The sequence below is a fragment of the Anser cygnoides genome, chromosome 5 (assembly GCF_040182565.1).
Source record: "Anser cygnoides isolate HZ-2024a breed goose chromosome 5, Taihu_goose_T2T_genome, whole genome shotgun sequence".
Taxonomy (NCBI): Eukaryota; Metazoa; Chordata; class Aves; order Anseriformes; family Anatidae; genus Anser; species Anser cygnoides.
In genome coordinates, this window is record NC_089877.1 from 303,880 (window position 1) to 374,984 (window position 71,105).

Genomic DNA, 71,105 nt, shown 5'->3' on the forward strand with positions numbered 1-71,105 from the left:
TTTTACTGGGTAAACTTCACAGCTGCAGTTACAACTTCCAGCCTGTGTTAGCTGAACACATCGTACTGGTGCCCGCCATCAGTTTGACAAAGATGGGATTGCAGTAGGAACTTGCTTTTTTCCTTCTTTTTAATTAAACAAGTCTTTGAAGCAACTTTTCCAACACCGCCATACTTCACTTCTTCCAGTTATTTTCTGTTTTACTTAGCTGAAATGTTTTTTTTTCTTCCAAGCTTGAGGAAGTTTTCTACAAGAATGTCCCGTAATGATTTCATAAACTCTTTTCGTTGTACCTAGCTGCAACAGAGAGTGCTTTTATTCAAAAACCTGCTGGTTTTCTTTTCCAAGAAGTAGTGGGGTTTTTCCTATCTCTTCACTGATGGGAAAGGCTGTAGGACAGTAGCTTGAGGGGCTACTAATGCTGTCATCAGTGAGCCGGGAAAAGGCAGGAGTCCGAAACGGGTAAAAAGTACTTAAAAGGATACCAAAAGAGTAAACGGTACTTAAGCCGTGGATGTTTCTTTTTGCAGGGATGCTCTGGACCAACCGCTTCTTTCTAGCGCTACCTCAAAGTAACTTGCAGATAGACCTCACAGGGAAGGTTGATCAAATGGTGATGATCGCTGTCATTCTGCTGGACACGCAGATACTTGCCTTTCGTTTTGGCTCATTTTTAATACCAATTAACTTCAGTGCCTCGCGTTAATAGACACCGTTTGACTGCATCGGCAAATGTTTCTGAGTCGTGAGTGTCATTAAAGGCCTGTCACCCTATGGAAATCCTTCTAAATAAGAAAAATGGCATTCAAATAAATAAATAAAGCAGCGTTTGAACTTATGAGCAAACCTAGCGTAGCTGCCTTTGACGCTGATCTGGAGGAGAAAAATCACGTTATCACACTACTATGGTTGCCTTAATAGGTTTGGTGTACATGAGGGAGGGAAGTATTATGTGATGTTTGCCTAGCTATTACATGGCCGATGCAGGAGGGGTTTTAGTCAGTTCCCTGAGCACGTATTGTTGCAGAAGTCGGTGATTTCACTGCCCAATGTCTGTTATTAAGGGCACGATTCATGTCCCGTTATCGTTTTTATTCTTTATTTATGTGTTTATTTTCTGGGGCGGCGATCTGTCACGATGCCCATCGTTCCCCTGCCGTGGGGTAGAATTTAGCGTGACGACTGCCTCCCGGACCAACGGGGCCACGAATCCGGCCTAAAACACTGCTTGTGCGTTGGTTGTCGGCGTGGGGGCTGTTGGTTGTCGGTGCGGGGGTATCGGTTGTCGGTGCGGGGCTTTTCTGACGAGCACTGTGGGCTCGGGGCGCCGTCCCACGCCCGGCGCGGTGCTGCGGCACACCAGCGGTCGGCGCCACGGCGCGGGGAGGCTCTGGAGGTGACTCCTAGCCCCGTGCTTACGGTGGCCGGGCCGGGGTTCATTATGGCGGCCGGGTCCTGAGGGCGGGAGCGGGAGGGCGGCGGGACCGGGACGGGACCGGGGCGGGGCGAGGAACGGGAGCGGCAGCGGGAGGGGGGGGCGCGCGTTCCCGTGAGGGGAGGGGGCGCGCGAGGGAGGGAGGGGGAGGGTGTGAGAAACACTCCGTAGCCAATAACTTGGGCTCAGGCGAGGAGCTCGGCGAAGCAGGAATTTATTCGCGATCGCAGTGGCGGGCGTCCCGTCCGTGCGAGGACTACCGCACACCAAATTTCCCTGGTGTATTGCCAAGCACTTCCCCGTGCAAGGGCTTACCATACACCACATTTCCCGAGACTCTTCCTTTCTCTCCCTTATCTCACGCTTCGTCCGTCTCCGGCCGCGCCCCTCGCGGAGCTGCGGAACCGCGGATCAGGACTCCACACTCGCTCCGTACAAAAGTACGTCTCAATCACACGGCACACAGAGTCTCACCCGACCCCCAAGGCAATACTTCCTATTTCTTACCTTGGTCTGTGCACAGAGTTACCGGATCAATTCTCAAAGCCGGAGTGCCTGCCTTCTTCCCTTCCCCACTCCTTCACGGATCCTGCCTCTTTCATCAGTCTCGGGCCCTCTGTCAGCTCTCCGCAGAACCGCCGCCGTCGATGCACAGGACCGCTGAAATCAGCGGGGCATGCCTTCCTGCTGCTGCGGCGGTGGGGCTCCCCAGTAGGCGACTGGCTCCCGGACGAGCCCCCAAATTGTGAGAAACACTCCGTAGCCAATAACTTGGGCTCAGGCGAGGAGCTCAGCGAAGCAGGAATTTATTCGCGATCGCAGTGGCGGGCGTCCCACGAGCAGGAGCGCCCCTGCTGGTTCCAAAACCCAGTTTATATACTTTTTGATGACGGGACCCTCCCCTGTTTCCCCACTGAGGGGGTGATCCAGGCTCACAATCTGTCTGATGCTTCCCAGACAATGCATGGCCTTCAGTTGCCGGCCTGTTAAATTTCGAATTTCTTTCGACTTTTTTACTGGTTGAAGCGGTAATGGTTCTTCACTTACCTGACTTGACTCAACACCGTGATTTTCCCCGAATTGTTCTACGGAGTCTGGTTGTCTGCATTTTACAAGGTCGCCTGCTAAGCGTTCTTATCGCTGCAAGCACACCTCGATACCCCATTCCTTACCTTTAAACAACGTAACTCTGCAAAAACAACATTTTTATTCCCACGAGGGGCAGGGCAGGCCCCGCGGCGCGTGGCGGCGGGGGGCGGGGGGGCCCCGTGACGGCACCGAACGCGGGGGGGGGGGCGGTATGGCCTCGGGCGGCGCGACCGGTAGCGGCGCGACCGGCAGCGGCATGGCCGGCGGTGGCAGGGCCGGTGGCGGCGGGGCGCCGGGCGGCAGCCCAGGAGCCCGATCAGGAGGAGGAGGAGCAGGAGGAGGAGGAGGAGGAGGAGGAGGAGGAGGAGGAGCGGCCGGCGGCAAGGTGAAGAGGCGGCGCCACCGTTTGGGCGCCGCGAAGCCCCCCTGTGCCAGGAGCAAGCGGGTGAGGAGCGGCCCCCCCACAGCGGGCCCTTCCCCCTCAGCCCACCAGTTACCCCCTTACTTACCCCCTTACCTTACCCGCCCCTTTATCCCCTTAGTTACCCCCTACCCACCTCCTTACCCCCTTAGTTACCCCCTCGACCGCTTAGTTACCCCCTTAGTTACCCCCTCAACGGCTTAGTTACCCCCTTAGTTACCCCCTCAGCCCCTTCCTAACCCCCTCAGTTACCCCCTCAGCCCCTTCCTAACCCCCTCAGTTACCCCCTCAGCCCCTTACTTACCCCCTTACCCCTCTACCCAGCCCATTACCCCCCTCCTCCCCCTCCCCTTCACCCCCAGCCCGCTGCCCTCAGGACCCCCAGTGCCACCCCCAGGGCTTTCCCCGCTCCCTGCACCCCTCCTCAGCCCATCATCAATTCTCTGAACGTTACCTGCCAGGCTTTGCTTCTCGTTTGTGCTGTAGGGTACAGCAGGTTGACGGTGAAAGCGGTCCGTCAATTCGGGGTGTGAAAATCCCCGTGCTGGAGGGGGGACGCGCCGAGATCCCTCCCAGCAGCTCTTTGCTAAGAAATGTCAGGACGCCCAGAGAGATGCTCTGGAGATGCCCTCTGCACGTTTGTTCAGCCAAAACCTCTCCGCTATTAAATGAGCAACGTAGCTGAGGGGATTGATTATCATATGCAAAACCAAGGGAGCGCTACGCATGGATAGCTGCTCAATTAGGTTTTTATCACTTGCAGAAATGCCAAGTCCCTTATACCACATATTGACAATCAATCTTGTCCATCTAAAGCTGGCCTGGAAGGGCAATGCAAACATTCCCCACGCTTACAGAGCAACCGTTGAAACCTCTGGCTTGAACAGTGCATTAATGTTGAAAGTGCCATAGCTTGCGTGTGCCGACACTGTGTAGCTAACTGATAAACCTTACACGTGGATTAAAAATAATCAGTGGAGATGGTTTTCTAACTTTTCCATTGTCTGTTATCTCTGCGTGTTTTCCAGTAGGTTTATTTAAAGAGTGTGCCAGAGCAAACACGTGCGTGGGGATATCTGGGGGATTCTGCACAGAGAATGGCTGCTGCACATCCAGCGCAGATCAAATTAACAGTAACTTATCGGGGAAGAATTTTAATGATTTGATAAATAGACAAACTGATAGGTGTTACATGTGTGCATTTATTATAGCAGTTAGCTTTGTAACCAGACGAATCGTGCAAATGTTCATAACGTAAAAGGACGAGCTTTGAGCAGATAGCTTGCTTAGAGCATTTGTCAATTAATTTCAGTTTATTTTCAATATCATGTCCACTCTGCAGAAGGTTCTGTGGCTTAATGTTAATTGTCTCTCAGTGATGCAGTTGGGGAGGCACGAAAGCGACCGATGCGATTTTGTGAGGTTATACCTCTGGTTCTGATCCCTACCCCGCTGTTTTTCTCATCCTTCCCCCTACAACTTTAGTCGATAAGTCGATTCTTAGAAATACTTAAATAGATGTGTTTTGTGTGCTTGTGATCCTAATTACAGCCCACCAAACCCTCTGTCTCTTACCATTAAGCTCTGAAGGTGCCTGGGCACTGTAGACAGTATAGTTAGCAGCTTCAAAGTTCCTGGGAACTAGTCCTGGATCTAATTTACCTTTTTTTTTTCCCCCTGCCTGCAGGAGGGATGATTAGCAGGATGCCTAGCTCATGATTGTCAGCTTTCTGGATATTAATTTTTATTATTAATTTTTATTATTAATTATATTCATTTATATTAATTTATCTTTTATTTAACCGTAGTTCCTGGGGCTTTCGGTCAGGTGGGAATTCTCCGATCGTACCCGATGTATGCCGCAGAGTCAGTCTTCTACAAAATACAGCAACAGCTTTAGAAGGCTCTTGCAAGAGGAGGTGCTGGTGCTATAGCTATAGCTGTGTTTCTTCCAGGACATCTTCTGGGTTAGCCTGACTGTTGAGAGCAGAACTGTTTTTTGTGCGTATAGTCACTGCAATTCAGCATTACTAAAATTGAAAATATTTAGATTCACTGATTTTAATGGGTAGTATGGTCCTGACTGTCGCAGTAGATAATTGCTGAACTTCTGGTTTAGTTGGTTTTCACGGGAGGGTGCGAAGAGGAAGAGTCCTGGAACAAGTCTGTAGGTCAGGAGCTGTTCAGGCGTAGAGTTTCCTGATAGCCTTGCAGATTGACGACCTGCTGGTGAATTTTGGCAGAGGTTTCAAAACTTTGAACCTTGCCAAGGTCACTTGGAAGTGCAGAAAGTGATAGGTAGTTGTAAATCAATCTTAGGTGAATTTTAGGTTTACCAGAAGTGTAGCGATCCTATGCCAGGGATCAACCTCGTCGTCGTCTTCTGAATATTTGCTGTATAATATCTGTCTTCAAGGTCCGTGGAAGGTGGTATCGCAGCATATGCTGTTGACTGCGTTTCTGTAATTAAACAAGTGTTTTTTCTTTCAAGCAGGGAATAATTAGCAGAATGACAGAAACGGTGAAAAATATTGTACCGGCCTGGCTGCAGAAGTATTTCAATAAGCGTGAGGAGGAGTGTGTAGACAGAAATGAATCTGCAAACCAGGAGGAGACTCCGGTAAACTATCACCACGATTATTCAGATGAAGATACCATAATCGATGAGAGATTCACGCCTGAACCAGCAGGAATTAGTAGACGAGGTATGTGAAAAATCATTTGGAATTCTGGCCATCTGTATTTATTCACAGATTTCTAGTTTTGAATCTGAATTTCAAAAGGAAATTGGAATGAGGGTTTTGACAGAATGAAAAAAAAAAACAAACAATCAAAAAAGTGAAACAACTGTTTGTGAAACCGTCTTAGCTTTAAACTGTATACACAGTTACGAAGCATACATCTTATGCTCTTGGAAGGCATCAGTTAACTTTAGGTACTCTATTAGCCAGGTGCTAAATGCTGAAAATAAGTCATTTGCAAGTGTGCTGGGTTGCATTTTCCATCTTTTAAAAGATATGGAATGAAAATCTGTCTAATTGCCTAAGGCAATTAAAAAAATTAATTTGTTTTGCAGTCTTCGAAACAAAAGACTAGATGCTAGAATGGCAGAGGAAAATTCCGTCTCGTGTCCCGACTTTGTTTGTTTTGTTTTGGTTTTTTTTTGTTTTGGGCTTTGATCAATTTAGTAAAGTTCCTCGCTAACTTGATGGTGAACTGGGGAACTTGTGCACGGATGTGGTTTATGAGATTATTATCCTTAAAATATTCAATAACTTTAAGGTCTACGCGGGGGGAGGGGGTGTCTTTGAAAAGGTATTTGGACCGTTGGCAACGAGGTTTGCAACTCCTTTACCTCATGAAAGATTAATTTGTCTTATATCCAGTGCCTCTCACTGTTCCTGTAGTCCTGTTGTATAAATTTGCATCTATTCTTATTTGAGTTTCTCTTAAATTAGCTGTTTTGGGGAAGTCAGCTTTTAATAAGTAAAGAAGTTTTGTCTGAGCGTGCGTAGGTAACCATAGATAATGTGGAAAGTCAGTTGCTTCTGTTGTTGGCAGAATCAAAAAATAAGGAGGAAATATCTTTGCCTCCAATCTCATCTAATTGTAAACAAGGAGATTGATGGCTTTCTGTGTAGCTGTAGCTTGGGAATGAGTTTGGAGAAAAGAATAGAGAAGGTCTTCGTGACTGAGGAACACATGTTGGCTTTCCTATGTAACTGCGTGAAAGGAGCTTTCAGTAAGAACAGCTGCACTGCAAGCTTGCTAACTCCAGGAGATCAGGAGCAGGTGGACACCCTGGAACCTTTTGCAGCTTATGTTGCTGTCCGTGGGTGTTGCTTACTATGCTTAAGAATAAGATTTTTTTTTTTAATTATTACTACATTTTGAAACCAATGTGTTTCTTCAGTTCTGAGGTATCAGTGTGCTGGAGCCTATATTGGGTGGCCTTCCGCCTGAAGAACTTTCTGTATCTCAAATGGTGCTGTCCTAAAAATCTGCTCATGGTTTGGAGAGCTAATTAGTGGTACTGCAGTGGTTATGAAGATTGAACTAACTAGTTTAAGCTTCAGTTCAAGTATCAAGAGGATAGTGGCTCAAAGTCATTTGAATTGCCCAGATTCCTGGGAGAGACAGTAGGCTTTCATCAGGCAAAATACCCATGAATAGTTCCATTCATTTAGCAAGATAGACTTCAAGGCCACCTATTCCAGGCCACTGGCATTGTTTGCAGACCCTTTGCTTCAAGAGGGAAAAATGCTCATCTGGTTACTTGGGTCAACATCCTTGTCCCTTGGGTCAAAATCCCAATAGTTAATGGGTAGGAGATGATGTTTTGCCTCTAACGTGAGCTGATATGGAAGAACTTGGGAAAAAAGTACTGCAAACGTTCATTTTCATGTTGTGTATTCAGATTAATGTAACCTTTGTTCCAATATTATGGAAGCTGCAGTGTTATCTGTAATTTACCGTGTAATCTCAAATTTTGTAAAGCTTATTGCAAGCTGTACATGGGAGAAGGAGTATATATGTTTGATTTAGTGAACGGCCAAGTCAGCGTTAGAGCATTTGAGCACGGGGTCAGAATGTGGTGTTGTAAAACCTCATAGTTAACTACTTCTGGATGCAACATTAATACTGTGTATCGCAAGCAGTGTTGTTGTTGTAGCCAGACAGTTAGATGCAACCGTATCTGGGTGAGGAAGAAGTTAAATTTGGCTTCTCTCTTTTTGCGCTTAGAACTTGGCAATAGCATGGCTGTCGATAGGAAACAGGTTTTGGCTTCTGTGAGCTTGTCTATAGCAAAGCTAATTATCTCCCTGTTCTTGTCTAGAACCATCCACAAGTAGATCAGCACTGAACTTCCCAGTTGTGTTAACAAGGCCCTCTCTTCATCGGAGCCGTCTGAATTATACCATGCTGGATTCTCCTGTCCCACCTTGTCAGCCCTCGACATCTTCTGTATTTGGCATTGGCAGTCCTAGGCTGTCCTTGATAAAAGAAATAGAAGATTCTACCTCTCAACAAGACGATGATAACATCTCAACAACCAGTGATTCCTCCTCTAGAGCATCTGATGAAGGTGATTTTTGTGTTCTCTGTTTAATTGACTTTTTTTTTAATGTGAAGTACCTTGCGTTCTTTAATATTCCACATCACCTTAGTAAATAAAATAGGTGAATGTCAACTTTGGATGCGAGAATTAAATTGAATTTTTAGTGTTTTAGAAGTATATAATCCTATCACCTTTTTAATAGAAGCGTGCTTTGGAATACGTTTATGATACCCTGATGTTAGAAAGAGTCAATGCTGAAATATACACGTTCAGCTAGGTTATATGTAAATTTTGAACTGGGACGGTAGGAAATCAGGCTGACTTGCCGTAGCTTGACAACTAGGCTGATTGTCTAGAAGGAAGAGTGACTCAGAATATCTAACAGACAGCTGGTTAAATGTGAATAAGTGCAGGTGACAAATAGGAACACGAGATGTTTTCCTGTGTTTCAGCAAGAGAAGATAAAGAAACTACTCTGACATAAGCTATAGGCTGTTTTTTGACCTTTCTTGGTAGAAGGCTTCAGCTGTCAATACTTTCATGTCTTTTGCCAAATTCATTGAGGAAAGCACACCATTTTAAAATAAAAAATAAGCATCGTGTCGATGTAGGTTGGTACGTAGGTCTTCTCGCTGAAAGGGCGAACAGCAGGTTTGCAGCTTTTTCTAGTCCCCCATATAGACAGGGACTGACATGTGCTCAGCAGGTTTTGCAGAGAACTTTTGTACAGCTGAGAGTAGAGTTGCTGGGCTTTAGCAATATAACCTGAGTGCACTAGAACTTTCTGGTGTGTCTTCGTAAAACATACATGGGCAGAAGATCGTTAACTCTTAGAGCAGCCTTTGGGGAATCTTCCAGGTTTAAAACCTATGCGATTATGATCTGTGCTGGCCTCCAGCCTTTTACCAACACAGAAAAAAGCTTTGTCCGTACAAATGCACTGATGTTTATGCGGTCCTCTTTTATCTTAGCCTGAAGGAAAAAAATATCTGCATTGGAAGCACAGTATTAACTTGGTAAGATTGCTGAAAACTACTTGCAGCTCTGTGAACAGTTTTCAAGTTTGTAGGTGATACTTGGTTTTCAGTCTGTACGTGAAGTTGATCTATTTAAAGAAGCTGAAGTCATGCTTATTTTTCTGTAATGAAGAACTTGAATTAGTGTGATCTTTATTGTTAAAGTTCTGTACGTACGAGAGGCATTTACATCTAGCATACGTCATTTTGGCAGATGTTGCAGTTTTAAAAAATACTTCATCGTCACTGCTCTGGCCCACAGAAGCTGAAAGAACTCATTCCCTCTCGCAGCATTCTGCAGCTAGCTCTAAGAAACCTGCATTCAGTTTATTTGTTTTTGGAGGACTGTGTCCTGTAAGTACTGCACAGTATTTCTTTTAATCAGTTTGAATGTGTACCTGTTTTTCTATCCACTTCTCATACTGTGTTTCCGTAGGTACGTGGAAGCACGTCTGTTTTTAAGCAAAACCAGCTTGGGTTTTCTCCATTTTACCCCGGAAAGACGGCCTATGCCGGTGGTGCAGCTGTAAGATCAAGGCAGCCAAAGACGGAACCTTATCAGGTATGAGAAAAGTAGTGTAGTGGGAAATAGTGATGGAAATAAAAAAAGCAGCACTGCCAAAGGAGCTTTGAGCAGGGAGCTGAATATGTGGTAACAGTTGCTCTTCTGCCCTCTTGGTCTACAAAAATAGACGAGATTGATTTCTGTTTAAATTCTTTAATGACAGTTTTTACCACAGGTAATACTTGTCAGAAAGAACAAGAATGACAGTTTGGGCTAGTTGTTGGTAGTTGGGGTTTCCTCTGTTGTTAGGTCTTTCAAAAAATTCCATTCAAGTGCCATTGTCTGCCTCTGACTACATTACGTTAAAATAACTTGATGCAAAAAAGCCAATGACAGCATAACTTTGAAAACTTGTGTTTATGGTAGCAAAAGCTACAGTAGTCAAACCTGGCTAATATTTATCTGTGGATCTTCTTTTCCAAGCATGCCTACATTCATGCTATGGATATGTTGTATAAACCTGCAGTCTTTGAAAATATCTAAAATCAACTTTGCTGATCCTTTGTTCTTCTGGTACACAGAGGCATGCAGGACTAAATGCAGTCCCAAGATAAGCAGTAACATGCTTTCTGTTTTGAACGATTCATATAGTTCTTGGAGAGAGTTATTTGCCCCCAAGAGTTCTTGGAAATAGCAAATAAAAACTGCTGACAACTCTGATTAGCTAGAGCTGAATCGAAAAGGAAAGTCAAATCAGGTTTGGTAGGAATGTATTTAAATGAAAGTGACTTTTATCGATAAATCAAAAGGAATTTGAAGAAAATGAAAACGCGGGTTTGCTGGCTCTGTTCTGACAGTCCATTTGTGCAACGGAAAAAGGGCAGTACAAGTACCTCACTTACGGGAAACCTTGAAACCTTGTGGTGCAAAGCTGGGAACCCTCTTTGGTCGGCTATTTTTGTTTTTTACAATATTACTGCATTATGGTAAAAAGAGGAACCAAAATACTAGGCTTTTAAAGGAGAGAGTAGCTTGCTTCTTGCTGCTTGCTGTGAATGACAGCAAGGTACTAGAGAGTCCAGCGAAGGGCCACCAAGAAGATCAAGGGACTGGGAGCACCTCTCCTCTGAGGAGAGGCAGGGACTGCTGGGCCTGTTTAGCATGGAGGAGAGGAGGTTCAGGGGGGATCTTATTGGTGTATATAAATACCTGAATGGATGGTGCAAAGAGCATAGAGAGCCATTGTGTTTTCAGCGGTGCCCAGTGCCAGGTCAAGAGGCAACAGGCACAAACTGAAACGTGAGGCTCTGTCTGAGCATCAGGAAATGCTTTTGCACTGTGCGGCTGATGGAGCCCTGGCACGGGTTGCCCGGAGAGGCTGTGGAGTCTCCCTCTTTGGAGGTCTTCAAGAGCTGACTTGACATGGTCCTGGGCAACCTGCTCGGGGTGGCCCTGCTTGAGCGGGGGGGTAGACCAGGCGATCTCTAGAGGTCACTTCCAACCTTAACCATTCTGTGGTTCTGTGAGTCTCACTTGTGTTTTTACATGCTGCGTGGTCTGCTTCCTGTCTTCACATCGTGTGATAAGCACAGTGTGGTTATATGAGGGGTTTAACCTGGGAAGAAAAAAAGTCACACCAAAGGAAGTTTTCGACTGATATTTGAAGTTGGGTGGTGCAAATAAACAGTTTACTTTTTCAGTGTAATGTTTAGATCTGTTACAGTTTAAATCAGATCTTTATCTTTTAAGACAAAGATTTGCAGCCAACTTTAATCTTGGGGGAAGGGAGGAAGCAAGAGAGAAGTAAAACTAGTTCCTGGTTATGATTGTATACACTGATTTTAAGATGGTACACTTAGACCATCGTGAAACTCTGAGGTCTGTGTTGTTACTGAAAATGCTTTCTGTACCACAAGCCTTTTCTTGAGTTCTGTTTCCCTGATTACTGCTTCGGAGGCCTTAGCAGTCCTGGCATCATCCGTCTTGACCTTTTACAAGTACGGAGTTCTTTTATTGCTCGTGCAACAAGCACGTGCAAGATGCACTGAGGCCCAAGGTAAACTTCATTAAACTCCGAATGTATTCTCTTCTTTATGGCTTGAACTCCCAGTGACTGCATGTTTCTCTGTCATCAGAATATATTGATTGTATCATCAGTGTAGCCTTGGGACATAAAATACATGCCTCCTTAGCTGAGAATTGACCATTGTAACACTTAAAATGCTAATTTTTCAGGCACAAAAGAGAGCGAAAGCTAGACAAGAAACTGTGTGGTCCCACGCTACCTTGAGTACCTCAGCGTGGTGCATCTTGGAGGCAGTGGAGAAGCTGTCAACCACTTTGTTGGTAAATAGCACTTCTTTTAATCTGTTTTTGCTTCATGTGTTTATAAAACTTAGTAAATGTGCCATCAAAGGATAAAGATAAAACTATTCTTCCTTACGCTGTGGCCGGTTTAATTTATTGCGCTATTTTTTCAACAGGATGCTAAAAGAATGACATCTCTTTTGCCGCTGTGTTGTGTAAGTTGACCATGAACCCCCACATTTTTGTTGCAGGGAACCCTCTCTCTCAGGAAAAAAAAATTGCCCTCTAATAGTTATGCTTTGTTTTTTCCCTTAGCCTCCGGACATAGATAAACCGGATATTACTGACTTCCAGTCCAAACGAAGAAAGGTAAGAACCAATAATGTCTTAAGCTGAGGTAGATAACTTTTTCAATGCTTTATCACTATTAGAAAAATTTTCTCAAACCTCAGTGACGACATAGACATCAAATCAAGTTAATATTGGCATGTATCCACAGTAGATGATGGGCTGTGAAGATTACTCAGGTTAAGAATTATGTTATCTTTGTAAGTTGAGAGCAACAACTCTAGAACACACCAAGTCGTTTTATCTTGTCCCCCAACTTGGGGTGAAGCTGCATATTAAAATTCCCGTTGAGGCAAGTTTTCTCTTGAAGAAATGATCACAAATAGAAAAATACTGATTGAGTGGTCATATAGACTTTGTACAGACTTCCGTGTTCATTCGGGCACAGAAAACTAGTTTTTGTGCTTTTTATCACCATTCAAAGTAAAGAGGAGGAAAATTGTTAATTTCCGACGCTATAAATCTTACGCTCCTAAATTCCTATTTGGAGGTAGCACAGAACTGGTGAGAATGCTGTGGTAAAGCATGATTTCCTTTCATTTTGTTTAAAAAATGAAAACTAGTCATCTTTTTTTGATGACTTTAGTTAGGGGTATCATTAAATTGCAAAACTGTACCAGGCACAATAGCTCTTGGTGTATTAAATGCCTAACTGGGGGAATTAATATTTTTCATTTTTACCTTTAAAACCAGCGATGAACCATCGTTGGAGTCTGATAAATTTTCCATAAAATTAAATGGGCATCTCTTTCTGCGAAAACATCTGTGTTTCCAGTATCAGTCTGAGTGTACAAATGACCACTTGTTAAGTGTATGGGCTTCTTAGGCTGGAAATCAAAGTGGACAGTAATACTGGTTGCTTATTGCTTTTAACTCTTTCAATCTCTGTATTGTTTAGCCAGCACAATCTCCATTTGGTAAAGTTCTAAAATGAATGTAGCAGCAACTGCTTAGTTTTTAGGGGGGTAGAGGTTTTTTTTTTTCTTTTTCTTTTCTGACGCTATAAATCTTAACGCTCCTAAATTCCTATTTGGAGGTAGCACAGAACTGGTGATAATGCTGTGGTAAAGCATGATTTCCTTTCATTTTCTTTAAAAAATGAAAACTAGTCATCTTTTTTTGACGACTTTAGTTAGGGGTATCCTTGGGCTTATTAAATTGCAAAACCCTTAAATGACCACTTGAAGATCAGGTGACTGAAGGAAATAACAAGATGTGCAAACTTTTCATCTTCTGTTCTAATGAGAAAAGGGACAGTGTCTCAAGAAGTTTCTGTGCCAATTCCTTGATTGGATGGATGTATAATTAAGTTTACAATCACTTCAGAGTTTACAAACATCTCAGATTTCCTGGACCATCTTTTCACCATCTGCCAAATTACAAGGGCATGGAGAAGTGAAGTATATCATAAATATTATCCAAATAACTAAAACCAAATCTGGTGTGAATTCTCAGTTATATTATAGCAATACACCTGTGATAAGGCATTAAGAAAGATCTGCCAGATTTGCAACAGAGAGCCTGAAATTGTCAGCCACTAAATGAATGTTGCACGCAGCTGTCAGTGGGTGAAAGGAGATAGATTGTCTATTCATAATACTAGAATTCATAATGGTGGCGGGAGAAGGGTAGCCCGTGATGAGAAGCAATTATTTGCTGAGGAGACGATCGTGTGTTTTCCTGCTAAAGTGAACATGCGGTTGACGGAACACTTGTGCACTCGGGCTAAACTTCTGCAGTGGGTAGCAGTGATGTGGTATTTTTCTTATTTCAAGGAACTGTACCAGGCAGAATAGCTCTTGGTGTATTAAATGCCTAACTGGGGGAATTAATATTTTTCTTTTTTACCTTTAAAACCAGCAATGAACCGTCGTTCACTCGAAGTAGATTTGTGAACTTACATAAAACATGTCTTATTCAAGGTTTCAAACTGAATGTAATATTTTTTAGAAAGATGTATTTTTATATACTTTAGAGAGAGTGTGAATCCTATTACTAAGAGCTGGGAGATACTGTGAAATTAAAGCTGCAGCGTAAACAAAAATTTCCTGTTGGTATTGATTTGAACAATAGCATGCTTCCTAAGACTGTATTTTCTGATCCTTAAGACTGCAGGCGGAGCCATCGGTAAATCTTGTAGCCTTTAGGGTTTGTTTTCTGTCTGACAGTTCAGTTAAGTCAGTTTTGCAGAACACACAGTGGTCTGTGTTAAAAATTAACTCTGGTCTGTGAAAATGCTTTGAAAAGGGAAGTCAAACCCACTACTTGAAGTGCATCTAATGCACATGTAAAGCATTGGATCATATTTTAATGAATGAGATTATTGTAAGACTGACAAGTTGGTTTTTTTGAGTGTGTTCTATTGTTTGTGTAACTTTGAAGAGGGAAAATGTAGGGAATGTGAAGCCCAGAAGCCTGTATAATTAGTTGCTTAACACTTCGAATGTTAAATTAATGAATTAAGCTACTGAAAAAAAAAAATCACAGTGTGGGCAGAGGAAAAGATAGGAGCATATTCTAGGAACATGGGTTATTTTAATTATGGTAGCATGAATTATTTTGTCTATGAAGCTAACTGCCAAATTTTGAAATGGAATTCAGTCAGACTTTGGCTACTTATATATAGCTTTATGGATTTCGTTACTGGTTTTCTGGTGATTTCCCTCTACAAGTTGAACGGTCTTCAGAATTTTCAAATTGTATTCATTGAGTGCCAAGACCGATGGGGGGAGGTTTATAGTTCTGTAATTTGTTTTCATCAATAAATATTGGAATTAATTTGGGTGGACGTAAGGATAAATTGATTGCTGTTTCCCTTTCAAAGCTGGAATCCCAGAATGCATTCCAGCCTCCACCTGTTAAGAGACTTGTGACACCAACGGTAAACCGTCAACCGATGCGTTATACGCGGTATTCTGAACCATCACCGACTTCAACTACTCAGTCCAGCAAAATTTGCCAGAGAGTAGACACAAAGTACCAAGTGAGTACATTTTTGAGTCCTTATGTGCCTGTTTTTTTTTTCCAGTCTTGGAATGTTTCTCAAACCAATTGTTATCCTATCTTTGCAAAAAGTACTGATAGTATGTTTGAGGCGAGCTTTAAGGCAGTGGGAACCATTGTGAAATAGATTGAGCTTTTATGGATTTAATTCTGTTTTTGGAACACTCAGTGTCTTGTGGTTGTTTTCACGATGTCATGATGTGCTATTGAGTCATCCTGTTCTCAGTGAAAGAATATTAAAAGACAGAAATGTTTTCCTTTTATATTCTCATGTACACAAAGCTGTCACTGATGAAACATGCTCGTGTTCTGTGTAAACTATTCCAGGTGAGCTATGTGCTCCAAGTGAGAGTTCTGACAATGTGCTGAGTTATCGGTTTTGATTGCTTTGGAGTAGATGGAGTCTGATAAATTTTCCATAAAATTAAATGGGCATCTCTTTCTGCGAAAACATCTGTGTTTCCAGTATCAGTCTGAGTGTACAAATGACCACGTGTTAAGTGTATGGGCTTCTTAGGCTGGAAATCAAAGTGGACAGTAATACTGGTTGCTTATTGCTTTTAACTCTTTCAATCTCTGTATTGTTTAGCCAGCACAATCTCCATTTGGTAAAGTTCTAAAATGAATGTAGCAGCAACTGCTTAGTTTTTAGGGGGGTAGAGTTTTTTTTTTTCCTTGTTTGTTCATAAATGACAGAAAACAGAAAAGTATGTCCCTTTTACGGGGTTGGTAAACACAAGTTTTGATGAAAACTCTCCCCCCCACACACAATTTTTGTCATTTTGTTTAAAATAATTACTTTCTTTGTTAGAGGATTTGACAAATTTGATTTAGTGTTCTATCAGTTTGTCCTCAATGCTGAGTGAACCAGTGTGCTTACTTTAGCCCCAAAATTTAACTGAACTGTACCCACAATGCTGAATTAGGGAACAACGTTAAGTAGGTGAGGTGTATTCAGTGCTATAAAATTAAAAATAAATAAATAAAATAAAAACCACAAAAAAACACATGAAGTGGTTGTTGGTACTTTGTGTATTCTGTACATATTCAGCTAAGTCTTGAACTAAACTTAACTTGCAGGGGATGAGAGAGAAGACTTTGCCTGCAGAACAGCGAGCAGAACCATCTGAAAGGTATGACATCTATTAATTTAAAACTTACTTGAAGGAAGAAAGACATCTCCTTTTTCAGTATGGTCTGCACCTGAAAGGTGGTGACAGTTCTCAGTAAAAGGAATGGGAAATCCAATGAAAATTTTGTATTTTGAGGCAGCTGCAAAGTCTGGATTGTGTTTGAAGATCAATATAACTTTGAGAAAATTGTTGTTTTTATGAAAGGAAGGAAGATGAGCAAGAATAAAAGTACTGATACACCACTTTTTATCCCAAGTTTATCTTCTGAGTAGGATACGAAGATGGGAAACGAGGCACGTTTTCTGTATCCACAGAAAGGATCTTTGCTATTGGAGGCCTAATTTTTTCCTTCTACAGGAAATATGGCTCATTTTGTAGTTTAACTAAATCTGTAGCGTTACAAATTTTGCTTTGACAGATATTTCATGGTTTATAACTCAGTTTACTTATAACAAAATAATTTGTCCCTCCTAATGTTCCCTAGGGGAAAAGCTATTAGTTTTAGCTATTTAATTGCTTGCAGTTTGAAAGCTCTGTCCTAATGGGATGATTCTTTCTGAAGCATTCTTTAGAAGGTGAAGTAGGGGAAGTGAGTTACAGTTCAGGAGGATGTTTATTGATGTGTTTTTTTCTTTATTTTTTAAGCAAAAACATGGAGGAAGATTTATGATTTATTATTCTTTTTTTTAATACTCCTTTCATGATGAAGTTAATTGTCTGCTTTGAGTTCACATGAAGACCATGTGTTCTTTAGGATCATTTGAGGCCAAATGCTAACTCATCTCTAAAATAAAAAAAATCCAGCAGAATTAATTGAATTTCTTCTTGAGGAGACTGCTTTGTGTTATACTGCTTTCTTGGTTTAGGTCAAATGAGTTATCCTCCAGATAATATTGATGGCTTTTCCTTCTGGGCAAATGGTGTTTTGGGTAATAATGCTTGAGTTAAGGGACTTTGCACTCGGTTTTTAGGGGGGCCGCTCTTTTCAAAGAACAGTAGCAGGGAATTTTGTTGACTCTATGCTCATCTGCCAAGCAATTCTTAGGTGACCATGGGCATTCTTTGGCTTGCAGAAAGAACTCAACACTTTGTTTTGGCATCTAAAAGTTGGACTTCACAACAACCACCTTTTTAGGGGTGGAAGCGACTGGCTTTAAGGTTCTGGTACAGGTGCAATCAGGTGCTGGGTTTTAATTATGTTTTTTTCAAACTGTTCTAAATTGTCTTTGCTAGAACTCCTTTCTACTTCTCCATTTAGGAAGGAGATACAGCAAACTCATACTGCTTTTGATTTCGTTCACAAAGTTTATTGCAGTGCCCTACCTTTTGTTTGTAGAGTAGGTAGTGGTGGTAGTGTTTTTTGTGATGCTGGTCTCTGTTGGGTGCCATGTTCTGGAGCAGGAGCACCACACTGATCTGCTGGCAAGAGTCCCTTTGGACAGTTGAGTTGGAATACTCAGTAAATCTCTGGCCCACCAATGCTATATATCTATGCGTGTGTGTGTATATATATATATATTTTATATCCTGAGTCCAATTGTAGATTAGACTTGCTTGAAGGCTGACAACTGTCTTTGCCCCCTTGAAGCTCACAGGTGTTAACAGAAAGAGGAATATGGGCTGTTATGGGCAAGCGATAGTTGTCTGAATGAAGATCTATTTTGATGTAAGACTTTTTTTCAGAATTCTAATGGATTGACAGTTTGGATTAGAGAAAAGTCTGAGCATCTGCCTTAGGGATCTGTCTTCCTCTATGCAGTTACAGTGCTAAGCAGGCTGTTGTCAAGTATTTGACAAGTTTAGACCAGTTCTCCTCCTCAGTATTGTGGGAGTTTGACCTGGTGTCTTCCAGTGCGATCTAATGCACTTCTGTACTGACTGACTGATTGGCTGCAAGATAAGCTTTGATGTCACGGTTTTTCCAGGCATACTTCATTTTCTTGCCATAGTACTTTTGTTAGAGTTATTCCCTATTCCACTTCTGGTTTGGGTTATTTTTTCCCCATTTGCTCTTGGATTAGGATATCTTTCTGGTTTTGAGCTAGGCTTTTTTAAGTACCAGAAAAACGCCTTTGTATGCCTTACAAAAGGGATCTGTATTCATGTCTGAAAAGACTTCTGGAATGTTGGCATACCCAAACACCTCTGCTGTTCCTGCTGATGGCCACATGAAAGCCAGAGCTGCTTCTGAAGCTTAGGCCATATTACCTTGCCACACAAGTCTAAGGCGTCCCTATTCTATCAGAGCTGTTGGCAGTGTTTCCCATGTGTATGTGTGCATATGTGCACTCTTTCTGTATTTTTGTGAGCTGTTCTTTTATATCCCTGCAAAAGATACACGTGCATCGCAGAATCAGAGAACCAGTCCTATTTAAAGGAAGCACTGGAAAATAACAATCTAAATCAGCTCTTCTATTTCAGGTCTTCTGGCTTAGTCATTGTTCCCATGTGAACGGTGCACTTATGTATGTCCTTTTCATTGCTGCTGTTAATAAAGTTTTTCCTATTTAGAACATCAAGTATTTACCAGCGTTTAGCAACTTGTGAGACAGCTTTAGTTTTTTTCTGATCAGCAGGTTTCAATTCTAGGACTAATAACAGCTCTAATATCTTGAAAAAAAAATTTGGCTGGTAATTTTTTTTTCTCTTGTTTCCCCCAACTTCTGTACTGTCGTGTGCTAGCAATGTGACCAGCTACAAATTCAGTACTGCTGCGTCCAGTGGTCTGTCTTCAGGAGTGAGTAGCGGAGGCGGCAAAATGAGAAGGGAAAGAGGAATACACTATTTATCAAGAGCTGTACAAGAACAGGTAAGTGACTCTTAAATTAATTGCTGTCACTGAGCTTACTGAAGTAACTAGCTAAGTGTGTCAGTTTTATTGCATCATAGTAAATTATAACAATACCGCTTTATTTTTGCATTGTTTTTGTTTTCTTGTGGGTTTCAGAGCAGGCTCCAATTGATTTCCTGTGTTTGAATACCTGAACTTTGCTTATGTAATTTTGAAATTTTTAATTCTCTTACCTTGGAGATTCTTCAAACTATAACATTTCTCGTTAGCAATTGAATGAATGAGTCCTAAGAGGAGAAGTAATGTTTTGGTGAAGGTTTGTATAGTTTTTCTACAGGAATGATACTTGAAACGAGTGCCAAGTATAAAAAGAAAAAAAAAAGCTTAATTTTTGGTTTCATATTTAAGTCATACAGAAAGATACAGGCCAAGAGTGTGAAAAAGAGTAGTAGAAGAGAGCATTCTGCATGTCTGCTAACGATGACTCAGTTTTTGATACTCACCAAACTCATTGTGAGAGAGTTTTTTTCTCATTTTAATAGGAAAAATCTATTCCATAAAACTATGACCATGAATATTCAGATTATTTTTTCTTTTATTGGATGTTATATAAGCTGCCTGTAAGTTAATTTAAGTATTTACGTTAACATTAAGTATTTAATTAATATTAAGTTAATATTAAGTATTTAAGTTAATTTAAGTTTCAAATCATTAAATGGGACTTCTGGATGATGCAATATAAAGAAATCGTAAACACTGTTGTTTATTCCTGTAACGCAAATAAAATAATGGTCCAAATATCAAAAGTTCCATAAACTTTTCAAATCAAAACTGTGAAACAGATGTAAGCTACAGGATGCACTGAATATCAGTAGTACCAACTTACATCCCTGCCTAGTCATTTCTAAGTAGATCATGATAGTACTGTACAAATTTTGGTCAGATTTTCTATGCCATTTAAAACATAACTCATCCAATCTTAGTAATCAAATAAAGTAAGTGGCAGGGATGAAAATTGAAGTTGTTAAGAGGCTGTTTTCTGATTTTTATATTTGCATCCTGATACATGGTATAGACTGTATTTACCAGAACACAATCTTCAGTGCTGCTAGTCTGACTTTCTTTGGTGCTTTTTGTGTTTAGTTTGGTTGTTGAACCTACCTGCTTCTTTAAACATTACCTTTTTCCACGTTCACTGCTGTAATGACTTTAGAAACTTTGGCAGCTATCCTGCCTAATTTTGCAAGAGGAACACTTTCTCACTTGTCTTGAGAGTGTACTCTTAATTGAAGCCATGCGAGGGTAGTTAGAAAGGATGATGCTTCTCTAGAGCTTTGATGACTAAAGTACAGAGAAGAAAGAAAAAAAATGTGATCTGTGCATCTCTGTTCCGCACAGGTTTTGAGTTAACTTTCAGTGTTCTTGCTGTACAGTTGTTGAATAGAGTATAATGTGGAAGCAGGCCTGCCATAAATTAAAATGACGTGGTAGACAGAGGTGGGGAGATCGGGATTTCTTCTGGAAACTTGCTTTCTCTTAATTTGTATGGATTTTTGTTCTATTTAATTTTGTTAATAAATTGGGTGGGATGGGGTGAGAAAGTAGTATGTCTTGTATAAGAAAAATTAAAATTTGCAACTTTAGGAAGTGGAGGAACCAGTGCTACCGAACATACCCCTACCCATCAGTGCTGCATCGCTGCCTCAGTTCAATTCTAGTTTCATTGGTAGTAGCGCTGTCTCAGCGTCACCGAGCGCTGTTTCAACAGCAGCAATGAGCACGGCAACTCCAGCAGCTGCGACGGGCATGGCAAATCCATCAGAGGTGGAGGGCATGACAGATCCATCAGAGGTGGAGGGCATGACAGATCCATCGGAGGTGGAGGACTTGACAGATCTATCAGAGGAGGAGGTGGAGGACATGATATATACAACGGCGACGTCGGGCATAACGTGTTCAACAGTGCCCTCAGGCTTGACATATCCAATAATGGCGGCGGGCATGCCATATCTGCTGATGACAAAGGACAAGGCAAAGTCAACAGCGGCAACGACAAGCGTGGCAAATTCAACGGAGGCGGCAGGCATGGCAGATGCAGCAGCGACGGCGGCGGGCAAGGTAAATCTTTATGCTATAAATAATGTTTACAATGAGTATACTGCTTTATTGCGAGTTGACTTTTTCTGTGGTGCTCATGAAACTAACAAATATTAGTTTCTACGCAGCTGAATGAATTGGGGTTGTATGCCAGTTTGGGGAAAAAGGCATAAATGTTTTGATTCTGCTTCTCTCAGTCTTAGAGCCTGCCAACTCCCATTTAACGTGATTGTATAACTGCTTCAAATGCTGTGGAAGTCTGCGGGGGAAGGGGGGTGTGGACTTTATGCCAAGTTATTTATAGTGGTTTTGGGCAGGGGTAGAGTTAATTTTCTTCGTAGTAGATGATGCTGTGTTGCAGATTTGTGAGCAAAACAGTGTTGGTAAGGCACTGGTGTTTTAGCTGTTGCTGAGCAGTGCTTACACAGTGACAAGTCCTTTTCTGTGTCTCACGCTGCCCTGCCAGCGAGGAGGTCGGGGATGCACAAGAGGCTGGGAGGGCACTCAGCCAGGACAGCGGAGCCCAGAGGACCGAAGGGATATTCCACACCATTTAGCATCGTGCTCAGCAATAAATGCTGGGGGAAAGAAGGGGAAGGAGTGGGGAGTATGTACAGGGTTATGGCATTTGTCTTTCCAGGTAGCCATTACATGCGATGAGTCATTAATGCTACCTCAAATTTAACAACTTTACTTCTTTATTTCCAGTTCTTTTCCCTGTTCCACTTGGAGGGAGTGAGCGAGTGGCTGTGTGGTGCTTAGTTGCCTGCAATGGTTAAACCACAACTTTATTTAAGTTATTAAATTAGAGGTAACGTGGTCATATGAGCCTCACATAGAATGAGCCTAGGGTGCAATAATTGGCATATTATTGCAATAAAATAAACATTAATCTGTTCCAGAGTACTTGAAATATTTTTTGTACGGTTTGAAGTAGACAGCTGCTTTAACATGTTGAGGTGTTTGCTGAAGTTCTTGGAGTATCATTGGGCTGAGTTTGCCGTTCTTCAGCTTCCTGGCTTGCTTTTCCGTGCATTTAGACCTAAGTAGCATCTCCAGCTTTTCCTCTCAGTTTCTGGAATTTGGTTTTGAAGATATTGTCCTATACCCACTTGGAAACTTCCCTGTGTTTTATTATTACTTTTATCTGCAAAATAACTCAAACATCAGGTTTTTCGACGTCACTGCGGGACTTCTGTTGGGTAGTGAATTCAGGTAGTTGTTGCTCTTAAATATAAACCTTTAATTCTTTTGAAAATACAGATACAACCAACAAGTACTGTTAGCAGTCCTGAGTTTGCGTTTTCATCTCCAGTTGTGAAATCTACTGAGGCAGAAGTGCTACCTACGTCTTCTGTAAGTAAAATAATAAAGGAGCTTGACTTTTTTTCTTAGGCATTTAGTAGGCTGTTGCAGAACACTAAAGCAGAATCTGCCTTGATGGAGAAAAGTATGTAGGCTTCTGGCTTATAATTTGTCATTCAGCATGCGTGCTACAAATGTGAAGAGCAGCTTTCAGATTTGGTTTTGTGTGTGCATTCGATTGAAGTTCCTGTGGCTTGAGAATCTGAAAAACCTCTCTTGTTCATAGCAGATTGGGTTTACATTTAGTGTTCCCGTTGTAAAATCGGCAGAACTTTCTGGACCCAGTGGTACTCCAGTGACGCCCTTTCTTACCCTAGGTAACTGAAACTTTAGCACTTCAGATCTGAAGTGCTGATTTTCCTTTTTTTCTTTATTAAATCTTCAATCTGTCCTGTCTGCGCATGCTAGCAATTCCAGGCAGTGTTGGACTTCTGCAGTATTTTTCCAGTGACAGATCTGCTTTTATAATTTTTGTTTTGTTTTGTTGCTTTTTGTTTTGCTTGTAATCATAAAGCATTGCAAAGTAAGTAGAATTTGTGAAGATTCTTATGTGAGAAGCATGAAAGCTGGAAATTCTTGTTTCTAACAAAAGTGAGTATAATCTGCTCTAACTAGGTCACATTGTGAAAGCTGGTTTTGTTTTCTTTTGTTTCAAAAGACACCACCACCTCAACCAACATCAATACACAGAAAGAGGAGGTCAAAGATTTTGCTGGTGGTCCCTTCACCACTGCCCACGTCTTAAAGGAAGGAAGCGTCTTAGACGTTCTAAAAAATCCTGGTGAGATAATGAACTCCTTTTAAAAAGATGCTGCAAAAAATACGCTAGCATTTTTTATTAAAAAAAAACCAACACACGACTTATGGTTAATAGAGTATCTGCTATAAATATGAATGTAGGAGAGCATTACATTAAGCGCTGCGTTTGTTAGGGTGCATCTGCCCCCTTCTATTCTAAGTGGTGTTTGTTGCTGGAAGTAAAACTGCAAGATGAAAAGCAGATGGGTTGCATCTCCTTTACGTGTTAGGATGTAATTGTAAATGAGGTACTAAGAGAATTAGCCAGATAATCGGTGTTTCATTTTAAGTAAATACAATTTGTGGAATTGAAAAGGAAATGTTTGTAAAACTCAACACTCCTGTCCCACCTTCAGCCCAGGTGAAGAAAGAATAGGAAAGAGCTTCAGTTCCAAATACATGGCGAAAGCTGCGAATCTTTGGGCCTTAGCTTACAATGGCTCCTGTGGATTAAAATTTAAACTGCAAACAGAAGTGGAGTGTTTTACGTTAAAAACCCTTTTCTGAATTTTGTTTTTAAGCAATTGCAATTGTTTTCAACAGTTTCATAAAGTGTGTCTGTGGAAAAGATATCTTTTAAGAAAAAGGGCTTTATTGAATTTGATCTTTTCCCAAAAGTCTTCTAACTTACATACTTGTGAAGAAGGCAGCACATTTCTCTACTGGAAAGAGCTAAGTGAGAGAAAATACATTGTGCATTTTGTTTAAGGAAAGACCTCTGAGTGAAGTGACATTCACTTTCTTTATCGGTTTAAAAGAAGCAGAATCGAAATCCACATTGTTCAAAGACTTCAGTTTTGACTAAAAAAAAACCAACAAACAAACCACAAAACAACTATGTTCAAGGTAGATTTACAAGCAACTTGAGCTGCTGTTTAAGATGCATTTCCTTTAGTCTTTCTGTATTAGTAGCTTGTCTTTTCTGTTAAAATTGCCACCTTTTAAATAAGGAGTTGTCCTGTGTCCGATGCATTTTGAAAAAGATTATAGAAAATTAGACAGTTGTTCAATTGTCTTGAGTTTTTATTATTTAATTAATATTCAGCATCTGTGGGAAAATACCGTACGGATTGCTGCTCCGAGTACAAACTTCTGTACAGTTACTGGAGTAGATTTGAGTCATCTGCTACGGAAGGAGGAGCTTTAGAAATTTGATTCGATTGGGCATCGCGTCTTAATCAAATTGTATTATTTCCATTCCACGTTGGACTGTCAGATTTCAGTCAGCTACTGTCTGTTTGTACTTGTATCGACCAGTGAAAATGTTGATTTAAAGCTTGCTTGGAAACAAAGAGTTAAATGAAGCTTTAACGAAATGTTCTGTTGTGACCCAGTGCAGCAGATGAAATTTCATCCGTTTAGATAAGATTTCTGGGGACTTCCTGTTGCGCTCGGTCTGAATGTCTAGTTGTAACCATTGGCACCTGAGTTGAAATTTTTGCCCTCTAGTAAAGTCACTTAGTTACATGTAGTGAGGTGCTGCGCTAACAGGAAGACTTTTTTTTCTTGCTTCCTAGACTTTGGATTGTTGAAAACACGCTCTTCTACGTCTGCACAACCTACAACAAGCACAGTGGTTTATACTAGGCCTGCAATAACAACTTTTTCTGCAGGTAAAGAGACTTCTAAACAAGCATCGTACTGGCAATCTGATACATGTGACCCTTTTCTGCAAAACAAAGACATAAAGGACAAATGTGTAACTTGTCAAGCTACTAAAGCGTCAACAGTTGAGAGTATGAAACAGACAGTAAGTTCAAGTCAATGCGACACCTCAAAGCCAGCAGCGCCCCCAGCAGGGATGCTGGGCTTTGGAGACAAATTCAAAACAGTACCTGGAACGTGGGATTGTGATACATGTCTTGTCCAAAACAAACCGGAAGCTACAAAATGTATAGCATGTGAGACACCAAAACCTGGAACGGGAGTAATGCCTGCTCTGACATGACCAGTGGTCACAGACAGCTCGGTGACAGTGACATCCTCCTCGAGCAGCACTGACACAACAGCCACTCTGGGCTTTGGAGACAAATTTAAGAAGGCGAAAGGCTCTTGGGACTGTGGAATATGCCTTGTACCAAATAAGACGGAAGATAACAAATGTGTAGCCTGTCAGTCTGAGAAACCAGGTATGGTCCTTTTTTTCCTGTTGTTTCCATCCTAGCCTCTGTGAATCTTGTACAGAATAAAAGTACGTTGCATATATGGAATATTTTAAGCAACACGATTCCCAGGTACGGTTGATGGGTTAGCGGCTGTCTGCAGGATTGGTTTACAGGCACTTCAGAGGTCTCAGCCCAGGTTCCAGCCTGTCGCATAAATTGAACTGATTGTGAAATGTATTAGTACGGAGCTGGATCAATGCAGATACCCCCGGCTTTGCAGCTGGTGAGGGAAGGTGGCTGAAGTGAGTGACTTAATTTAAAAACAACATAGTGATTTTTCACTGGCGAAAATGAGAACTCCATAGAAAGAGTTAAAAATGACTGCGTTTTTCTCTTTCAAAAAATAAGTAAAAAAAATTACAGAATGTGTCCAAAATGCCTCTACTCACCGTTTGTATGTAATTGAGGGGAGATGTGAAGCCAGATTTCAAGACAGTGTAGTCTTAACTAGTCTTAAGCTAAAGCAGAGAGATGCCTATGAAGGTCAGTGGTAGGCTTCAAGAAAGCGAGTGACCCGCTGGGTAACTTCTTCAGGGCAGTACTGGGTTGTTTCCCATTGTGTGTGACCGTAATTGATTTTGAGCGTGGTTGTATTGTTTTTAAAATACGATTCTAATTCTAACTTTGACTCTAAATGTCATTTAACATGCCATTACATCGAAAAACACCTGTGCAAATATATCGTGGAAGAAACAAATTAAGATGGACTAGACCGGGCTTTTGTAATCATCCTGTGCGGTAAGACTGAAATTTCATGAGGTAAGATAATGGATTTCAGACAGAGTTGATTCTCTTGGACTTCCAACCTCTGAGCGGTCAGTCGGCATCTTTGTCTGAGGCTCTTGCCATTGCAAGGAGGAATTTTGGAAATGAGGGGTTTACTGTGACCATGGTGCAGTGAATTGCACGGTTACGTTGCACTTGTCAGGAGGAAGAGCGATGCAAGTAATACTAGGATAAAAGTTTTCTGCGTGTGCTGTGGAAGGGAAGAGCCATTCTTGTCTTTCCGGTTTTGAATTTGAAGCGTTATCTTCTGCTTCTCTCTTAAAAGGCACCTTTTTTTTAAAAGGCACCTGTCAGGCCTCTTTATGGAGGTTACACTGTGGTCAACAGCAGCAGAAGCTTGTGTGCTGAACAGAGTTGTGTGTTGTTTGGAAGCTTTGAGTTCCACTCTGGTTTTTTTGTTTGTTTCTTTGTTTCTTTGTGGGTTTTTGGTGGCTTTTATTTTTTTCAGGGGCGGGGGGGGGGGAGTTGCGGAGTAGTTTTGAACATTTCTGTGGGATTTGACAAATCAAATTTAAAAGTTAATGTTCATTTTATAGTTCATGTTCAAACAGGATGGTTAACTGTCTTGTTTGTCTCACAGAGGGTCCAACACCTGTGACCAGTAGCAGTGCATCTGCATTTTCTGCTCCTTCTGGAGAATTTCTGGATTTAGACAAATTCAAGAAGCCTGAAGGAAGCTGGGATTGGGAGACCTGCTTGGTTCAAAACAAAGCAGAGGCCACGAAGTGTGTAGCCTGTGAAAGTGCAAAGCCAAGCACCAAAGCAGAGCTCAAAGGTAATCCTTAATGATTAAAACGAGGATGCATATTCTGTGATTTATTTTTTGGTTTGCTCTGATTTTTTTTATTTTCTTACCTGTTAAGCACAATTATTTTTTCCTTTGAGGTGTGGCAAAATTATTCGTTTTTCCTGTAGGAATATTGCCTAGATAACATCTGTTTCCACACTTTTCCCCAAGAATAAGTTTATCCTTTTTAGAGAAAAGCTTTCATTAATGACGTGCTTGTTCTTTACATGCCCTACACGTTGTTCATTTGGAGTTCAGACTAAAAACATGATCTTTCAAAGAAGTTCGTATACTTTTTAAAGCCAGGTGGTGGGCAGAAAACACAATTGTGAAAAGTTTTATGTAGAGAGGAAGCATGGGGTTTTCTTGTTTGTTTTACTGTTTGGTGGGTTGTTTTTTAAACAGTTTTGACTGGAAAGATCAGGACTAGAATGTAGTTCAAACCTTCATGTACTGCAGATACACCGTGGGTTACGGACTTGACATTCACTTATTTCTTCAGGTTTTGGTACTGCGACTGCGTCCACAAAATGCTGCCTTGCCATCATTTACATTCGGTGTTCACTCAGAGTGTTCAGGTGCAGAGTCTGCAGCTGCCTCACAGTTTACTTTGGGAAGGACAGAAGAGAAGCAGGATTCTGTCACTACTGCTGCTCCGTTAGTGTTTGGAAAGAAAGCTGACACTGAAGAGTCAAAGACACAGCCTAGCTTTTCAGTTGGGAAGTCCGAGCGTACAAAAGAAGAGAGCACAGCAAAACCTATGTTCAACTTCAGTTTCGTTAAACCATCAGAGAAGGAACCTGAGCAAGCAAAGCCAGCTTTTCCATTTGGGGTCCAAACCAGTACTTCAGGTAAACAGAGTATCTTTTGTCTTCACTTGTGCGCTTATGTCCATCAAGTAAGACCTCTGAAACCATACTAGAAAAAATCTGTGGGATTTGATATGTTCATGTACTAGAGCTTTAGAAAAAGTTTAATTCCTATATGCAGCATGTCTTCTGTCCTGGTTATTGATACGTACGCAATTAGTAGCAATCCCTTTTTTGATCTCAACACTAGGTTTAGACAAAAAATTGCGACACCTTAAGGAACCTGTCCTGCATCTCATACAAGCACAGAAGTTGCAGTGTCTCAATGCTAGCAGTACAGTTGGTGGTAAAATCTTTAGTAGGGTGAAATAGAGGCCTCACACTTTTCAGAGAAAAAAAGAGATGAGAGAGAGTATCTTATTCCCACGTACTTGCAACTATGCTGCAGAGTGTACTGCTGTTACTCTAGTGCTACAAAGGTCCAAAAATCACTGAACAGTTATTAGCCAGTTTTGTATTCCTTTAATTTGTTGAAAGACTGCAGTAGAGGATTGAAGTTTTTATTGAGGATCACTGTGTGGAAAAATTCTGATTGTTAAATGTCATTTGTATGACTTAAGAACCGCGTTTTGGAGTACAGAATTCAGTATTAATTCCAGAAGGGGTAAGGGGAAGGACATTAGCTAGTAATCCCGAACAAAAGCAGTGTATAGAGCTATACTGATTTTAATCGCAGTATTCTTACAGTTGGTCTGTTACTGAACAGATATGTTTTGGGGAGATATGGTGGCCAGGGAGGCGTGTGTGTTTGTGTGCTTCCTCTTCTAGTTAAGGTTCTGGGGTTTGGTTTAGTCAGGAAAATTCGATGAGGCACCTTGTGTAAAAGGAAATGTTAACCAGCATTTTTCAACACGGTGTAGTCCCTTAAAAGTGTCATAGATGAAAAGAGGCCATAACCGCTGGGGGAAAAAGTTAGTGGGAAACTGAGAGCAGGATCACATTCAGTAGTGAGAGAGCAGCAGCCTAGGGAAAGCTGATGAATGACTGTAACAGATAGTTCTATTTTAAGTGTAAAACAACACTCAGTACTTTATAATGGTGGTCTTACCAGAGGGTTCTTCTCCATGGCTCCTAAAAGCACGTCTTGAAGGCATTCGAGTGCAGTGAACTTAAGCTGTAAGAGTTGGGCTGGTAAGCTTGGCCTGATTTGAAGCTGTAGGCATGGGGCTATAATTTCTGAACAGGCTACAAAAGAAACTGTACCACTGTGCTTTTCAGTGCTCCGTTTAGCAAAGCCATCAAATTGTTGCAGGCAATTGATGTTGTTCTTCTAAGAGCACCTGAAAAATATTTTTGTTTGAAGAGTTCAGAGGTACCGGTTAATACTGGTTCAGATAATTACAGCCAGCTCTTGGTGTTTGTGACCAATAAAGTTTGTGGCTCCAAAAGGAGTGGGTTAGTGCTAACTGATTAACTGCTGTATATGCAGAAATATGGAATCTGATTACTTACGCAGAGAGCACTTAAAATGTATTGTTTTGCTGGCTCTCAGTGAGTTGCATCTTAATGCTACCAAGGAATAAGCTTTTTGCTTCTGGCCCAAGTTTTTTAATTTGGTGAAAGCCTTTTCTGTGCACGTGCACATGCCAGAGAGGTTGCTTAAGTAATAGAAGCTATAGTAGCTGCTATCTTCTGTTTTTTGTAGAAGACAGAAACTGAATTCGTTAGCTTTGTAACTGTTATGCATACTAGAATTGGTTTTCTCCCTTTTGAAAATAGTAGAGGGTATGCCTATGTCAGATTTGGTGAGCAAGGTGATCAGATGAGGGCACTGCAAGACTGCCAGAACGCACCAGGTCTGGGGGGAAAAGGAATCCGGCTGAGCATAGGAATTTCTAAAAGGTAACCAAGGAGTTGTGCATTGATACAGTTATTCTAAATAATCAGATTCTTGTAGCTCTGCCTTTGGAAAGTCTGTGGCCCTTGCTGTAGTGGCTGTACACAGGATGCAGTCTACAAAACCAGAAATGCAGAAGTCCTATGTTTTGACTCCCTGGATTCATCAACCTGCTTCAGGATGGCTGGGGGAATCCAACTGTTAAGTCTAGCCAGACAGCGCAACTTGGGCTTAGCTGCCATTGTAACCAGCCTTGTTTCTCAACAGTAGCAAAGCTGAATGCATTGGTAAATATTTTCAGGTTTGGGCCTGCATAAGGTAGAAGGGACAAGAAGTGGTTTTATATGCTAGGGAGTTCTTGTTCTTAGAGCTTTCCCTCTAGTTTGAGAGAAGCACATAACTAGTTTTACAGTGGGTTGACAGGAAAGAAGTGGGGGGGAAAAATGGGAACGCAGGGAGAAAGCCAAAGGCGTTATTACTAGAACAGGTTTAGAATGCTATTCTTTGCTTTTCATGAGCTTAGGGCAATGGGGAGTTTAAAGCTTAGCACTTCCTGAGAGGGTTTCTTACTCTACCGGCTCAGTTCTATCACTTATTTAAGGCAATTCAGGTCTCTGAACGGTTAAAGAATTGATACCAAATTTGATGAACTTTGATCCAGGATACTGACAAAACAGGACTTCATATAAACAATTTCAGTATGTTCATGAGGTTAGCTTGTGTGTTCTGTTAAATAGTAAAAAATGACACTTCTGTTTCTGTTTACCTAGCATAATTCTGCAAATGTTGCCTCCTTCTGCTTTAGAATGGAAATGCTCTTCTCCAAGAGAGCACTGTCCAAACTTCTTTGCCAAAATTTTTTGATTAAATTAATATTGTTTTATTTTGAAAACAGGAATAAGCCACAAACATGTTTTCTTGCTTCGGCTATCCAGAAGAACGTCAACAGTATTTTCAGATTTTCCTTCCCTACACAACTGTATGTAGGAAGAGTGCAGTTGGAAGCAGAAGACCTAAGATGATGTATCTTCTGTTTGTTTACTACAGTAACAAGACAATGGATTACCTCTTTATTAGAACTTGTGTAGCTTTGCAGTATTGAAACAAATGTAGGTATTAAAATACACATCAGTAATACGTTTCTGAATGGCTGAGTACCGTGCTCTCTTAGCATTGAAATACCCAGCCATTGGATTAGTTTGTCCCTCATGTTTGCTGAGTTTGGAAGCTATTTCAGAATGCCTTCAGCTTGTATTCTTCCCCAAAAGCATAGAACTCACTTCTCTGCATCCCCAATTCAAGTCAGAGAAACTGGGCACTGCAAACACAGGAGGTCTGCCTGTACAGAATCAGTGAAGACAAGTCTAAACAGCGGTTTTTTTTGAATATGCAGCTGGGTTATCTGAATGTTCTTTATGCAGTGTACCTCAGTTTTAGTACAGATAGCACTTGTCTTGGTTCTTGTCATTAGTCTGAAGCTGCCCCTGAGAAAATCTTGAAAGGGAAAGTAGTGAAATCTAATCAGCAGGCCCTTTCTTCTTAAGAACCAATGGAAATGGATAATCTGACTCCATTCACTTCTTTCTGGAAATAAGATCTATTAATTAACCAAACAAAAGATAGAAGGGTTAAGACTGCATCTTTAAAGCAGCTGTGCTTGATAAATGTCTCTGGTCTTAAATCAGTCTTTAGCAAAGCACAGAGACTTAGCAGCAGCTTGCTTATGCCAACGCTAAAAATACTTGATGTGTACAGGTAACCATGTCAAGGCTCTGGAGTTAATCCATGAGAACAATTCCTTCTGGTATTGGCAAAGGTGAGGATGCTTGCTTCTATAGAAATGAGGTTTTGAGCTGTGACTTAAGCTGTCACTTAGGTGACTGTTTAGGAAAGCTTCCTTTTAAGTTTTGAAGTATGTAAGCTGACAAATTGTTTAAGTTCAGAACTGGGTTTACAGTCTCTTGTTCTCTGACTGTATGCAACTTCTCATGTTTCAGACTGAAAGCAGAATTGCAGCGGTACCAGTCATACAACTATAATGCTTATTGCCAAGATTACCAGAACTACTACTCGCAGCGGAGTTACGATGCTTACGCTGACTACAACTACAGCTCCTATGCTCCCTATGACAGCATGCAAGCTGTTGGAGACTGCTCTTTAGGAGATTCTTTAATGGCTCCAGCTGTTTTTGAGGTAAAGATACTGCACGCTTGCTGTAAAGAAAATATTTCACAGATAATATGTTGTACAGATTTGTGTGAATCAGCAAAAAGAATCCGAAGTTGAAAACATGCTTTCTGCTTAGTGTGAAGTTAAAAGAGCAGATTCCATTCAGAGGTGTTTGTATTTAAGTGCTTAAATAGTAAATCCATAGAATTAGTGATTTATACACCATTATTTGTTCACGCATACCAAAGAATGGTTTTGACAGCATAATTGCGTACGCTTCTTCTGTTCCTGTTCTTCTGATTTGCTTTGCTTAAAGCAAATTAAACAGTTGTTGTAAGTGGTCTTATCGTGGTCAATGTATTAGTTGTGACCTCCGGAGGTCCCTTCCAACCTGTACTGTAATATTGGCTTTCTTCTAAAAATAAGTAGATAAAATGCCATCTATCCTTGTAGTTGTAGGAAGAAGGAATGGGTTGAGACTGCAGCACTTTGAATCTGTGATGCTTTCTGAAATGAGTTATGATTAAACTTAGCCTTTTCTGTCTTTCAGGAATCTTCAGTTATGACTGCAATCGGTGATGACCTAATTACTGACGGTAATAAGGGTTCTATCATTGTCACTTGAGTTTAGCCATCCTTGTGCCTTTTAACAATACAAGCCAACCTCTACTGGATGAAGAACATCTTGAAAGTTCAGCTGAGGTCAAACCTCTGTGGGGTTGATCTGCAATCAGCTGGGGTTTTAAAGCTGATACAGCATACACTGACCGCATCAAGTAAAACGGGACACTGTCAATGCTTCGCAGCAGGTTTCTTGTACCTGTGCCTTCATTCCCATTTGAAAATGGTCTAAGACAGAATTTTGTTCTTTGTATTGGTTCCGCTAAACAGATTTTATATTAGAAACTCAGTAATATGCAAAAGCTTTGTTCTCCACCCTGAGGTAAAAGCTTATGTTGCAGATTCCAAAAGGAGGATTCAGCTTGCACTTACAAATACGGTACAAAACATATTTGTGTCCTGGAAGGTTTGCAAAGTACCTCACGTGGAGGCATTTTGTGTTAGTGTTTAGAAACTATCCTATGTAACGTGTATTGCCGTAGAAGTGAATTAAATGACTCTTGGGAGGGTTTCATGGCTGATTATCCTTAAACGTTATCTTTACTATCTTAAACATTGTCTTTGTCTTTATCTTGAAAGACAGTTCTAGTCCCAGCCTTCTAATATACAAATTCCCAAAAGTTGGAGTTGTGAGGCTCAAAATTTTAGAGGACTAAATACCTCACTAAAATTAGTAGATCTAATAGCTTATTACACTTAGCTTAAAATACATTTTATTAGCCATTTCACATGAAGTTTTTTTGTGTGCATGCCTCAGATTTGATACTTGGACTTACCAGGCTTTTATTTTCAGATCCACAGCTCTACTTGGATGTTGATGAAATGAACAGACAATTCACGGAGACAAGCGAAGAACTCTACGATTCACTCATGAATTGTCACTGGCAACCTCTGGATACGGTCACTTCTGAAATCCCCTCTGCTATTTAAGTGTCTTCTAGAGCATGACCGTTAGGACCAAAGTGCTAAAACTACATTTCTTCTACATTATTCTAGCTCATAAGTTTTAAAGCACAATGATAGGTTGGGTTTTTTTTGCTATGCTTTTGACAGTTTCTGTAATCTTTTTGTTCATCACTCCCTTCTTGGAGCATCATGAAGTCATGTAAATATTCGAGAAATGTAAAGAGGTAAATGGGGTCTAAAGATAGACTTGCCTGTGTAAATAAAAAATTTGTTTCTGCAAACCTGCCAGCAAGAGATTTTACTTGTACCTGTGTGCAGCACGTTCTCTTCCGGCTTATGGAATTTAACAAGGTAGTAAGGGTATTTCATCTGTCTTTATTTTTATATGGGCATTAGGACACAAGCAAAATCTAGCTTCCCCTTGTTTTCCTGGTTCCTTAGGTAAGCGACAAGCCAAGCCTTTCATGTGCTTGCTTAGACTGGAAGTATGTATGGGAGACACTCACAGGCCTTGCTATGGAAACACCTGTGCCCACTTTTTCCTGCAGGCTGCTGGCTCTAACTGTACTACTGATACATGCTAGGTCAGCTAAAATTGGCTTATAAATAGGGTATGTTAAGCATATGGAAGTGTAGACTTCAACTGCCATAGCTACAAACATCCCATGGAATGAGGATGATGTCTGCTGGCACTCTCTGCATCAGCATTCAGTTTTCCCTTGCCCTTCTTACTGTTAGACTTCTCAGCTGACGTTTTACAGCGAAGAAATTGCTACAACATAATCCGTGTTCTTAAACCTAAAAAAAAAAAAATCTTGGAGAAAACAACTTGCTGGTTTTCCCTCCTTGCTGGCAAGGAGAAAAATAGTCCACCAGGAACAACAAAAAAATCCTAGTAACAGCTCCTTAAGTTATACCCTCTGCTACCCTCTCTGATTGCTCTGGTCTTCCTTCATTCGTGGTAATGAAGTTTTTAAAGCTCTGGTAGAAGGATGACAGTACTCAAGTCAAAGGAGATGAGAGCAATGAGGAAAGCTTTGCTTTAAGCTAGAGCAGTCTTGCGAGTTGCTGCCTTTATGCTGTTCTTTATCTTGAAGGGTACAGAGTCTTTTCCAGTCATAGGGACTCCATAACCCTATGAGTATGGAGAAATAGTTGCTAATTAACAGTGTGTATAATAAGTAAGTGAGGCTGGAAACAAAAGAATATTCCTCCAAGAAAAAAAAGGAAGCAGAAATTACTGTACTTAATAGCTGGGGAAGCTGTTAAAGCTAGTTGACACAGTTCTGGTACTGCCATGTGTGTTTTGGGGGCAACATAAACCATAATTGCTGTGATGGCAGGTAAGAATCCAATTCTTTTTTATGGCTTAGTGTAGTCAGTGAAAGCAGTGGTCCTAAGCTGCATGCTGTTCTTAAATGTAATGCAAATTCTCTTTTGTGACTCCTCAGTACTTCCAGGTTACTTGTAGCTGATCACCAGCAACTGCTTCTGTTAGCTATTAGCTGTTGGGTTTTTGCTAGGAATACTTTCAGTCCTGAATTGAAATGATGACATCCTGAAACAGAAGAGGCTCTTGGAGTATTGTAGGAAGCACATTCTTCCTGGTTCTAGTGCAGGTGTAGACGTAGGAGGAGACAGAAGGCAAAGAACCTCACATAGGTGGAGGGGGTGAGGTGGCATCACAGTTAGAGCTGTTGCAGTTAACTCTTCCCAAAGCATGAAAGCAACGTGGCTGGGAACAGGGATTTGTTGGGTTGCTTCTTTGTGTGAGCCAGGGAGTCTTTTGAGGGGCAGATTAATAAGAATATGACACAAGGTAGAGGTGCAATAGATGAAGCAAAGAATCTGGGTGGGAAAAGGGTTGCTTGTACGTGTCTATGGAATTGTTTCAGGGGACTGAGCTGGGGCAAATTCAAGATAATAGATGCAGCCTCCTTGACTTTGGATGGCAGTGCTGAAGCTTCAAAACCTTACAAGCTTTGATGCCACTTCAATTGTAGTGCATAGCTGTGGTACTTGAGCTCAGAAGTGCAAACTGCACAGGATTTTTTTATCTATTTTCTTCAACGTGAGCAGCAAAACATCTTCCAGGAATGTGCCTGGGTGCTACGCTGCTTTGACACGGCTTGCTTTGCATCACCAAACACAGTAGTTAGGTTGCATCGAGTACTTTGTGGAAACATTCATTGTGTTGTCACCCAGAAATGGGATGCTACAGATATGTGTTGGCCCGGCAGTATCAGTGCTGGTTTTTGGCCTTTGAGAGGTTGGTCCATAACATGTGACCTGTGTAACGAGAGGCCCACATAGATTGGTGACTTCATTAAGTCTGATGCTGTGGTGGTGTGTGACCCAAGGCCCTGAACGTCAGAAAATCAGGCTGTGGCCACCTATTTTATGCAGACTTTGCCTATTAACAAGGTCTCTACACTGTACGTTAGAGACGTGCGCCTCCTTTTCCGGACTAGATAGCGAAAATACCAGTTTTGTAGTTCAGTGAATGAGATTGGTTGGGCTGTTTGTTCTCCAGAGCTGAAAAATGTTGGGAGTGTATTCTCTTGGAGTCCACAGAAATGAAAATGATGAGAGGAAGAGAACGTTGGTTGCAGCCCGCGTGCTGCTGTTATAAAGTAGTTCTCTGATGTCTTTTTCCCTCTGCTGAGACTTATCAGCCTATCGTCCTTTCCTGTTAGGAGCGCATACCTGGCTTGGGATGGTGTGCGCAGTGCAGATTCTTTACCGTAAGAGCACAGTGAATGCCAGACTTCTTCCTGTACTGCCGTGTTAACCGTGAGTCACAAATTCAGGAAGCAGTGATTGCATCGGAACTGCTAGAATGCTTTGCGGAGTCTTTTTACTGGGTAAACTTCACAGCTGCAGTTACAACTTCCAGCCTGTGTTAGCTGAACACATCGTACTGGTGCCCGCCATCAGTTTGACAAAGATGGGATTGCAGTAGGAACTTGCTTTTTTCCTTCTTTTTAATTAAACAAGTCTTTGAAGCAACTTTTCCAACACCACCAGACTTCACTTCTTCCAGTTATTTTCTGTTTTACTTAGCTGAAATGTTTTTTTTTCTTCCAAGCTTGAGGAAGTTTTCTACAAGAATGTCCCGTAATGATTTCATAAACTCTTTTCGTTGTACCTAGCTGCAACAGAGAGTGCTTTTATTCAAAAACCTGCTGGTTTTCTCTTCCAAGAAGTAGTGGGGTTTTTCCTATCTCTTCACTGATGGGAAAGGCTGTAGGACAGTAGCTTGAGGGGCTACTAATGCTGTCATCAGTGAGCCGGGAAAAGGCAGGAGTCCGAAACGGGTAAAAAGTACTTAAAAGGATACCAAAAGAGTAAATGGTACTTAAGCCGTGGATGTTTCTTTTTGCAGGGATGCTCTGGACGAACCGCTTCTTTCTAGCGCTACCTCAAAGTAACTTGCAGATAGACCTCACAGGGAAGGCTGATCAAATGGTGATGATCGCTGTCATTCTGCTGGACACGCAGATACTTGCCTTTCGTTTTGGCTCATTTTTAATACCAATTAACTTCAGTGCCTCGCGTTAATAGACACCGTTTGACTGCATCGGCAAATGTTTCTGAGTCGTGAGTGTCATTAAAGGCCTGTCACCCTATGGAAATCCTTCTAAATAAGAAAAATGGCATTTAAATAAATAAATAAAGCAGCGTTTGAACTTATGGGGATGCAGTGCAGTGAGACCAGAGAGTGCAAAGGCACCAGTGGGGATGCAGTGCAGTGAGTCCAGAGAGTGCACTGGCACCACTGGGAATGCAGTGCAGTGAGTCCAGAGAGTGCACTGGCACCACTCTGGATGCAGTGCGGTGAGTCCAGAGAGTGCACTGGCACCACTGTGGATGCAGTACAGTGAGTCCACAGAGTGCACTGGCACCACTGGTGATGCACTGCAGTGACTCCAGAGAGTGCACTGGCACCACTGGGGATGCAGTGCAGTGACTCCAGAGAGTGCACTGGATCAATTGGGGATGCAGTTCAGTTAGTCCAGAGAGTGCACTGGCACCACTGGGGATGTACTGCAGTGAGTCCAGAGAGTGCACTGGCACCACTGGGAATGCAGTACAGTGAGTCCACAGAGTGCACTGGCACCACTGGGGATGCACTGCAGAGACTCCAGAGAGTGCACTGGCACCACTGGGGATGCAGTGCAGTGAGTCTAGAGAATGCACTGTCAGCACTGGGGATGCAGTGCAGTGAGTCCAGATAGTGCACTGGCACCACTGGGGATGTAGTGCAGTGAGTCCAGAGAGTGCACTGGCACCACTGGGGATGCACTGCAGTGAGTGCAGAGAGTGCACTAGCACCACTGGGGATGCAGTGTAGTGAGTCCAGAGAGTGCACTTGCACCTTGGGGATGCAGTGCAGTGAGTCCAGAGAGTGAATTGGCACCACTGGGGATGCACTGCAGTGAGTCCAGAGAGTGCACTGGCACCACTGGTGATGCAGTGCAGTGAGTCCATAGAGTGCACTGGCACCACTGGGGATGCACTGCAGTGAGTCCAGAGAGTGCACTGGCCCCACTGGGGATGCAGTGCAGTGAGTCCAGAGATTGCACTGGCACCACTGGGGATGCAGCGCAATGACTACAGAGAGTGCACTGGCACCACTGGGGATGCAGTGCTGTGAGTCCAGAGAGTGCACTGGCACCACTGGGATGCAGTGCGGTGAGTCCAGAGAGTGCACTGGCACCCTGGGGATGCAGTACAGTGAGTCCACAGAGTGCACTGGCACCACTGGGGATGCACTGCAGTGCCTCCAGAGAGTGCACTGGCACCCCTGGGATGCAGTGCAGTGAGTCCAGAGAGTGCACTGGCACCACTGGGGATGCACTGCAGTGACTCCAGAGAGTGAACTGGCACCACTGGGGATGCAGTGCAGTGAGTCCAGAGAGTGCCCTGGCACCACTGGAGATGCACTGCAGAGACTCCAGAGAGTGCACTGGCACCATTGGGGATGCACTGCAGTGACTCTAGAGAGTGTACCGGCACCACTGGGGATGCAGTGCAGTGAGTCCAGAGAGTGCACTGGCACCACTGGGGAAGCACTGCAGTGACTCCAGAGAGCGCACTGGTACCACTCTGGATGCAGTGCGGTGAGTCCAGAGAGTGCACTGGCACCCTGGGGATGCAGTACAGTGAGTCCACAGAGTGCACTGGCACCACTGGGGATGCACTGCAGTGCCTCCAGAGAGTGCACTGGCACCACTGGGGATGCAGTGCAGTGACTCCAGAGAGTGCACTGGCACCACTGGGGATGCACTGCAGTGAGTCCAGAGAGTGCACTGGCACCACTGGTGATGCAGTGCAGTGAGTCCAGAGAGTGCCCTGGCACCACTGGGGATGCAGCCCAATGACTACAGAGAGTGCACTGGCACCACTGGGGATGCACTGCAGTGAGTCCAGAGAGTGCACTGGCACCACTGGGGATGCACTGCAGTGACTCCAGAGAGTGAACTGGCACCACTGGGGATGCAGTGCAGTGAGTCCAGAGAGTGCCCTGGCACCACTGGAGATGCACTGCAGAGACTCCAGAGAGTGCACTGGCACCATTGGGGATGCACTGCAGTGACTCTAGAGAGTGTACCGGCACCACTGGGGATGCAGTGCAGTGAGTCCAGAGAGTGCACTGGCACCACTGGGGAAGCACTGCAGTGACTCCAGAGAGCGCACTGGTACCACTCTGGATGCAGTGCGGTGAGTCCAGAGAGTGCACTGGCACCCTGGGGATGCAGTACAGTGAGTCCACAGAGTGCACTGGCACCACTGGGGATGCACTGCAGTGCCTCCAGAGAGTGCACTGGCACCACTGGGGATGCAGTGCAGTGACTCCAGAGAGTGCACTGGCACCACTGGGGATGCACTGCAGTGAGTCCAGAGAGTGCACTGGCACCACTGGGGATGCAGTGCTGTGAGTCCAGAGAGAGTACTGGCACCACTGGGGATGCAGTGCAGTGAGTCCAGAGAGTGCACTGGCACCACTGGGAATGCAGCGCAGTGAGTCCAGAGAGTGCACTGGCACCACTCTGGATGCAGTGCGGTGAGTCCAGAGAGTGCACTGGCACCACTGTGGATGCAGTACAGTGAGTCCACAGAGTGCACTGGGACCCCTGGGGATGCACTGCAGTGAGTCCAGAGAGTGCACTGGCACCACTGGGGATGCAGTGCAGTGAGTCCAGAGAGTGCACTGGATCAATTGGGGATGGAGTTCAGTTAGTCCAGAGAGTGCACTGGCACCACTGGGGATGCAGTGCAGTGAGTCCAGAGAGTGCACTGGCACCACTGGAGATGCACTGCAGAGACTCCAGAGAGTGCACTGGCACCACGGGGGATGCACTGCAGTGAGTCCAGAGAGTGCACTGGCACCACTGGGGATGCACTGCAGTGAGTGCAGAGAGTACACTGGCACAATTGGGGATGTACTGCAGTGAGTCCAGAGAGTGCAATGGCACCACTGGGGATGCAGTGCTGTGAGTCCAGAGAGTGCACTGGCACCACTGGGGATGCACTGCAGAGACTCCAGAGAGTGCACTGGCACCACTGGGGATGCAGTGCAGTGAGTCCAGAGAGTGCACTGGCACCACTTGGGATGCACTGCAGTGAGTCCAGAGAGTGCACTGGCACCACTGGGGATGCAGTGCAGTGAGTGCAGAGAGTGCACTGGCACTACTGGTGATGCACTGCAGTGAGTCCAGAGAGTGCACTGGCACCACTGGGGATGCAGTGCAGTGAGTCCAGAGAGTGCACTGGCACCACTGGGTATGCAGCGCAATGACTACATAGAGTGCACTGGCCCCACTGGGGATGCAGTGCAGTGAGTCCAGAGAGTGCACTGGCACCACTGGGGATGCACTGCAGTGACTCCAGAGAGTGCACTGGCACCACGGGGGATGCACTGCAGTGAGTCCAGAGAGTGCACTGGCACCACTGGGGATGCACTGCAGTGAGTCCAGAGAGTGCACTGGCACCACTCTGGATGCAGTGCGGTGAGTCCAGAGAGTGCACTGGCACCACTGGGGATGCAGTGCAGTGAGTCCACAGAGTGCACTGGCACCACTGGGGATGCACTGCAGTGACTCCACAGAGTGCACTGGCACTACTGGGGATGCACTGCAGTGAGTCCAGAGAGTGCACTGGCACCACTGGGGATGCACTGCAGTGACTCTAGAGAGTGCACTGGCACCACTCTGGATGCAGTGCGGTGAGTCCAGAGAGTGCACTGGCACCACTGTGGATGCAGTACAGTGAGTCCACAGAGTGCACTGGCACCACTGGGGATGCAGTGCAGTGAGTCCAGAGAGTGCACTGGCACCACTGGGGATGCAGTGCAGTGAGTCCAGAGAGTGCACTGGCACCACTGTGGATGCAGTACAGTGAGTCCACAGAGTGCACTGGCACCACTGGGGATGCACTGCAGTGAGTCCAGAGAGTGCACTGGCACCACTGGGGATGCACTGCAGTGAGTGCAGAGAGTACACTGGCACCATTGGGGATGTACTGCAGTGAGTCCAGAGAGTGCACTGGCACCACTGGGGATGCAGTACAGTGAGTCCACAGAGTGCACTGGCACCACTGGGGATGCACTGCAGAGACTCCAGAGAGTGCACTGGCACCACTGGGGATGCAGTGCAATGAGTCCAGAGAGTGCACTGGCACCACTGGGGATGCACTGCAGTGAGTCCAGAGAGTGCATTGGCACCACTGGGGATGCACTGCAGTGAGTCCAGAGAGTGCACTGGCACCACTGGGGATGCAGTGCAGTGAGTCCATAGAGTGCACTGGCACCACTGGGGATGCACTGAAATGACTCCTGAGAGTGCACTGGCCCCACTGGGGATGCAGTGCAGTGAGTCCAGAGAGTGCACTGGTACCACTGGGGATGCAGCGCAATGACTACAGAGAGTGCACTGGCACCACTGGGGATGCAGTGCTGTGAGTCCAGAGAGTGCACTGGCACAACTGGGGATGCAGTGCAGTGAGTCCAGAGAGTGCACTGGCACCACTGGGGATGCACTGCAGTGAGTCCAGAGAGTGCAATGGATCAATTGGGGATTCAGTTCAGTTAGTCCAGAGAGTGCACTGGCACCACTGGAGATGCACTGCAGTGAGTCCGGAGAGTGCACTGGCACCACTCTGGATGCAGTGCGGTGAGTCCAGAGAGTGCACTGGCACCACTGGGGATGCAGTGCAGTGAGTCCAGAGAGTACACTGGCACATCTGGGGATGCAGTGCAGTGAGTCCAGAGAGTGCACTGGCACCACTGGGGATGCACTGCAGTGACTCTAGAGAGTGCACTGGCACCACAGGGGATGCAGTGCAGTGAGTCCAGAGAGTGCACTGGCACCACTGGGGATGCACTGCAGTGAGTCCAGAGAGTGCACTGGCACCACTGGGGATGCAGTGCAGTGAGTCCAGAGAGTGCACTGGCACCACTGGGGATGCAGTGCAGTGAGTCCAGAGAGAGCACTGGCACCACTGGGGATGCAGAGCAGTGAGTCCAGAGAGTGCACTGGCACCACTGGGGATGCACTGCAGTGAGTCCAGAGAGTGCACTGGCACCACTGGGGATGCACTGCAGTGAGTCCAGAGAGTGCACTGGCACCACTGGGAATGCAGTGCAGTGAGTCCAGAGAGTGCACTGGCACCACTCTGGATGCAGTGCGGTGAGTCCAGAGAGTGCACTGGCACCACTGTGGATGCAGTACAGTGAGTCCACAGAGTGCACTGGCACCACTGGGGATGCACTGCAGTGACTCCAGAGAGTGCACTGGCACCACTGGGGATGCAGTGCAGTGAGTCCAGAGAGTGCCCTGGCACCACTGGGGATGCAGCGCAATGACTACAGAGAGTGCACTGGCACCACTGGGGATGCAGTGCAGTGAGTCCAGAGAGTGCACTGGCACCACTTGGGATGCAGTGCAGTGAGTCCAGAGAGTGCACTGGCACCACTGGGGATGCACTGCAGTGAGTCCAGAGAGTGCACTGGCACCACTGGGGATGCAGTGCGGTGAGTCCAGAGAGTGCACTGGCACCACTCTGGATGCAGTGCGGTGAGTCCAGAGAGTGCACTGGCACCCTGGGGATGCAGTACAGTGAGTCCACAGAGTGCACTGGCACCACTGGGGATGCACTGCAGTGCCTCCAGAGAGTGCACTGGCACCACTGGGGATGCAGTGCAGTGAGTCCAGAGAGTGCACTGGCACCACTGGGTATGCAGTGCAGTGAGTCCAGAGAGTGCCCTGGCACCACTGGGGATGCAGTGCAGTGAGTCCAGAGAGTGCACTGGCACCACTGGGGATGCACTGCTGTGAGTCCAGAGAGTGCACTGGCACCACTGGGGATGCAGTGCAGTGTGTCCAGAGAGTGCACTGGCACCACTGGGGATGCAGTGCAGTGAGTCCAGAGAGTGCACTGGCACCACTGGGGATGCAGTGCAGTGAGTGCAGAGAGTGCACTGGCACCACTGGTGATGCACTGCAGTGAGTCCAGAGAGTGCACTGGCACCACTGGGGATGCAGCGCAGTGAGTCCAGAGAGTGCACTGGTACCACTGGGGATGCAGCGCAATGACTACAGAGAGTGCACTGGCACCACTGGGGATGTAGTGCAGTGAGTCCAGAGAGTGCACTGGCACCACTGGGGATGCAGTGCAGTGAGTCCACAGAGTGCACTGGCACCACGGGGGATGCACTGCAGTGAGTCCAGAGAGTGCACTGGCACCACTGGGGATGGACTGCAGTGAGTCCAGAGAGTGCACTGGCACCACTCTGGATGCAGTGCGGTGAGTCCAGAGAGTGCACTGGCACCACTGGGGATGCAGTGCAGTGAGTCCACAGAGTGCACTGGCACCACTGGGGATGCACTGCAGTGACTCCAGAGAGTGCACTGGCACCACTGGTGATGCAGTGCAGTGAGTCCAGAGTGTGCACTGGCACCACTGGGGATGCACTGCAGTGAGTCCAGAGAGTGCACTGGCACCACTGGGGATGCACTGCAGTGAGTCCAGAGAGTGCACAGGCACCACTGGGGATGCAGTGCAGTGAGTCCAGAGAGTGCACTGGCACCACTCTGGATGCAGTGCGGTGAGTCCAGAGAGTGCACTGGCACCCTGGGGATGCAGTACAGTGAGTCCACAGAGTGCACTGGCACCACTGGGGATGCACTGCAGTGCCTCCAGAGAGTGCACTGGCACCCCTGGGATGCAGTGCAGTGAGTCCAGAGAGTGCACTGACACCACTGGGGATGCAGTGGAGTGAGTCCAGAGAGTGCACTGGCACCACTGGGGATGCACTGCAGTGAGTCCAGAGAGTGCACTGGCACCACTGGGGATGCACTGCAGTGACTCCAGAGAGTGAACTGGCACCACTGGGGATGCAGTGCAGTGAGTCCAGAGAGTGCCCTGGCACCACTGGAGATGCACTGCAGAGACTCCAGAGAGTGCACTGGCACCATTGGGGATGCACTGAAGTGACTCTAGAGAGTGTACCGGCACCACTGGGGATGCAGTGCAGTGAGTCCAGAGAGTGCACTGGCACCACTGGGGAAGCACTGCAGTGACTCCAGAGAGCGCACTGGTACCACTCTGGATGCAGTGCGGTGAGTCCAGAGAGTGCACTGGCACCCTGGGGATGCAGTACAGTGAGTCCACAGAGTGCACTGGCACCACTGGGGATGCACTGCAGTGCCTCCAGAGAGTGCACTGGCACCACTGGGGATGCAGTGCAGTGACTCCAGAGAGTGCACTGGCACCACTGGGGATGCACTGCAGTGAGTCCAGAGAGTGCACTGGCACCACTGGTGATGCAGTGCAGTGAGTCCAGAGAGTGCCCTGGCACCACTGGGGATGCAGCCCAATGACTACAGAGAGTGCACTGGCACCACTGGGGATGCACTGCAGTGAGTCCAGAGAGTGCACTGGCACCACTGGGGATGCACTGCAGTGACTCCAGAGAGTGAACTGGCACCACTGGGGATGCAGTGCAGTGAGTCCAGAGAGTGCCCTGGCACCACTGGAGATGCACTGCAGAGACTCCAGAGAGTGCACTGGCACCACTGGGGATGCACTGCAGTGACTCTAGAGAGTGTACCGGCACCACTGGGGATGCAGTGCAGTGAGTCCAGAGAGTGCACTGGCACCACTGGGGAAGCACTGCAGTGACTCCAGAGAGCGCACTGGTACCACTCTGGATGCAGTGCGGTGAGTCCAGAGAGTGCACTGGCACCCTGGGGATGCAGTACAGTGAGTCCACAGAGTGCACTGGCACCACTGGGGATGCACTGCAGTGCCTCCAGAGAGTGCACTGGCACCACTGGGGATGCAGTGCAGTGACTCCAGAGAGTGCACTGGCACCACTGGGGATGCACTGCAGTGAGTCCAGAGAGTGCACTGGCACCACTGGGGATGCAGTGCTGTGAGTCCAGAGAGAGTACTGGCACCACTGGGGATGCAGTGCAGTGAGTCCAGAGAGTGCACTGGCACCACTGGGGATGCACTGCAGTGAGTCCAGAGAGTGCACTGGCACCACTGGGAATGCAGCGCAGTGAGTCCAGAGAGTGCACTGGCACCACTCTGGATGCAGTGCGGTGAGTCCAGAGAGTGCACTGGCACCACTGTGGATGCAGTACAGTGAGTCCACAGAGTGCACTGGGACCCCTGGGGATGCACTGCAGTGAGTCCAGAGAGTGCACTGGCACCACTGGGGATGCAGTGCAGTGAGTCCAGAGAGTGCACTGGATCAATTGGGGATGGAGTTCAGTTAGTCCAGAGAGTGCACTGGCACCACTGGGGATGCAGTGCAGTGAGTCCAGAGAGTGCACTGGCACCACTGGAGATGCACTGCAGAGACTCCAGAGAGTGCACTGGCACCACTGGGGATGCACTGCAGTGAGTCCAGAGAGTGCACTGGCACCACTGGGGATGCACTGCAGTGAGTGCAGAGAGTACACTGGCACAATTGGGGATGTACTGCAGTGAGTCCAGAGAGTGCAATGGCACCACTGGGGATGCAGTGCTGTGAGTCCAGAGAGTGCACTGGCACCACTGGGGATGCAGTACAGTGAGTCCAGAGAGTGCACTGGCACCACTGGGGATGCACTGCAGAGACTCCAGAGAGTGCACTGGCACCACTGGGGATGCAGTGCAGTGAGTCCAGAGAGTGCACTGGCACCACTTGGGATGAACTGCAGTGAGTCCAGAGATTGCACTGGTACCACTGGGGATGCAGTGCAGTGAGTGCAGAGAGTGCACTGGCACTACTGGTGATGCACTGCAGTGAGTCCAGAGAGTGCACTGGCACCACTGGGGATGCAGTGCAGTGAGTCCAGAGAGTGCACTGGCACCACTGGGTATGCAGCGCAATGACTACATAGAGTGCACTGGCCCCACTGGGGATGCAGTGCAGTGAGTCCAGAGAGTGCACTGGCACCACTGGGGATGCACTGCAGTGACTCCAGAGAGTGCACTGGCACCACGGGGGATGCACTGCAGTGAGTCCAGAGAGTGCACTGGCACCACTGGGGATGCACTGCAGTGAGTCCAGAGAGTGCACTGGCACCACTCTGGATGCAGTGCGGTGAGTCCAGAGAGTGCACTGGCACCACTGGGGATGCAGTGCAGTGAGTCCACAGAGTGCACTGGCACCACTGGGGATGCACTGCAGTGACTCCACAGAGTGCACTGGCACTACTGGGGATGCACTGCAGTGAGTCCAGAGAGTGCACTGGCACCACTGGGGATGCACTGCAGTGACTCTAGAGAGTGCACTGGCACCACTCTGGATGCAGTGCGGTGAGTCCAGAGAGTGCACTGGCACCACTGTGGATGCAGTACAGTGAGTCCACAGAGTGCACTGGCACCACTGGGGATGCAGTGCAGTGAGTCCAGAGAGTGCACTGGCACCACTGGGGATGCAGTGCAGTGAGTCCAGAGAGTGCACTGGCACCACTGTGGATGCAGTACAGTGAGTCCACAGAGTGCACTGGCACCACTGGGGATGCACTGCAGTGAGTCCAGAGAGTGCACTGGCACCACTGGGGATGCACTGCAGTGAGTGCAGAGAGTACACTGGCACCATTGGGGATGTACTGCAGTGAGTCCAGAGAGTGCACTGGCACCACTGGGGATGCAGTACAGTGAGTCCACAGAGTGCACTGGCACCACTGGGGATGCACTGCAGAGACTCCAGAGAGTGCACTGGCACCACTGGGGATGCAGTGCAATGAGTCCAGAGAGTGCACTGGCACCACTGGGGATGCACTGCAGTGAGTCCAGAGAGTGCATTGGCACCACTGGGGATGCACTGCAGTGAGTCCAGAGAGTGCACTGGCACCACTGGGGATGCAGTGCAGTGAGTCCATAGAGTGCACTGGCACCACTGGGGATGCACTGAAATGACTCCTGAGAGTGCACTGGCCCCACTGGGGATGCAGTGCAGTGAGTCCAGAGAGTGCACTGGTACCACTGGGGATGCAGCGCAATGACTACAGAGAGTGCACTGGCACCACTGGGGATGCAGTGCTGTGAGTCCAGAGAGTGCACTGGCACCACTGGGGATGCAGTGCAGTGAGTCCAGAGAGTGCACTGGCACCACTGGGGATGCACTGCAGTGAGTCCAGAGAGTGCAATGGATCAATTGGGGATTCAGTTCAGTTAGTCCAGAGAGTGCACTGGCACCACTGGAGATGCACTGCAGTGAGTCCGGAGAGTGCACTGGCACCACTCTGGATGCAGTGCGGTGAGTCCAGAGAGTGCACTGGCACCACTGGGGATGCAGTGCAGTGAGTCCAGAGAGTACACTGGCACATCTGGGGATGCAGTGCAGTGAGTCCAGAGAGTGCACTGGCACCACTGGGGATGCACTGCAGTGACTCTAGAGAGTGCACTGGCACCACAGGGGATGCAGTGCAGTGAGTCCAGAGAGTGCACTGGCACCACTGGGGATGCACTGCAGTGAGTCCAGAGAGTGCACTGGCACCACTGGGGATGCAGTGCAGTGAGTCCAGAGAGTGCACTGGCACCACTGGGGATGCAGTGCAGTGAGTCCAGAGAGAGCACTGGCACCACTGGGGATGCAGAGCAGTGAGTCCAGAGAGTGCACTGGCACCACTGGGGATGCACTGCAGTGAGTCCAGAGAGTGCACTGGCACCACTGGGGATGCACTGCAGTGAGTCCAGAGAGTGCACTGGCACCACTGGGAATGCAGTGCAGTGAGTCCAGAGAGTGCACTGGCACCACTCTGGATGCAGTGCGGTGAGTCCAGAGAGTGCACTGGCACCACTGTGGATGCAGTACAGTGAGTCCACAGAGTGCACTGGCACCACTGGGGATGCACTGCAGTGACTCCAGAGAGTGCACTGGCACCACTGGGGATGCAGTGCAGTGAGTCCAGAGAGTGCCCTGGCACCACTGGGGATGCAGCGCAATGACTACAGAGAGTGCACTGGCACCACTGGGGATGCAGTGCAGTGAGTCCAGAGAGTGCACTGGCACCACTTGGGATGCAGTGCAGTGAGTCCAGAGAGTGCACTGGCACCACTGGGGATGCACTGCAGTGAGTCCAGAGAGTGCACTGGCACCACTGGGGATGCAGTGCAGTGAGTCCAGAGAGTGCACTGGCACCACTCTGGATGCAGTGCGGTGAGTCCAGAGAGTGCACTGGCACCCTGGGGATGCAGTACAGTGAGTCCACAGAGTGCACTGGCACCACTGGGGATGCACTGCAGTGCCTCCAGAGAGTGCACTGGCACCACTGGGGATGCAGTGCAGTGAGTCCAGAGAGTGCACTGGCACCACTGGGTATGCAGTGCAGTGAGTCCAGAGAGTGCCCTGGCACCACTGGGGATGCAGTGCAGTGAGTCCACAGAGTGCACTGGCACCACTGGGGATGCACTGCTGTGAGTCCAGAGAGTGCACTGGCACCACTGGGGATGCAGTGCAGTGTGTCCAGAGAGTGCACTGGCACCACTGGGGATGCAGTGCAGTGAGTCCAGAGAGTGCACTGGCACCACTGGGGATGCAGTGCAGTGAGTGCAGAGAGTGCACTGGCACCACTGGTGATGCACTGCAGTGAGTCCAGAGAGTGCACTGGCACCACTGGGGATGCAGCGCAGTGAGTCCAGAGAGTGCACTGGTACCACTGGGGATGCAGCGCAATGACTACAGAGAGTGCACTGGCACCACTGGGGATGTAGTGCAGTGAGTCCAGAGAGTGCACTGGCACCACTGGGGATGCAGTGCAGTGAGTCCACAGAGTGCACTGGCACCACGGGGGATGCACTGCAGTGAGTCCAGAGAGTGCACTGGCACCACTGGGGATGGACTGCAGTGAGTCCAGAGAGTGCACTGGCACCACTCTGGATGCAGTGCGGTGAGTCCAGAGAGTGCACTGGCACCACTGGGGATGCAGTGCAGTGAGTCCACAGAGTGCACTGGCACCACTGGGGATGCACTGCAGTGACTCCAGAGAGTGCACTGGCACCACTGGTGATGCAGTGCAGTGAGTCCAGAGAGTGCACTGGCACCACTGGGGATGCACTGCAGTGAGTCCAGAGAGTGCACTGGCACCACTGGGGATGCACTGCAGTGAGTCCAGAGAGTGCACTGGCACCACTGGGGATGCAGTGCAGTGAGTCCAGAGAGTGCACTGGCACCACTCTGGATGCAGTGCGGTGAGTCCAGAGAGTGCACTGGCACCACTGGGGATGCAGTACAGTGAGTCCACAGAGTGCACTGGCACCACTGGGGATGCACTGCAGTGCCTCCAGAGAGTGCACTGGCACCACTGGGATGCAGTGCAGTGAGTCCAGAGAGTGCACTGGCACCACTGGGGATGCAGTGGAGTGAGTCCAGAGAGTGCACTGGCACCACTGGGGATGCACTGCAGTGAGTCCAGAGAGTGCACTGGCACCACTGGGGATGCACTGCAGTGACTCCAGAGAGTGAACTGGCACCACTGGGGATGCAGTGCAGTGAGTCCAGAGAGTGCCCTGGCACCACTGGAGATGCACTGCAGTGACTCCAGAGAGTGCACTGGCACCATTGGGGATGCACTGAAGTGACTCTAGAGAGTGTACCGGCACCACTGGGGATGCAGTGCAGTGAGTCCAGAGAGTGCACTGGCACCACTGGGGAAGCACTGCAGTGACTCCAGAGAGCGCACTGGTACCACTCTGGATGCAGTGCGGTGAGTCCAGAGAGTGCACTGGCACCACTGGGGATGCAGTACAGTGAGTCCACAGAGTGCACTGGCACCACTGGGGATGCACTGCAGTGCCTCCAGAGAGTGCACTGGCACCACTGGGGATGCAGTGCAGTGAGTCCAGAGAGTGCACTGGCACCACTGGGGATGCACTGCAGTGAGTCCAGAGAGTGCACTGGCACCACTGGTGATGCAGTGCAGTGAGTCCAGAGAGTGCACTGGCACCACTGGGGATGCAGCCCAATGACTACAGAGAGTGCACTGGCACCACTGGGGATGCACTGCAGTGAGTCCAGAGAGTGCACTGGCACCACTGGGGATGCACTGCAGTGACTCCAGAGAGTGCACTGGCACCACTGGGGATGCAGTGCAGTGAGTCCAGAGAGTGCACTGGCACCACTGGAGATGCACTGCAGTGACTCCAGAGAGTGCACTGGCACCACTGGGGATGCACTGCAGTGACTCTAGAGAGTGCACTGGCACCACTGGGGATGCAGTGCAGTGAGTCCAGAGAGTGCACTGGCACCACTGGGGATGCACTGCAGTGACTCCAGAGAGTGCACTGGCACCACTCTGGATGCAGTGCGGTGAGTCCAGAGAGTGCACTGGCACCCTGGGGATGCAGTACAGTGAGTCCACAGAGTGCACTGGCACCACTGGGGATGCACTGCAGTGCCTCCAGAGAGTGCACTGGCACCACTGGGGATGCAGTGCAGTGACTCCAGAGAGTGCACTGGCACCACTGGGGATGCACTGCAGTGAGTCCAGAGAGTGCACTGGCACCACTGGGGATGCAGTGCTGTGAGTCCAGAGAGTGCACTGGCACCACTGGGGATGCAGTGCAGTGAGTCCAGAGAGTGCACTGGCACCACTGGGGATGCACTGCAGTGAGTCCAGAGAGTGCACTGGCACCACTGGGAATGCAGTGCAGTGAGTCCAGAGAGTGCACTGGCACCACTCTGGATGCAGTGCGGTGAGTCCAGAGAGTGCACTGGCACCACTGTGGATGCAGTACAGTGAGTCCACAGAGTGCACTGGGACCACTGGGGATGCACTGCAGTGAGTCCAGAGAGTGCACTGGCACCACTGGGGATGCAGTGCAGTGAGTCCAGAGAGTGCACTGGATCAATTGGGGATGCAGTTCAGTTAGTCCAGAGAGTGCACTGGCACCACTGGGGATGCAGTGCAGTGAGTCCAGAGAGTGCACTGGCACCACTGGAGATGCACTGCAGAGACTCCAGAGAGTGCACTGGCACCACTGGGGATGCACTGCAGTGAGTCCAGAGAGTGCACTGGCACCACTGGGGATGCACTGCAGTGAGTGCAGAGAGTACACTGGCACAATTGGGGATGTACTGCAGTGAGTCCAGAGAGTGCAATGGCACCACTGGGGATGCAGTGCTGTGAGTCCAGAGAGTGCACTGGCACCACTGGGGATGCAGTACAGTGAGTCCAGAGAGTGCACTGGCACCACTGGGGATGCACTGCAGTGACTCCAGAGAGTGCACTGGCACCACTGGGGATGCAGTGCAGTGAGTCCAGAGAGTGCACTGGCACCACTGGGGATGCACTGCAGTGAGTCCAGAGAGTGCACTGGCACCACTGGGGATGCAGTGCAGTGAGTCCAGAGAGTGCACTGGCACCACTGGGATGCACTGCAGTGAGTCCAGAGAGTGCACTGGCACCACTGGGGATGCAGTGCAGTGAGTCCAGAGAGTGCACTGGCACCACTGGGTATGCAGCGCAATGACTACATAGAGTGCACTGGCACCACTGGGGATGCAGTGCAGTGAGTCCAGAGAGTGCACTGGCACCACTGGGGATGCACTGCAGTGACTCCAGAGAGTGCACTGGCACCACGGGGGATGCACTGCAGTGAGTCCAGAGAGTGCACTGGCACCACTGGGGATGCACTGCAGTGAGTCCAGAGAGTGCACTGGCACCACTGGGGATGCAGTGCAGTGAGTCCAGAGAGTGCACTGGCACCACTGGGGATGCAGTGCAGTGAGTCCACAGAGTGCACTGGCACCACTGGGGATGCACTGCAGTGACTCCAGAGAGTGCACTGGCACCACTGGGGATGCACTGCAGTGAGTCCAGAGAGTGCACTGGCACCACTGGGGATGCACTGCAGTGACTCCAGAGAGTGCACTGGCACCACTGGGGATGCAGTGCGGTGAGTCCAGAGAGTGCACTGGCACCACTGGGGATGCAGTACAGTGAGTCCACAGAGTGCACTGGCACCACTGGGGATGCAGTGCAGTGAGTCCAGAGAGTGCACTGGCACCACTGGGGATGCAGTGCAGTGAGTCCAGAGAGTGCACTGGCACCACTGGGGATGCAGTACAGTGAGTCCAGAGAGTGCACTGGCACCACTGGGGATGCACTGCAGTGAGTCCAGAGAGTGCACTGGCACCACTGGGGATGCACTGCAGTGAGTCCAGAGAGTGCACTGGCACCATTGGGGATGCACTGCAGTGAGTCCAGAGAGTGCACTGGCACCACTGGGGATGCAGTGCAGTGAGTCCAGAGAGTGCACTGGCACCACTGGGGATGCACTGCAGTGACTCCAGAGAGTGCACTGGCACCACTGGGGATGCAGTGCAGTGAGTCCAGAGAGTGCACTGGCACCACTGGGGATGCACTGCAGTGAGTCCAGAGAGTGCACTGGCACCACTGGGGATGCACTGCAGTGAGTCCAGAGAGTGCACTGGCACCACTGGGGATGCAGTGCAGTGAGTCCAGAGAGTGCACTGGCACCACTGGGGATGCACTGCAGTGACTCCTGAGAGTGCACTGGCACCACTGGGGATGCAGTGCAGTGAGTCCAGAGAGTGCACTGGCACCACTGGGGATGCAGTGCAGTGAGTCCAGAGAGTGCACTGGCACCACTGGGGATGCACTGCAGTGAGTCCAGAGAGTGCACTGGCACCACTGGGGATGCAGTGCAGTGAGTCCAGAGAGTGCACTGGCACCACTGGGGATGCACTGCAGTGAGTCCAGAGAGTGCACTGGCACCACTGGGGATGCAGTGCAGTGAGTCCAGAGAGTGCACTGGCACCACTGGGGATGCAGTGCAGTGAGTCCAGAGAGTGCACTGGCACCACTGGGGATGCAGTGCAGTGAGTCCAGAGAGTGCACTGGCACCACTGGGGATGCACTGCAGTGACTCCAGAGAGTGCACTGGCACCACTGGGGATGCAGTGCAGTGAGTCCAGAGAGTGCACTGGCACCACTGGGGATGCACTGCAGTGAGTCCAGAGAGTGCACTGGCACCACTGGGGATGCAGTGCAGTGAGTCCAGAGAGTGCACTGGCACCACTGGGGATGCAGTGCAGTGAGTCCAGAGAGTGCACTGGCACCACTGGGGATGCAGTGCAGTGAGTCCAGAGAGTGCACTGGCACCACTGGGGATGCACTGCAGTGAGTCCAGAGAGTGCACTGGCACCACTGGGGATGCACTGCAGTGAGTCCAGAGAGTGCACTGGCACCACTGGGAATGCAGTGCAGTGAGTCCAGAGAGTGCACTGGCACCACTGGGGATGCAGTGCAGTGAGTCCAGAGAGTGCACTGGCACCACTGGGGATGCAGTACAGTGAGTCCACAGAGTGCACTGGCACCACTGGGGATGCACTGCAGTGACTCCAGAGAGTGCACTGGCACCACTGGGGATGCAGTGCAGTGAGTCCAGAGAGTGCACTGGCACCACTGGGGATGCAGCGCAATGACTACAGAGAGTGCACTGGCACCACTGGGGATGCAGTGCAGTGAGTCCAGAGAGTGCACTGGCACCACTGGGGATGCAGTGCAGTGAGTCCAGAGAGTGCACTGGCACCACTGGGGATGCACTGCAGTGAGTCCAGAGAGTGCACTGGCACCACTGGGGATGCAGTGCAGTGAGTCCAGAGAGTGCACTGGCACCACTGGGGATGCAGTGCAGTGAGTCCAGAGAGTGCACTGGCACCCTGGGGATGCAGTACAGTGAGTCCAGAGAGTGCACTGGCACCACTGGGGATGCACTGCAGTGCCTCCAGAGAGTGCACTGGCACCACTGGGGATGCACTGCAGTGAGTCCAGAGAGTGCACTGGCACCACTGGGGATGCAGTGCAGTGTGTCCAGAGAGTGCACTGGCACCACTGGGGATGCAGTGCAGTGAGTCCAGAGAGTGCACTGGCACCACTGGGGATGCAGTGCAGTGAGTGCAGAGAGTGCACTGGCACCACTGGGGATGCACTGCAGTGAGTCCAGAGAGTGCACTGGCACCACTGGGGATGCAGTGCAGTGAGTCCAGAGAGTGCACTGGTACCACTGGGGATGCAGCGCAATGACTACAGAGAGTGCACTGGCACCACTGGGGATGCAGTGCAGTGAGTCCAGAGAGTGCACTGGCACCACTGGGGATGCAGTGCAGTGAGTCCAGAGAGTGCACTGGCACCACTGGGGATGCACTGCAGTGAGTCCAGAGAGTGCACTGGCACCACTGGGGATGCACTGCAGTGAGTCCAGAGAGTGCACTGGCACCACTGGGGATGCAGTGCAGTGAGTCCAGAGAGTGCACTGGCACCACTGGGGATGCAGTGCAGTGAGTCCAGAGAGTGCACTGGCACCACTGGGGATGCACTGCAGTGAGTCCAGAGAGTGCACTGGCACCACTGGGGATGCAGTGCAGTGAGTCCAGAGAGTGCACTGGCACCACTGGGGATGCACTGCAGTGAGTCCAGAGAGTGCACTGGCACCACTCTGGATGCAGTGCGGTGAGTCCAGAGAGTGCACTGGCACCACTGTGGATGCAGTACAGTGAGTCCACAGAGTGCACTGGCACCACTGGGGATGCAGTGCAGTGAGTCCAGAGAGTGCACTGGCACCACTGGGGATGCAGTGCAGTGAGTCCAGAGAGTGCACTGGCACCACTGGGGATGCAGTGCAGTGAGTCCAGAGAGTGCACTGGCACCACTGGGGATGCACTGCACTGCAGTGAGTCCAGAGAGTGCACTGGCACCACTGGGGATGCACTGCAGTGAGTGCAGAGAGTGCACTGGCACCACTGGGGATGCACTGCAGTGAGTCCAGAGAGTGCACTGGCACCACTGGGGATGCAGTGCAGTGAGTCCACAGAGTGCACTGGCACCACTGGGGATGCACTGCAGTGACTCCAGAGAGTGCACTGGCACCACTGGGGATGCAGTGCAGTGAGTCCAGAGAGTGCACTGGCACCACTGGGGATGCACTGCAGTGACTCTAGAGAGTGCACTGGCACCACTGGGGATGCAGTGCGGTGAGTCCAGAGAGTGCACTGGCACCACTGTGGATGCAGTACAGTGAGTCCACAGAGTGCACTGGCACCACTGGGGATGCACTGCAGTGACTCCAGAGAGTGCACTGGCACCACTGGGGATGCAGTGCAGTGAGTCCAGAGAGTGCACTGGCACCACTGGGGATGCAGTACAGTGACTCCAGAGAGTGAACTGGCACCACTGGGGATGCACTGCAGTGAGTCCAGAGAGTGCACTGGCACCACTGGGGATGCACTGCAGTGAGTGCAGAGAGTACACTGGCACCATTGGGGATGTACTGCAGTGAGTCCAGAGAGTGCACTGGCACCACTGGGGATGCAGTACAGTGAGTCCACAGAGTGCACTGGCACCACTGGGGATGCACTGCAGAGACTCCAGAGAGTGCACTGGCACCACTGGGGATGCAGTGCAGTGAGTCCAGAGAGTGCACTGGCACCACTGGGGATGCAGTGCAGTGAGTCCAGAGAGTGCACTGGCACCACTGGGAATGCACTGCTGTGAGTCCAGAGAGTGCACTGGCACCACTGGGGATGCACTGCAGTGAGTCCAGAGAGTGCACTGGCACCACTGGGGATGCAGTGTAGTGAGTGCAGAGAGTGCACTGGCACCTTGGGAATGCAGTGCAGTGAGTCCAGAGAGTGCATTGGCACCACTGGGGATGCACTGCAGTGAGTCCAGAGAGTGCACTGGCACCACTGGGGATGCACTGCAGTGAGTCCATAGAGTGCACTGGCACCACTGGGGATGCACTGAAATGACTCCTGAGAGTGCACTGGCCCCACTGGGGATGCAGTGCAGTGAGTCCAGAGAGTGCACTGGTACCACTGGGGATGCAGCGCAATGACTACAGAGAGTGCACTGGCACCACTGGGGATGCAGTGCTGTGAGTCCAGAGAGTGCACTGGCACCACTGGGGATGCACTGCAGTGAGTCCAGAGAGTGCACTGGCACCACTGGGGATGCAGTGTAGTGAGTCCAGAGAGTGCACTGGCACCTTGGGAATGCAGTGCAGTGAGTCCAGAGAGTGCATTGGCACCACTGGGGATGCACTGCAGTGAGTCCAGAGAGTGCACTGGCACCACTGGGGATGCAGTGCAGTGAGTCCATAGAGTGCACTGGCACCACTGGGGATGCACTGAAATGACTCCTGAGAGTGCACTGGCCCCACTGGGGATGCAGTGCAGTGAGTCCAGAGAGTGCACTGGTACCACTGGGGATGCAGCGCAATGACTACAGAGAGTGCACTGGCACCACTGGGGATGCAGTGCTGTGAGTCCACAGAGTGCACTGGCACCACTGGGGATGCAGTGCAGTGAGTCCAGAGAGTGCACTGGCACCACTGGGGATGCACTGCAGTGAGTCCAGAGAGTGCACTGGCACCACTGGGGATGCAGTACAGTGAGTCCACAGAGTGCACTGGCACCACTGGGGATGCAGTGCAGTGAGTCCAGAGAGTGCACTGGTACCACTGGGGATGCAGCGCAATGACTACAGAGAGTGCACTGGCACCACTGGGGATGCAGTGCTGTGAGTCCAGAGAGTGCACTGGCACCACTGGGGATGCACTGCAGTGAGTCCAGAGAGTGCACTGGCACCACTGGGGATGCAGTGTAGTGAGTCCAGAGAGTGCACTGGCACCTTGGGAATGCAGTGCAGTGAGTCCAGAGAGTGCATTGGCACCACTGGGGATGCACTGCAGTGAGTCCAGAGAGTGCACTGGCACCACTGGGGATGCAGTGCAGTGAGTCCATAGAGTGCACTGGCACCACTGGGGATGCACTGAAATGACTCCTGAGAGTGCACTGGCCCCACTGGGGATGCAGTGCAGTGAGTCCAGAGAGTGCACTGGTACCACTGGGGATGCAGCGCAATGACTACAGAGAGTGCACTGGCACCACTGGGGATGCAGTGCAGTGAGTCCAGAGAGTGCACTGGCACCACTGGGGATGCAGTGCAGTGAGTCCAGAGAGTGCACTGGCACCACTGGGGATGCACTGCAGTGAGTCCAGAGAGTGCACTGGCACCACTGGGGATGCAGTACAGTGAGTCCAGAGAGTGCACTGGCACCACTGGGGATGCAGTGCAGTGAGTCCAGAGAGTGCACTGGCACCACTGGGGATGCAGTGCAGTGAGTCCAGAGAGTGCACTGGCACCACTGGGGATGCAGTACAGTGACTCCAGAGAGTGAACTGGCACCACTGGGGATGCACTGCAGTGAGTCCAGAGAGTGCACTGGCACCACTGGGGATGCACTGCAGTGAGTGCAGAGAGTACACTGGCACCATTGGGGATGTACTGCAGTGAGTCCAGAGAGTGCACTGGCACCACTGGGGATGCAGTACAGTGAGTCCACAGAGTGCACTGGCACCACTGGGGATGCACTGCAGAGACTCCAGAGAGTGCACTGGCACCACTGGGGATGCAGTGCAGTGAGTCCAGAGAGTGCACTGGCACCACTGGGGATGCAGTGCAGTGAGTCCAGAGAGTGCACTGGCACCACTGGGAATGCACTGCTGTGAGTCCAGAGAGTGCACTGGCACCACTGGGGATGCACTGCAGTGAGTCCAGAGAGTGCACTGGCACCACTGGGGATGCAGTGTAGTGAGTGCAGAGAGTGCACTGGCACCTTGGGAATGCAGTGCAGTGAGTGCAGAGAGTGCATTGGCACCACTGGGGATGCACTGCAGTGAGTCCAGAGAGTGCATTGGCACCACTGGGGATGCACTGCAGTGAGTCCATAGAGTGCACTGGCACCACTGGGGATGCAGCGCAATGACTACATAGAGTGCACTGGCCCCACTGGGGATGCAGTGCAGTGAGTCCAGAGAGTGCACTGGTACCACTGGGGATGCAGCGCAATGACTACAGAGAGTGCACTGGCACCACTGGGGATGCAGTGCTGTGAGTCCAGAGAGTGCACTGGCACCACTGGGGATGCACTGCAGTGAGTCCAGAGAGTGCACTGGCACCACTGGGGATGCAGTGTAGTGAGTCCAGAGAGTGCACTGGCACCTTGGGAATGCAGTGCAGTGAGTCCAGAGAGTGCATTGGCACCACTGGGGATGCACTGCAGTGAGTCCAGAGAGTGCACTGGCACCACTGGGGATGCACTGCAGTGAGTCCAGAGAGTGCACTGGCACCACTGGGGATGCACTGAAATGACTCCTGAGAGTGCACTGGCCCCACTGGGGATGCAGTGCAGTGAGTCCAGAGAGTGCACTGGTACCACTGGGGATGCAGCGCAATGACTACAGAGAGTGCACTGGCACCACTGGGGATGCAGTGCTGTGAGTCCAGAGAGTGCACTGGCACCACTGGGGATGCAGTGCAGTGAGTCCAGAGAGTGCACTGGCACCACTGGGGATGCACTGCAGTGAGTCCAGAGAGTGCACTGGCACCACTGGGGATGCAGTGCAGTGAGTCCAGAGAGTGCACTGGCACCACTGGGGATGCACTGCAGTGAGTCTAGAGAGTGCACTGGCACCACTGGGGATGCAGTGCAGTGAGTCCAGAGAGTGCACTGGCACCACTGGGGATGCAGTGCAGTGAGTCCAGAGAGTGCACTGGCACCACTGGGGATGCAGTACAGTGACTCCAGAGAGTGAACTGGCACCACTGGGGATGCACTGCAGTGAGTCCAGAGAGTGCACTGGCACCACTGGGGATGCACTGCAGTGAGTCCAGAGAGTGCACTGGCACCACTGGGGATGCAGTGCAGTGAGTCCAGAGAGTGCACTGGCACCACTGGGGATGCAGTACAGTGAGTCCACAGAGTGCACTGGCACCACTGGGGATGCACTGCAGAGACTCCAGAGAGTGCGCTGGCACCACTGGGGATGCACTGCAGTGACTCTAGAGAGTGCACTGGCACCACTGGGGAAGCACTGCAGTGACTCCAGAGAGTGCACTGGCACCACTGGGGATGCAGAGCAGTGAGTCCAGAGAGTGCACTGGCACTACTGGGGATTCAGCGCAGTGAGTCCAGAGAGTGCACTGGCACCACTGGGGATGCAGTGCTGTAAGTCCAGAGAGTGCACTGGCACCTTGGGGATGCAGTGCAGTGAGTCCAGAGAGTGCACTAGCACCACTGGGGATGCAGTGCGGTGAGTCCAGAGAGTGCACTGGCACCACTGGGGATGCAGTGCAGTGAGTCCAGAGAGTGCACTGGCACCACTGGGATGCAGTGCAGTGAGTCCAGAGAGTGCACTGGCACCACTGGGGATGCACTGCAGTGACTCTAGAGAGTGCACTGGCACCACTGGGGATGCAGTGCAGTGAGTCCAGAGAGTGCACTGGCACCACTGGGGATGCACTGCAGTGAGTCCAGAGAGTGCACTGGCACCACTGGTGATGCAGTGCAGTGAGTCCAGAGAGTGCACTGGCACCACTGGGGATGCAGTGCAGTGAGTCCAGAGAGAGCACTGGCACCACTGGGGATGCAGTGCAGTGAGTCCAGAGAGTGCACTGGCACCACTGGGGATGCAGTGCAGTGAGTCCAGAGAGTGCACTGGCACCACTGGGGATGCACTGCAGTGAGTCCAGAGAGTGCACTGGCCCCACTCTGGATGCAGTGCGGTGAGTCCAGAGAGTGCACTGGCACCACTGTGGATGCAGTACAGTGAGTCCAGAGAGTGCACTGGCACCACTGGGGATGCACTGCAGTGACTCCAGAGAGTGCACTGGCACCACTGGGGATGCAGTGCAGTGAGTCCAGAGAGTGCACTGGATCAATTGGGGATGCAGTTCAGTTAGTCCAGAGAGTGCACTGGCACCACTGGGGATGCAGTGGAGTGAGTCCAGAGAGTGCACTGGCACCACTAGGGATGCAGTGCAGTGAGTGCAGAGAGTGCACTGGCACCACTGGGGATGCAGTGCAGTGAGTCCAGAGAGTGCACTGGCACCACTGGGGCTGCACTGCAGTGAGTCCAGAGAGTGCACTGGCACCACTGGGGATGCAGAGCAGTGAGTCCAGAGAGTGCACTGGCACCACTGGGGATGCAGTGCAGTGAGTCCAGAGAGTGCACTGGCACCACTGGGGATGCAGTGCAGTGAGTCCAGAGAGTGCACTGGCACCACTCTGGATGCAGTGCGGTGAGTCCAGAGAGTGCACTGGCACCACTGTGGATGCAGTACAGTGAGTCCACAGAGTGCACTGGCACCACTGGGGATGCACTGCAGTAACTCCAGAGAGTGCACTGGCACCACTGGGGATGCAGTGCAGTGAGTCCAGAGAGTGCACTGGATCAATTGGGGATGCAGTTCAGTTAGTCCAGAGAGTGCACTGGCACCACTGGGGATGCAGTGCAGTGAGTCCAGAGAGTGCACTGGCACCACTGGGGATGCACTGCAGTGAGTCCAGAGAGTACACTGGCACCATTGGGGATGTACTGCAGTGAGTCCAGAGAGTGCACTGGCACCACTGGGGATGCAGTACAGTGAGTCCACAGAGTGCACTGGCACCACTGGGTGATGCACTGCAGTGACTCCAGAGAGTGCACTGGCACCACTGGGGATGCAGTGCAGTGAGTCCAGAGAGTGCACTGGCACCACTGGGGATGCAGTGCAGTGAGTCCAGAGAGTGCACTGGCACCACTGGGGATGCAGTGCAGTGAGTCCAGAGAGTGCACTGGCACCACTGGGGATGCACTGCAGTGAGTCCATAGAGTGCACTGGCACCACTGGGGATGCACTGTAGTGAGTCCAGAGAGTGCACTGGCCCCACTGGGGATGCAGTGCAGTGAGTCCAGAGATTGCACTGGCACCACTGGGGATGCAGCGCAATGACTACAGAGAGTGCACTGGCACCACTGGGGATGCAGTGCAGTGAGTCCAGAGAGTGCACTGGCACCACTGGGGATGCAGTGCAGTGAGTCCAGAGAGTGCACTGGCACCACTCTGGATGCAGTGCGGTGAGTCCAGAGAGTGCACTGGTGCCACTGGGGATGCAGTACAGTGAGTCCAGAGAGTGCACTGGCACCACTGGGGATGCACTGCTATGCCTCCAGAGAGTGCACTGGCACCACTGGGGATGCAGTGCAGTGAGTCCAGAGAGTGCACTGGCACCACTGGGGATGCAGTACAGTGAGTCCAGAGAGTGCACTGGCACCACTGGGGATGCAGTGCAGTGAGTCCATAGAGTGCACTGGCACCACTGGGGATGCAGTACAGTGACTCCAGAGAGTGAACTGGCACCACTGGGGATGCACTGCAGTGAGTCCAGAGAGTGCACTGGCACCACTGGGGATGCACTGCAGTGAGTGCAGAGAGTACACTGGCACCATTGGGGATGTACTGCAGTGAGTCCAGAGAGTGCACTGGCACCACTGGGGATGCAGTGCAGTGAGTCCAGAGAGTGCACTGGCACCACTGGGGATGCAGTACAGTGAGTCCATAGAGTGCACTGGCACCACTGGGGATGCACTGCAGTGACTCCAGAGAGTGCACTGGCACCACTGGGGATGCAGTGCAGTGAGTCCAGAGAGTGCACTGGCACCACTGGGGATGCAGTGCAGTGAGTCCAGAGAGTGCACTGGCACCACTGGGGATGCAGTGCAGTGAGTCCAGAGAGTGCACTGGCACCACTGGGGATGCAGTGCAGTGAGTCCAGAGAGTGCACTGGCACCACTGGGGATGCACTGCAGTGAGTCCAGAGAGTGCACTGGCACCACTGGGGATGCAGTGCAGTGAGTCCAGAGAGTGCACTGGCACCACTGGGGATGCACTGCAGTGAGTCCAGAGAGTGCACTGGCACCACTGGGGATGCAGTGCAGTGAGTCCAGAGAGTGCACTGGCACCACTGGGGATGCACTGCAGTGAGTCCAGAGAGTGCACTGGCACCACTGGGGATGCAGTGCAGTGACTCCAGAGAGTGCACTGGCACCACTGGGGATGCACTGCAGTGAGTCCAGAGAGTGCACTGGCACCACTGGGGATGCACTGCAGTGAGTCCAGAGAGTGCACTGGCACCACTGGGGATGCAGTGCAGTGAGTCCAGAGAGTGCACTGGCACCACTGGGGATGCAGTACAGTGAGTCCAGAGAGTGCACTGGCACCACTGGGGATGCACTGCAGTGACTCCAGAGAGTGCACTGGCACCACTGGGGATGCACTGCAGTGAGTCCAGAGAGTGCACTGGCACCACTGGGGATGCACTGCAGTGAGTCCAGAGAGTGCACTGGCACCACTGGGGATGCAGTGCAGTGAGTCCAGAGAGTGCACTGGCACCACTGGGGATGCAGCGCAGTGAGTCCAGAGAGTGCACTGGCACCACTGGGGATGCAGTGCAGTGAGTCCAGAGAGTGCACTGGCACCACTGGGGATGCAGTGCAGTGAGTCCAGAGAGTGCACTGGCACCACTGGGGATGCAGTGCAGTGAGTCCAGAGAGTGCACTGGCACCACTGGGGATGCAGTGCAGTGAGTCCAGAGAGTGCACTGGCACCACTGGGGATGCACTGCAGTGACTCCAGAGAGTGCACTGGCACCACTGGGGATGCAGTGCAGTGAGTCCAGAGAGTGCACTGGCACCACTGGGGATGCACTGCAGTGAGTCCAGAGAGTGCACTGGCACCACTGGGGATGCAGTGCAGTGAGTCCAGAGAGTGCACTGGCACCACTGGGGATGCAGTGCAGTGAGTCCAGAGAGTGCACTGGCACCACTGGGGATGCAGTGCAGTGAGTCCAGAGAGTGCACTGGCACCACTGGGGATGCAGTGCAGTGAGTCCAGAGAGTGCACTGGCACCACTGGGGATGCACTGCAGTGAGTCCAGAGAGTGCACTGGCACCACTGGGGATGCAGTGCAGTGAGTCCAGAGAGTGCACTGGCACCACTGGGGATGCAGTACAGTGAGTCCACAGAGTGCACTGGCACCACTGGGGATGCACTGCAGTGACTCCAGAGAGTGCACTGGCACCACTGGGGATGCACTGCAGTGAGTCCAGAGAGTGCACTGGCACCACTGGGGATGCAGTGCAGTGAGTCCAGAGAGTGCACTGGCACCACTGGGGATGCAGTGCAGTGAGTCCAGAGAGTGCACTGGCACCACTGGGGATGCAGTGCAGTGAGTCCAGAGAGTGCACTGGCACCACTGGGGATGCAGTGCAGTGAGTCCAGAGAGTGCACTGGCACCACTGGGGATGCACTGCAGTGAGTCCAGAGAGTGCACTGGCACCACTGGGGATGCAGTGCAGTGAGTCCAGAGAGTGCACTGGCACCACTGGGGATGCAGTGCAGTGAGTCCAGAGAGTGCACTGGCACCACTGGGGATGCAGTGCAGTGAGTCCAGAGAGTGCACTGGCACCACTGGGGATGCAGTGCAGTGAGTCCAGAGAGTGCACTGGCACCACTGGGGATGCACTGCAGTGAGTCCAGAGAGTGCACTGGCACCACTGGGGATGCAGTGCAGTGAGTCCAGAGAGTGCACTGGCACCACTGGGGATGCACTGCAGTGAGTCCAGAGAGTGCACTGGCACCACTGGGGATGCAGTGCAGTGAGTCCAGAGAGTGCACTGGCACCACTGGGGATGCAGTGCAGTGAGTCCAGAGAGTGCACTGGCACCACTGGGGATGCAGTGCAGTGAGTCCAGAGAGTGCACTGGCACCACTGGGGATGCAGTGCAGTGAGTCCAGAGAGTGCACTGGCACCACTGGGGATGCACTGCAGTGAGTCCAGAGAGTGCACTGGCACCACTGGGGATGCAGTGCAGTGAGTCCAGAGAGTGCACTGGCACCACTGGGGATGCACTGCAGTGAGTCCAGAGAGTGCACTGGCACCACTGGGGATGCACTGCAGTGAGTCCAGAGAGTGCACTGGCACCACTGGGGATGCACTGCAGTGACTCCAGAGAGTGCACTGGCACCACTGGGGATGCAGTGCAGTGAGTCCAGAGAGTGCACTGGCACCACTGGGGATGCAGTGCAGTGAGTCCAGAGAGTGCACTGGCACCACTGGGGATGCAGTGCAGTGAGTCCAGAGAGTGCACTGGCACCACTGGGGATGCACTGCAGTGAGTCCAGAGAGTGCACTGGCACCACTGGGGATGCACTGCAGTGAGTCCAGAGAGTGCACTGGCACCACTGGGGATGCAGTGCAGTGAGTCCAGAGAGTGCACTGGCACCACTGGGGATGCAGTGCAGTGAGTCCAGAGAGTGCACTGGCACCACTGGGGATGCAGCAGTGAGTCCAGAGAGTGCACTGGCACCACTGGGGATGCAGTGCAGTGAGTCCAGAGAGTGCACTGGCACCACTGGGGATGCAGTGCAGTGAGTCCAGAGAGTGCACTGGCACCACTGGGGATGCAGTGCAGTGAGTCCAGAGAGTGCACTGGCACCACTGGGGATGCAGTGCAGTGAGTCCAGAGAGTGCACTGGCACCACTGGGGATGCACTGCAGTGAGTCCAGAGAGTGCACTGGCACCACTGGGGATGCACTGCAGTGAGTCCAGAGAGTGCACTGGCACCACTGGGGATGCACTGCAGTGAGTCCAGAGAGTGCACTGGCACCACTGGGGATGCAGTGCAGTGAGTCCAGAGAGTGCACTGGCACCACTGGGGATGCAGTGCAGTGAGTCCAGAGAGTGCACTGGCACCACTGGGGATGCACTGCAGTGACTCCAGAGAGTGCACTGGCACCACTGGGGATGCAGTGCAGTGAGTCCAGAGAGTGCACTGGCACCACTGGGGATGCAGTGCAGTGAGTCCAGAGAGTGCACTGGCACCACTGGGGATGCAGTGCAGTGAGTCCAGAGAGTGCACTGGCACCACTGGGGATGCAGTGCAGTGACTCCAGAGAGTGCACTGGCACCACTGGGGATGCACTGCAGTGAGTCCAGAGAGTGCACTGGCACCACTGGGGATGCACTGCAGTGAGTCCAGAGAGTGCACTGGCACCACTGGGGATGCACTGCAGTGAGTCCAGAGAGTGCACTGGCACCACTGGGGATGCAGTGCAGTGAGTCCAGAGAGTGCACTGGCACCACTGGGGATGCACTGCAGTGACTCCAGAGAGTGCACTGGCACCACTGGGGATGCAGTGCAGTGAGTCCAGAGAGTGCACTGGCACCACTGGGGATGCAGTGCAGTGAGTCCAGAGAGTGCACTGGCACCACTGGGGATGCACTGCAGTGAGTCCAGAGAGTGCACTGGCACCACTGGGGATGCACTGCAGTGAGTCCAGAGAGTGCACTGGCACCACTGGGGATGCAGTGCAGTGAGTCCAGAGAGTGCACTGGCACCACTGGGGATGCACTGCAGTGAGTCCAGAGAGTGCACTGGCACCACTGGGGATGCAGTGCAGTGAGTCCAGAGAGTGCACTGGCACCACTGGGGATGCAGTGCAGTGAGTCCAGAGAGTGCACTGGCACCACTGGGGATGCACTGCAGTGAGTCCAGAGAGTGCACTGGCACCACTGGGGATGCAGTGCAGTGAGTCCAGAGAGTGCACTGGCACCACTGGGGATGCACTGCAGTGAGTCCAGAGAGTGCACTGGCACCACTGGGGATGCAGTGCAGTGAGTCCAGAGAGTGCACTGGCACCACTGGGAATGCAGTGCAGTGAGTCCAGAGAGTGCACTGGCACCACTGGGGATGCAGTGCGGTGAGTCCAGAGAGTGCACTGGCACCACTGGGGATGCAGTACAGTGAGTCCACAGAGTGCACTGGCACCACTGGGGATGCACTGCAGTGACTCCAGAGAGTGCACTGGCACCACTGGTGATGCAGTGCAGTGAGTCCAGAGAGTGCACTGGCATCAATTGGGGATGCAGTTCACTTGAGTCCAGAGAGTGCACTGGCACCACTGGGGATGCAGTGCAGTGAGTCCAGAGAGTGCACTGGCACCACTGGGGATGCACTGCAGTGAGTCCAGAGAGTGCACTGGCACCACTGGGGATGCAGTACAGTGAGTGCAGAGAGTGCACTGGCACCACTGGGGATGCACTGCAGTGAGTCCAGAGAGTGCACTGGCACCACTGGGGATGCAGTGCTGTGAGTCCAGAGAGTGCACTGGCACCACTGGGGATGCAGTACAGTGAGTCCAGAGAGTGCACTGGCACCACTGGGGATGCACTGCAGTGACTCCAGAGAGTGCACTGGCACCACTGGGGATGCAGTGCAGTGAGTCCAGAGAGTGCACTGGCACCACTGGGGATGCAGTGCAGTGAGTCCAGAGAGTGCACTGGCACCACTGGGGATGCACTGCAGTGAGTCCAGAGAGTGCACTGGCACCACTGGGGATGCAGTGCTGTGAGTCCAGAGAGTGCACTGGCACCACTGGGGATGCACTGCAGTGAGTCCAGAGAGTGCACTGGCACCGCTGGGGATGCAATGCAGTGAGTCCAGAGAGTGCACTGGCACCACTGGGGATGCAGCGCAATGACTACATAGAGTGCACTGGCACAACTGGGGATGCAGTGCAGTGAGTCCAGAGAGTGCACTGGCACCACTGGGGATGCAGTGCAGTGAGTCCAGAGAGTGCACTGGCACCACTGGGGATGCACTGCAGTGAGTCCAGATAGTGCCCTGGCACCACTGGGGATGCACTGCAGTGAGTCCAGAGAGTGCACTGGCACCACTCTGGATGCAGTGCGTGAGTCCAGAGAGTGCACTGGCACCACTGGGGATGCACTGCAGTGAGTCCACAGAGTGCACTGGCACCACTGGGGATGCACTGCAGTGAGTCCAGAGAGTGCACTGGCACCACTGGTGATGCAGTGCAGTGAGTCCAGAGAGTGCACTGGCACCACTGGGGATGCACTGCAGTGACTCTAGAGAGTGCACTGGCACCACTCTGGATGCAGTGCGGTGAGTCCAGAGAGTGCACTGGTACCACTGTGGATGCAGTACAGTGAGTCCACAGAGTGCACTGGCACCACTGGGGATGCAGTGCAGTGAGTCCAGAGAGTGCACTGGCACCACTGGGGATGCAGTGCAGTGAGTCCAGAGAGTGCACTGGCACCACTGGAGATGCAGTACAGTGACTCCAGAGAGTGCACTGGCACCACTGGGGATGCACTGCAGTGAGTCCAGAGAGTGCACTGGCACCACTGGGGATGCAGTACAGTGACTCCAGAGAGTGCACTGGCACCACTGGGGATGCAGTGCAGTGAGTGCAGAGAGTACACTGGCACCATTGGGGATGTACTGCAGTGAGTCCAGAGAGTGCACTGGCACCACTGGGGATGCAGTACAGTGAGTCCACAGAGTGCACTGGCACCACTGGGGATGCACTGCAGAGACTCCAGAGAGTGCACTGGCACCACTGGGGATGCAGTGCAGTGAGTCCAGAGAGTGCACTGGCACCACTGGGGATGCACTGCAGTGAGTCCAGAGAGTGCACTAACACCACTGGGGATGCAGTGCAGTGAGTCCAGAGAGTGCACTGGCACCACTGGGGATGCAGTGCAGTGAGTCCAGATAGTGCACTGGCACCACTGTGGATGCAGTGCAGTGAGTCCAGAGAGTGCACTGGCACCACTGGGAATGCACTGCTGTGAGTCCAGAGAGTGCACTGGCACCACTGGGGATGCACTGCAGTGAGTCCAGAGAGTGCACTGGCACCACTGGGGATGCAGTGTAGTGAGTGCAGAGAGTGCACTGGCACCTTGGGGATGCAGTGCAGTGAGTCCAGAGAGTGCACTGGCCCCAATGGGGATGCACTGCAGTGAGTGCAGAGAGTACACTGGCACCATTGGGGATGTACTGCAGTGAGTCCAGAGAGTGCACTGGCACCACTGGGGATGCAGTGCAGTGAGTCCACAGAGTGCACTGGCACCACTGGGGATGCACTGCAGAGACTCCAGAGAGTGCACTGGCACCACTGGGGATGTAGTGCAGTGAGTCCAGAGAGTGCACTGGCACCTCTGGGGATGCAGTGCAGTGAGTCCAGAGAGTGCACTGGCACCACTGGGGATGCAGTGCAGTGACTCCAGAGAGTGCACTGGCACCACTGGGGATGCACTGCAGTGAGTCCAGAGAGTGCACTGGCACCACTGGGGATGTAGTGCAGTGAGTCCAGAGAGTGCACTGGCACCACTGGGGATGCACTGCAGTGAGTGCAGAGAGTGCACTGGCACCACTGGGGATGCAGTGTAGTGAGTCCAGAGAGTGCACTTGCACCTTGGGGATGCAGTGCAGTGAGTCCAGAGAGTGAATTGGCACCACTGGGGATGCACTGCAGTGAGTCCAGAGAGTGCACTGGCACCACTGGGGATGCACTGCAGTGAGTCCATAGAGTGCACTGGCACCACTGGGGATGCAGTGCAGTGAGTCCAGAGAGTGCACTGGCCCCACTGGGGATGCAGTGCAGTGAGTCCAGAGATTGCACTGGCACCACTGGGGATGCAGCGCAATGACTACAGAGAGTGCACTGGCACCACTGGGGATGCAGTGCTGTGAGTCCAGAGAGTGCACTGGCACCACTTGGGATGCAGTGCAGTGAGTCCAGAGAGTGCACTGGCACCACTGGGGATGCAGTGCAGTGAGTCCAGAGAGTGCACTGGCACCACTGGGGATGCAGTGCGGTGAGTCCAGAGAGTGCACTGGCACCACTGGGGATGCAGTGCAGTGAGTCCAGAGAGTGCACTGGCACCACTGGGGATGCAGTACAGTGAGTCCACAGAGTGCACTGGCACCACTGGGGATGCACTGCAGAGACTCCAGAGAGTGCACTGGCACCACTGGGGATGCACTGCAGTGAGTCCAGAGAGTGCACTGGCACCACTGGGGATGCAGTGCAGTGACTCCAGAGAGTGCACTGGCACCACTGGGGATGCAGTGCAGTGACTCCAGAGAGTGCACTGGCACCACTGGGGATGCACTGCAGTGAGTCCAGAGAGTGCACTGGCACCACTGGGGATGCACTGCAGTGAGTCCAGAGAGTGCACTGGCACCACTGGGTATGCACTGCAGTGAGTGCAGAGAGTACACTGGCACCATTGGGGATGTACTGCAGTGAGTCCAGAGAGTGCACTGGCACCACTGGGGATGCAGTGCAGTGAGTCCAGAGAGTGCACTGGCACCACTGGGGATGCAGTACAGTGACTCCAGAGAGTGCACTGGCACCACTGGGGATGCAGTGCAGTGAGTCCAGAGAGTGCACTGGCACCACTGGGGATGCACTGCAGTGACTCCAGAGAGTGCACTGGCACCACTGGGGATGCACTGCAGTGACTCCAGAGAGTGCACTGGCACCACTGGGGATGCAGTGCAGTGAGTCCAGAGAGTGCACTGGCACCACTGGGGATGCACTGCAGTGACTCCAGAGAGTGCACTGGCACCACTGGGGATGCAGTGCAGTGAGTCCAGAGAGTGCACTGGCACCACTGGGGATGCAGCGCAGTGACTACAGAGAGTGCACTGGCACCACTGGGGATGCACTGCAGTGAGTCCAGAGAGTGCACTGGCACCACTGGGGATGCAGTGCAGTGAGTCCAGAGAGTGCACTGGCACCACTGGGGATGCAGTGCAGTGAGTCCAGAGAGTGCACTGGCACCACTGGGGATGCACTGCAGTGAGTCCAGAGAGTGCACTGGCACCACTGGGGATGCACTGCAGTGAGTCCAGAGAGTGCACTGGCACCACTGGGGATGCAGTGCAGTGAGTCCAGAGAGTGCACTGGCACCACTGGGGATGCACTGCAGTGACTCCAGAGAGTGCACTGGCACCACTGGGGATGCACTGCAGTGAGTCCAGAGAGTGCACTGGCACCACTGGGGATGCAGAGCAGTGAGTCCAGAGAGTGCACTGGCACCACTGGGGATGCAGTGCAGTGACTCCAGAGAGTGCACTGGCACCACTGGGGATGCAGTGCAGTGAGTCCAGAGAGTGCACTGGCACCACTGGGGATGCAGTGCAGTGAGTCCAGAGAGTGCACTGGCACCACTGGGGATGCAGTGCAGTGAGTCCAGAGAGTGCACTGGCACCACTGGGGATGCAGTGCAGTGAGTCCAGAGAGTGCACTGGCACCACTGGGGATGCAGTGCAGTGAGTCCAGAGAGTGCACTGGCACCACTGGGGATGCAGTGCAGTGAGTCCAGAGAGTGCACTGGCACCACTGGGGATGCACTGCAGTGAGTCCAGAGAGTGCACTGGCACCACTGGGGATGCAGTGCAGTGAGTCCAGAGAGTGCACTGGCACCACTGGGGATGCACTGCAGTGAGTCCAGAGAGTGCACTGGCACCACTGGGGATGCAGTGCAGTGAGTCCAGAGAGTGCACTGGCACCACTCTGGATGCAGTGCGGTGAGTCCAGAGAGTGCACTGGCACCACTGGGGATGCAGTGCAGTGAGTCCAGAGAGTGCACTGGCACCACTGGGGATGCACTGCAGTGACTCCAGAGAGTGCACTGGCACCACTGGGGATGCAGTGCAGTGAGTCCAGAGAGTGCACTGGATCAATTGGGGATGCAGTTCAGTTAGTCCAGAGAGTGCACTGGCACCACTGGGGATGCAGTGCAGTGAGTCCAGAGAGTGCACTGGCACCACTGGGGATGCACTGCAGTGAGTGCAGAGAGTACACTGGCACCATTGGGGATGCACTGCAGTGAGTCCAGAGAGTGCACTGGCACCACTGGGGATGCAGTACAGTGAGTCCACAGAGTGCACTGGCACCACTGGTGATGCACTGCAGAGACTCCAGAGAGTGCACTGGCACCACTGGGGATGCACTGCAGTGAGTCCAGAGAGTGCACTGGCACCACTGGGGATGCAGTGCAGTGAGTCCAGAGAGTGCACTGGCACCACTGGGGATGCAGTGCAGTGAGTCCAGAGAGTGCACTGGCACCACTGGGGATGCAGTGCAGTGACTACAGAGAGTGCACTGGCACCACTGGGGATGCAGTGCAGTGAGTCCAGAGAGTGCACTGGCACCACTGGGGATGCAGTGCAGTGAGTCCAGAGAGTGCACTGGCACCACTGGGGATGCACTGCAGTGAGTCCAGAGAGTGCACTGGCACAATTGGGGATTCAGTTCAGTTAGTCCAGAGAGTGCACTGGCACCACTGGGGATGCACTGCAGTGAGTCCAGAGAGTGCACTGGCACCACTGGGGATGCAGTGCGGTGAGTCCAGAGAGTGCACTGGCACC

General features: G+C 50.0%; 2 protein-coding genes and 1 long non-coding RNA gene across 3 annotated transcripts; 2 read left to right on the forward strand and 1 right to left on the reverse strand.

The window, feature by feature from the left end:
- Positions 1 to 359: 359 nt before the first annotated feature.
- Positions 360 to 2,075, reverse strand: LOC136790913 (uncharacterized). The gene is made up of 2 exons (XR_010831767.1): positions 1,943 to 2,075; positions 360 to 785 (listed from the first exon to the last, which is right to left on the reverse strand). It is a non-coding gene; the product is annotated as an uncharacterized lncRNA (long non-coding RNA).
- Positions 2,076 to 2,476: 401 nt separating this feature from the next.
- LOC125184238 (nuclear pore complex protein Nup153-like) lies at positions 2,477 to 25,897 on the forward strand. The gene is given in 16 exon segments (XM_066997703.1): positions 2,477 to 2,969; positions 5,440 to 5,650; positions 7,783 to 8,031; positions 9,235 to 9,374; positions 9,457 to 9,582; positions 11,761 to 11,871; positions 12,009 to 12,047; positions 12,148 to 12,201; positions 15,005 to 15,163; positions 16,264 to 16,316; positions 18,999 to 19,125; positions 20,752 to 21,225; positions 22,468 to 22,560; positions 22,796 to 22,886; positions 23,228 to 23,350; positions 24,885 to 25,897. Coding segments are annotated over 16 exon segments (2,931 nt in total). The 5' UTR covers positions 2,477 to 2,735; the 3' UTR covers positions 25,532 to 25,897.
- A 994-nt stretch (positions 25,898 to 26,891) lies between these two features.
- LOC136790909 (tRNA selenocysteine 1-associated protein 1-like) lies at positions 26,892 to 33,005 on the forward strand. Its single transcript, XM_066997737.1, has 5 exons — positions 26,892 to 27,093; positions 27,608 to 27,956; positions 29,694 to 29,816; positions 31,809 to 32,004; positions 32,531 to 33,005. The coding sequence occupies exons 3-5, from the start codon at positions 29,737 to 29,739 to the stop codon at positions 32,603 to 32,605; spliced, it is 351 nt and encodes a 116-aa protein (XP_066853838.1). The 5' UTR covers positions 26,892 to 27,093; positions 27,608 to 27,956; positions 29,694 to 29,736; the 3' UTR covers positions 32,606 to 33,005.
- The last annotated feature ends 38,100 nt before the right edge of the window (positions 33,006 to 71,105 follow it).

What these genes read in the sequence shown, in the direction of transcription:
- LOC136790909 (XM_066997737.1), top strand. Translation starts at nt 29,737, where the DNA reads ATGAGGGCACTGCAAGACTGCCAGAACGCACCAGGTCTGGGGGGAAAA. An exon ending in AGCATAGGAATTTCTAAAAG is followed by an intron (nt 29,817 to 31,808) that starts GTAACCAAGGAG and finishes CTCATGTTTCAG; the next exon opens with ACTGAAAGCAGAATTGCAGC. An exon ending in TGGCTCCAGCTGTTTTTGAG is followed by an intron (nt 32,005 to 32,530) that starts GTAAAGATACTG and finishes TCTGTCTTTCAG; the next exon opens with GAATCTTCAGTTATGACTGC.